Source organism: Dendropsophus ebraccatus, chromosome 7, assembly GCF_027789765.1.
Source record: "Dendropsophus ebraccatus isolate aDenEbr1 chromosome 7, aDenEbr1.pat, whole genome shotgun sequence".
In the NCBI taxonomy this organism is placed as follows: Eukaryota; Metazoa; Chordata; class Amphibia; order Anura; family Hylidae; genus Dendropsophus; species Dendropsophus ebraccatus.
Window position 1 is genome coordinate 105,008,394 of NC_091460.1, and position 72,089 is coordinate 105,080,482.

General features: G+C 42.9%; 1 protein-coding gene across 1 annotated transcript; it reads right to left on the bottom strand.

The window, feature by feature from the left end:
• Window positions 1-5,491: 5,491 nt before the first annotated feature.
• On the bottom strand, window positions 5,492-59,654 carry UBA6 (ubiquitin like modifier activating enzyme 6). The gene is made up of 33 exons (XM_069978062.1): window positions 59,549-59,654; window positions 56,367-56,430; window positions 53,098-53,192; window positions 50,463-50,491; window positions 50,245-50,339; window positions 49,317-49,428; window positions 48,633-48,713; window positions 48,432-48,554; window positions 47,968-48,091; window positions 44,471-44,574; window positions 43,742-43,804; window positions 42,501-42,577; window positions 37,407-37,473; window positions 35,490-35,633; window positions 32,071-32,138; window positions 29,776-29,854; window positions 29,079-29,159; window positions 27,290-27,367; window positions 24,408-24,589; window positions 24,193-24,298; window positions 23,443-23,532; window positions 23,275-23,355; window positions 21,833-21,961; window positions 19,713-19,764; window positions 18,017-18,080; window positions 17,622-17,691; window positions 16,358-16,429; window positions 15,346-15,463; window positions 13,483-13,676; window positions 11,532-11,659; window positions 11,276-11,363; window positions 9,629-9,723; window positions 5,492-6,084 (listed from the first exon to the last, which is right to left on the bottom strand). Exons 2-33 carry the CDS (start codon window positions 56,405-56,407, stop codon window positions 5,949-5,951), a joined length of 3,066 nt encoding a protein of 1,021 aa, XP_069834163.1. The 5' UTR covers window positions 56,408-56,430; window positions 59,549-59,654; the 3' UTR covers window positions 5,492-5,948.
• Between the last annotated feature and the right edge of the window lie 12,435 nt (window positions 59,655-72,089).

Consider the following 72,089-nt stretch of genomic DNA (forward strand, 5'->3'; position numbering starts at 1 on the left):
GCCCTAAGGCTTCTTCAGCCACCAGTAATCAAATGCCGAACAACCAGACTTGAGCATGCTCGAGTTGCTCTAATCTTTAGTGTTAACCCCTTCTGCAATGAATTGCTGACATTTATTAATCTGCATGTTTGTGGGCCCAATATCTGAAATGAAGGTGCTACATTCATGGGACAGGCATCGCTGGAAACCAGGAAGCACCAGCAGTGGGCAAGCCTCCTGGTTTTGTTATCTCTGCAATCCGCTCATCAGCCTGCTGCCTTTTAACTGACCTCCGCTATGTTCCGCTCCTCCCCGGGTGCTGAGAAAAGCTGGATCCAGTCCTGGGAAACTTCTCCAAGTTTACCAGGATTAGATCCAGCTTTTCCCAGCACCCGGAGTGGCACCGAGGAGTGCCGAGTTAAAAGGCTGCAGGCTCATTATTTCTACAAATTTGTTCATCTCTACTGAAAACCATATCCAACTGGCGTAAGTGTAAAGCTCATTAGTTAGTGTTGAGCGAACTGCACAAAATTGTCCGGGTTAGGCAACTTCTCTGAATCTCAACATTTGACTTTTAACTCCCCTTCTGGAAAAGTTGGATGACGTCCTAGGGAGTCCTGGTAAATCTAGACACAGCCATAGGACATACATATATATATGTTTTTCAGGCAGTTCTAGGGCTGCCACCACCTTCTCCAGACACTTGGTGTTAAATGCCGAATGTCTGGGTTCAGAGAAGTTGCCTAAACCGGACAATTTCATGAAGTTCGCTCAACACTAATTACAGTGTATCACAGTTCTGTCTTATAAAAACCTGCATTTATAGAGCATAGATATGGACAGCTTTTCAGCATCTTAGCCCAAACAATAATGTGTACAATCAGGTATAGCAAGCGGTGACCATGAAAATGACAAGTAATTTAAAAGAGCTGTCCTAGCTGTGCCCCACACCCCCTTCTTTGGCTGCACACATCTATTGTTGTAGTAACATAGCTAATTCTATAATGCCTATTTTAATGCTATACTGAGTTTAGAAAACAAATCACATGTGACGTGACCACAAGAGTGTAATGAAAGGCTGTACACCCAAACATTGCATTATTCTTCAATACAGTAGTTTTCATGGATCCAGTTACATGGATTATAAAAAAAAACTTGTAATGATAAACTGAGGCTGAGTCATCTTTGTATTTGTACTGCATTTTACCACTGGGTTCTGGCACCGAATTGATCTGTCCTCTGTACTCGGTCACTGGTTACACGCAGTACACACTGTAGCTAATCATTGCCCTAAACAGTCTCCTCCAGTGTCACATTGCATCATCGCAGCACTTCTAGCAGGGGAACAGGAGTAGTGGTGGTGATGGAGCTGAAGGGATGAGTAAATTTGCCTTTTTTTTACCCCATTTCCTGCATGCAGAAAACCACTGGAAAGTCCTACTGTGTTTAATATAATGTAAATTTTTGTGGCTATATTATTCAGTCATTTAATACTGTCCATAGCAACCTAACATCCCTTAGCAAAGTTTGTGTGACAAAGTCCCATTACTACAGACACATCCTCATGAAGTCTACTGTATACTAGAGATGAGCGAACCTCGACCATGAACGGGTTAGTCCGAACCCGGGCGTGAAGCATTTGATTACCGGTGGCTGAAGTTGGATGCAGCTCTAAGCCTGCCTGAATAACATGGATATAGGCCATAGGCTGTATCCATGTTTTCCAAGATTCCCTAGCGCCGCATCCAACTTCTTCAGCCAACAATAATCAAATGACGTATTTCCAGTTTCGGAGTAACCTGTTCATGCCCGAGGTTCACTCATCTTTACTGTAAAGCGCAGTACGGGAGAATTTTTATAATTTTTTAAAATTTTGTCTTTATTGTTTAATTTTCAAAGATTTCTTCAATTTGGGAGAAATGCTTAAATCTCGGACAAGCTCTACAAACAAAGGTCTAATTGTAATCAAACTAAATAAACTTTATTTAAATAAATCCAAAAAGCACTACGGAAAAAGTTGTTGATGCAGTAGTAACAGATTAGTGGAAAACATGTTAGTTAGGCTAGGTTCACACATCAGCTGGGGATCTGTTCAGAACCTCTGAGGCAGAGTCTGTTCGGTGATACAAAACAGAGCCAGGGAGTCCATTTTAGACACTAATGGATGTATACGGATACCTGAAACATTCTATTGACTTCAGTGAGGGCTGTTGGGTTTCCATCTGCTGTCTGTTTATTCTGCAGGATTTGGGCAGACGAAATTACCGCTTGCAGAAAATTTTCATCTGCTTAGATCCTGCTAAATAAATGGAACTTGCGACGGAGCTCCCCGAATACAGTTCAGGTGTAAGTTTGAACCTGGCCTAAGTTGACCACCTTGAAATTGATAACTTTAAAGGTGGCATGCGCACGTCCGTTATACATATGGTCTGTAAGCGGAATGTATGTCATGGACTGAACTCCTGACTTTTTATGGGACTCTCAGCATCATGTTTTATTATGATGCCAGGAGCTTCGAAACAGTTAAAGACTTCTACTACTGTAATGACATAGCAGTCAGTTCAGCAGCGAAGAGGTTAAGCTGTTTCGGATCTCCCCACATCATAATAAATAATGATGCTGAGAGTTTCAAAATAGGAGTTCCTTATGTGTCTTTAGAAAAACTGAAAATGTTAACGTCTTTAAAAAGTTTAAATTTTTTTTTAAAAGGGTTAAAAAAGTTAAAAGGTTAAAAAAATATAAAAAAAAAAAAAAAAAAAAAGCAGGTCAGGAGTTCAGTCCGTGACATACAGTCTGCTTGCGTGTCCATGCCGCTTAAGACTGAAATGTTTCTGGTCCAGTATGTTCTCAACAAGTTTACAGTTTACTAGATTATTAGATTTGGCTCTGCACTCTTCTTTATTTCTTTTACATAATGAATAGATATAAGAGCAACTTAAGCATGCTCGAGTCTGATAATTACTGATGGCTGAAGTTGGAGGTCCATATCCATGTTTTCCAGGACTCCCTAGGGCTACATTTAATTTCTTTAGCCAACGGTAATCAAATGCTGAATGCTCCAGTTGCACTCATCTCTAATAGTGCATTAAAGGATAGCTAAAAGAAGTAGATAGGTAAAGAGACAACCGAATTATGTATTCTTTGGGCTACAATACAAAGTAAGAGAGTGAGAATGTTGGGTAGGTAGACATATTACTAGAATTCACATGGATGACTTCTGATTGAGATTATTGGCACAGATTTTTTATCTTCCCAAAAAAGCAGCCAAGTTTCATTCTCCCTTTTTAAGAGGTTCAACTATGAAATATTTTTAAAATTATCAGATTTGAGGGGCCTGGGAGGTGGAACCATCATTGATGCAGAGAACCAAACAGATTTGTATGGAAGTAATGGTAAGGTGTTCATAGAGATAGCCCTACTAATAAATTCTAGAGAAATGTTCTAAGTCTACAGTATGTTTGGTACCTAATGACACTGAACAAAAAAGTAAGGCCCCCTTCACACGTCCGGAAAAACCGCCCGGATTTCCGATCAGGAAATCCGGACGGATTTCCGGACGCATAGACTTTTATTGGACACGGACACCCTTCCGGAATTTTCCGGAGGGCTGTCCGTTCCGGAAAATAGGACCGGATTTTTTAGAACCGGTCCTATTTTCGTCCGGAAATCCGGCCCGGACGCCCCCATAGGAGTCTATGGGAGCGCCCGGGCCCCGGACGCTTTCCTGATGCACATCAGGAAAGCGTCCGGAGTTCCACTCACCTTCCGCCTCTGCTCCTGCTGCCTCTTCATCCGCAGGTACCCCCGCACCCCCCCGCGGCCACTCGCGGCACCCCCGCACCCCCCCGCGGCCACTCGCGGCACCCCCGCGGCCACTCGCGGCACCCCCGCACCCCCCCGCGGCACCCCCGCGGCCACTCGCGGCACCCCCGCACCCCCCCCCGCGGCCACTCGCGGCACCCCCGCACACCCCCGCACCCCCCCCCCCCGCGGCCACTCGCGGCCCCCCCACGCACACCCCCGCACCCCCCCGCGGCCACCCCGCATCCCCCCGCGGCCACTCGCGGCACCCCCGCACCCCCCCCCGCCCCCCGGCGGCCAGGAGACCAGGACAGGTGAGATTAAAACTCCCACCATGCCCCTGCTGACAAGTCATGATGGGAGTTGTACTTCTGCAGCCTGTGGCCATCCAGGTTGCAGAAGTACAACTCCCACCATGCCCCTGCTGGCAGGTCATGATGGGAGTTGTACTTCTGCAGCCTGTGGCCATCCAGGTAGCAGAAGTACAACTCCCACCATGCCTTGCTGACAGGTCATGATGGGAGTTGTACTTCTGCAACCTGGATGGCCACAGGCTGCAGAGGTACAACTCCCATCATGTACTGCAACCTGGGTGACCACAGACTGCAGAAGTACAACTTCCATCATGACCTGTCAGCCAAGCATGATGGGAGTTGTAATTCTGCAAGCTATGACCATCCAGTTTGCAGAAATACATGTCCTATTTTTTTCTCATCAGGAAATCCTGAAGGTTTTTCCTGATGGTTTCCTGATGGTAAAAACGGATTACTGTCAGGAAATTCTGATACTATCCTGATGACATTTAAGGCCTCCTGATCAGGATTTCCTGACAGTAAAAACTGACACGGACGTGTGAATGGGGCCTAAGAAGCTATTCACTCTCAGCATGCCCTGTTAGCCACTGTAACTTATAGTCCGACACCAGCTAAGGTCCCTTTTACACTGCCTGACCTTAGGCTGCAAATAGGTGCCTATCAGCAAAATTCAATTGTGCACTCAGGCCGCACAAACAATTCATGGATCGTTCATATGGCCCTTTATTTCATCATAGTCGGCCTCACATTCCCATAAACATACACAGGCCTTTTCTCACTCGCCAGCTGAGAGCTAGCCTTTTCACACAGGTCGATTATCGCCAATGAGAGTTCCTGCTGGCCGATAGTCAGTCTGCATAAAAAGACCTTTAGGTGAAATGGATGACTCATAGAGGTTTGCTATTCTTCTACTGTCGAAACAAGACTATGTTCCCACTATGCCTTTGACTCTTTTGAGGCCAAATAACGGCCATTATTTCAAAAAGACGCCCATTATTGTTTGAATAACTGACGTGATTATGAAATAATGGCCGTTATTTGACCTCAAAATGACGTCAGTCTTGCCAAAATAAGACATAGTGAAAACATGGCCAAATATATGTGATCTGTGTATATAGAATTTATACTGAACACACAAAAGCATTTATCAAAACATTAATAAAATAAGATAAAAGTGTGCATGTTGGTGCATGAAGATACATCACTGCCAAGCACATAATACACCACTTCATCATATCTTAAAATACTAAGGCATTTCAAAGGTCAGTGACTTACAATACCCTTATGTTGTACAGCAGAGGTTACATTATCCTGTGTAAGTATATACTGTGATCTCGCTCATTATAATAAAAATAAAAAGGAAAAAAAAAAACCTTGAGATCTGGGGAGTCACAATACACGTTACACAGAATAAAGTTTATTTTCACAATGTACTGTATATACATACACACATACGTACGCAGCTGGATGATCTCATATGCACATACTGACTACAAGGCACACAGACATATTATTACTTTATAGTATTGTAGAACAATCCACTTTTATCAGGAAAAGAGGTACAGTACAAATTCAGCCCACAATAGTCTTCCTAATCCTCCTTCCTATTTTTTTTTTTTTCATAGGATTATTTTTTTGGGTTATAGCACAGAATATTGCATCTAAACATTCTGCAATCTAGTCCAAAGAAATGCAACGCATACAACAAAGCAAGGGGACACACTATAGGTGCAGATTCCATTATGCAAATATTAGTGCAAATCTCTACTTCCACTGGTTCCTCTTTGTTAAGGCTTCACCCTGCTGTGATAAGTAGTACCAACACATATGGAGGAGAACGTCAGCATGGCGCTGTTAATTGCTTTCCTTTTTGAAGTAATATCTCACAGGGGGTCCCGGTAAATCTTCATCTTCATCAGACTCTGGTGCAAAGGACACGGTTAGATCGACATATTTTCTATCAGCTCCGGCCTTCACAAGCTTGTGCATTCTAGGGTATAAAACAAAAAAAAAAAAGAAAATTCTTAAAGTGGCCTCCGGTTGCATTTTTTTTTTAACCCTGTTCAGTCCTTACCCATAATCTAAAGCGTGTGTGTAATAGGTTTCTATTAGGCCGTTTGTCTGCAGCACATCCTGACTCCTTGAAACCCTGAAGCTGCTGAAAATCCTCACTGCCTGCTCTACTCTGTCTCCACTCCTCTGTCCTCCCCTCCCTTCTGAGACAGTGGTCACATGATCTGTCTCTTCTGTTGCCAGGCAAGCCTTAAAGGGAATGTACCACCAGACTCCGGCTGAAGCACTGGAGGCGGGCCAACCCACCCCCAGTGGGAGGAAACCCCCGCCCCTCTATGACACTGCTCCATTAGAAGCAATGGAGCTGTATCATAGAGGGGCGGGGGTTTCCTCCCACTGGGGGTGGGTTGGCCCGCCTCCAGTGCTTCAGCCTGAGTCTAGTGGTACATTCCCTTTAACACCTAATCTGTAACTCGCCCACCACTGACATCACAAAGTGATCACCTGCCCAAGAGCAGGGAAACAGCCTCTCACAAGTAGTATATGGGAAAGGAGACTCTGTTGTCTCATCTCTCTCTCTAATCTATCTATCTGGATAGATACCAAGTAAATAATATAGGTGCAGCAGTCCAGGTAAATACATGATGGTGCCAGCGATGTACACCCAAGGACAATGGTGTAAATTTCCAGACAAAAACGACATCACTGCGGCACTCCAATATGGTGATCCAACAAAGTGATTTATTTTTCCCACACATGCATAAATCACTTCTTTTGATCACCATATTAGTGTGCTGCGGTGATTTTATTTTTGTCTAGATGGATGGATGGATGGATGGATAGCTAGATAGATACTATGTTTACTGTACAGAGCAAAAGCAGTATAAGCCAGGGGCAGATACCCAGTTCTGAGGTGCACTGCATGCTGGGAGATGTAGTTTTCAGGCCAGGTACCATGATATAAAACTGGGATCATTTGTAGTCTGAATCTGGAGCTAGGGGCAGCGTAGACAAGCGGGTAAAGTGTCAAACGATCAGTGGGGGATCGGCGAGTGCGCCTATGTACTTTTTGGTCTTTTTTTATGGGATCCATTACCCATGGTGTCCAAGAAGCACACACCTGACCTGATTTACAAAGAGGTGGTTCTAACTGGTTGCTAAAAGTGAAAAGCTTAGTTAAAGGTTAATTATAAATGAGATATTTTTAGCTATTCTATGTACTTTAGAGGCTATAAACACCTTTAAAGGAGAAGTGTGGCAAACGTTTCTTTATTAAAGTATTGTATATTCCCATAAAAGTTAATGAAATCCCCAATATACAATATGCCCTGTGTCCCTCTGCCATCATCCTCTCCAGCAGCCACAGCCCGCACAGCTCTGGGAGTCGGGTCGTGACATCACCATTTTATCCAGGAAATGAAGCCTTGATGCAGTAGTAAGTGCAGGGAAAAAGCAAAGTTATTTCTCCTTTAAGCTGTCTGCAAAGGTTAATCATATAAGGAAGTCATACAAGTTTTCAATACACTCTGTATGACTTTTGTACTGTGCAGTCAGACAATGAGAACAAAAAAAGAAAAATAGGAAAGGGATTCAGCTCACCTAGGCGTTGTCTTCCTTGCAGAAATCACAGGGAGTGGAGGGTGCACGGATGTCCGGTGCTGGCTAGGCACTGATTACTGGACGTAGGTATAGGAGGAAAAAAGTGGCGGATTCCGGCACTCCAGACGTGAGGCTAAAACTTAACGTTTAATAAATATGCATTAAAAAAGGATGTCACTGAACGGACCGTTCAGTGACATCCTTTTTTAATGCATATTTATTAAACGTTAAGTTTTAGCCTCACGTCTGGAGTGCCGGAATCCGCCACTTTTTTCCTTCCAGACAATGAGAACAGTCAATGGTTATTCTCATTATATCATATGTGATGGACACAGGTGCAAGGTTCTTACAAAACTTATCTCTGATATGTTCACACCGATGTGAAGAGGCGCACTGCAGCGTTAATGGAGCCACAGGCATCTCTCTGAAGCACTCATTGATTTCAATGGGAGATTCAGAGTGTAACCACATTTTTTCACATGGTTCCCCACCTATCATTGTAGTCAATGAGGGTGGGGTTTTCTAAAGTGACGCAACATGGCTTTAATTGTGTGAACATAAACAAACACACTGTCTGGGGACATAATAGGCAAATAAATGCTTTGAATATGGTGGAATGCATTTTGCATTGTATTTGATATGGTATATTATTTTACCAAATGTATTGCTCAGTTTAAAGGGGTACTCAGGCAAAAATATTTTTCTTTCAAATCAACTGGTTTCAGAAAGTCATACAGATTTGATATTTACTTCTATTTAAAAATCTCCAGTCTTCCAGTACTTATCAGCTGCCGTACATTCTGCAGGGAGTGGTGTATTCTTTCCAGTCACACAGTGCTCTCTGCTGCCATCTCTGTCCAAGACAGGGACTGCGCAGAGTAGCAAATCCCCATAGAAAACCTCTCCTGCTTCGGAGGACACAGCAGAGAGCACTGTGTCAGACTGAAAAGAAAACACCACTTCCTGCAGGACATACAGCAGCTGATAAGTACTGGAAGACTGGAGATTTTAAAATAGAAGTAAATTACAAGTTTATATAACTTTCTGAAACCAGTTAATTTAAAAGAAATTTATTTTTGCCGGAGTACCCCTTTTTAGTGTTGAGTGGAGATTCCTAACTGTTCAGGTTCGGCAACATTCTCCGCACTCACCATTTGATTCCCTTATGGGCTGTATCCATATTTTCCAGGACTCCCTAGGAGGGCATTTAACTTATGCAGCCACAGGGAGTCAAATGCTGAGCATTGGGGCACGGAGAACGTTGTAAAATCAGAACAGTTTGGCATCTCCGCTCGGCACTGCTCAGTTTCTTTTCTTGCAGCCTTCAGTGAAATCTATGAGAAGCGCTGCCTGACAGGTGTATCTCTAGTCCCCCTACTGAAAGGAAGAATGTAGAAGATTTTAGGCAGAAAAAGACCACCTGGTCCATCTGCTACAGTGTATGTAAATGCCCTGTGTAACTTTCCCCCAAGTAACCGAAGATTGTGGCCCCTAGTTCTCATGTGATGGAGAGCCTCCCTCCAGGTACTGTATATTCTAAAAAAAATATACAATACATGGGGAGCGACAACACCCTGATCAATTCAGCAGTGCTTGATCAGAGTAGAGGAACGGGTACTGCAGGGCTTAGATACAATTACATTTAGGAGTAAGGCTAGGTTCATACTGCAGTCCGTTTAACAGAACATTTCTTAAACAGTTGTGGTACACTTTAAAATAATATTTTTTTATTTTTTTTTTAATAATGGAAGTCAATAGAAAAACAGATCTAAACAGATGCACACAATTGCATCCATAAAATGCATATGTTAAGTGGACTGCAAACACAGTGTGAACCCAGCCCAAGCCTTAATGTCCCTCATTTAAACCATGTCCTACAGGAAAAAGCTACTATTGTTATGTTCGGTTACAACAATACTTACGTAAGTTTCAGTCTCTTCGCATGACCGGGCATTACTGGGATGTACAACATTTTGACTCCTTGTACAACCATTGTCGGTTCTATCCCATACTGCTCCTGTGAAAAATGCACAAAGATGTATACTTCCATTTACAGTGGTTTTTTTTTTTACAAAATTAGTAAGTTCAACGGATCCTTTGCAAAACAATTATTATTACCACTCAAAATGTGATGGCTCTGATGCACAACATGTTAGTGTCAATCAATTGCATTACATGTTGAAAGTGGAGCCGCTGCTCCCACCAAACAATAAAATTTTATCCCTCATTTTTCAGCAACTTATTGGACACTGAAAGCAGCTACCCCTTGGGATGAATGGCAATATTTTCCCTTGTACTTGTCTAATAAATATATATCCTAGTGTATCTCAAAAGTGCACACATCTTAGGGTACTGTAAGTTCACACTGAGCAAATGTGGCGGAATTCCATGGTGTAACTCTCCACAGTGGAATCCCTCCTGCCTTAGTGTGACGCTGCTTCTCAATAGGACGGCTCGCGCGCCTCCGCTACCGCCGCTCTCTGCTGATTGACATACCCACTGCGAAATTCCACCACATTTGCTCAGTGTGAACATACCCTAAGGCTATGTTCACACTATGTATATTTGAGGCTGTATTTGGTCCTCAAGTTAGATCCTCATAGCAACCAAAACCAGGAGTGGATTGAAAACACAGAAAGGCTCTGTTCACACAATGTTGTAATTGAGTGGATGGCTGTCATTTAATGGCAAATATTTGCTGTTATTTTAAAACAACGGCTGTTATATTGAAATAATGGCAGTTATTTACTGTTATATGGCGGCCATCCACTCAATTTCACCATTGTGTGAACAGATCCTTTTTGTGTTTTCAATCCACTCCTGGTTTTGGTTGCTATGAGGCCTGAAATATACAGCCTCAAATATACGTAGTGTGAACCCAGCCTAACAATGTAATACAATCACCTTAAGAAGTGGCAGAGAAGGGAAAAAAGTTCCAAACTGACTTGAAACAGTTATGTAATCCCATTATTAAACCATGCTATGAGTTCCTTAGGACTACTCATTCTTTCATATCGGTTAGTATAGGCAGCCTACATTGGTAGATGCTGGGTTTTATACATCCGTAGCAATGAATCTAAATAAAATAAATAAAATATCAAAATTCTATAAAAAAGGGAGGGGTGTCCCAAAGATTTTGTCCATAGTGTAACTTTTCTTAAAACTTATATAAACTTAGGTATATGCCGTCCTAAGGGTAGCATAAACTAGTGACACAGAAGCTGAACAGAATGATGTATCACTTACATTATTCTGTGCAGTTGATTTAAAAAATAGTATTCTGAATAACAAGGACTCTAGTCAGCTCCATTATGTGCATGTGCTCAGTAGTCCTCCATATTCATAAGCACCAGCTCCCTCTGCCCACTGGCTGCTGACTGACTGTAATACACTGTTCTATTCAGCATTTCCGTAACTAATTTATGCTTTTCTCATTTAAGATGGGTTAGGTTGATTTGAAACATTAAGTATAATATAAAGTAATGTACCTTCTTATTACAATGATTAAACTTCATTTACATATGTTTCTCCAGAAAAGTAATCTATGCCAATGTAACAAATAGTCTTACTTTGACAGCATTGATGAAGTCTAAAAGTGTAAAGTCTTCCTTGCCGTAGATTGTCCATCTGTCCCAGATGGTGAAGGAAATGCCATTTCTGCAGGAAAAACCATGTTATTACTTGCACACTCTAACATTTGGACTGGTTTCACTCATGACATAATATTAGGTTGTAACATTTCACGTATTTTGGCATTTCTGGTTAACAGAGAGTATAACTGGGAACATTGGATAAAACCAAGGGAATGTATACTGTACACTGCACCTGATGTTGGTTCTTTTTACTTCGGCCGTCTCTGTGAATACAATAATTGGAATTGCTAAATTGAAGAAACAGTTCTTGTAAGCTTCAAACGGATGTCCTGCCACCACCTTAATCAGCTCCAGAGCAACCTGAAAATGTATAGGGAAACAAGCGTCACTAACATCGCACTACCCACCTCCCTCCTCCATTTATTTACAAGAAAAAAAAGTACCAAGCATTTCCTAAGGGCCCTATTCCACCGGACGATTATCATTCATATTATCGTTAAATCGTTCGAATCTAAACGATAATCGTTCGGTTGAAATGCAGTTAAAAATTAACGACCGAACGAGAAATCGTTGATCGCTTTATAAGACCTGGACCTATTTTTATCGTTGCTCGTTCGCAAAACGTTTGCAAATCGTTCGCATTGAATAAGACATCGTTCGGTCGTTCGCAGTAGATACGAACGCAATAGCGAATAAATAGCAAAGAAAAAACGATCGCAATTATGATCATAAGTAACGATTATCGTTCCATGGAAATGAATGAACGTTCTCAGGTCTTTTGCAATAGCGGTCGTTTAAGATCGTTAATCGTTGGAATAGGGCCCTTAGGGAGTTCCCTACAATTAGGACAAAAAGTCTATTGTTTGTCCAGAAACAGCACCATACTTACGGCCCTATTATCACGGAGTGATAACTGGGCCGCGTATTACGCTCTGTGATCAGCTGATCGTTGCCTTTTGGCAAGTTTAAATAACAAGATTGTGTGTATGAAATAATAAAGCTCTTATTTCCCTGTCTAGTCTCCCCCCCCCTGGTGTTATCCAGCCTTTTCTGTGGGATTCTCTGATCTCCACAGCTGCGGCTATTAGGCCCCATTCACACGTTCGGAAAATCTGTCTGGATTTCTTATCAGGAAATCCAGACAGATTTCCGGACCCATAAAAGTACATTAGTCATTAGTCACAGAACGGACCGCCAACACCACCATCCCCCCCCCTCCACCTCAGCTGACAACAGCAGCACTGGCAGGCCGGGAACCCACCACTGCGCCCCGGCACATCAACCGCAGCAATTCTGCCATCCCCCTGGACCTCAGCTGACCGGCGCACCCCCAGGAATCAGAAACAGCATGCGTGCCCCGAAGCCTCCCCAACCGGCTGCACTGACTCATGATTTCCCATCACCACAGCATGTCCCCCACCACCACCACCACAGCAGTCCCCCTGGAAAACAGCAAAGCCAGGAGGAGACCAGAACAGGAACTGGGACAGGTAAGATTACCACAGAACTACAACCCCCCCCCCCCATATCCTTTACAGGTCATACATGAAAGCCTGAGATTCCTCCTCTTTTCAAATCCAGTCCTGGCTTTGGCTTCAAATCTTTGGCAGATAATCTTTCTGTGTAAAAGGGCCCTTAGCCGCTGATTGCCTCATTACCGAAGAAGGAGCTGAAGATTGAAGATGCTGCTGGTAGGTATAACCCAACAGAGCACTAACTTAACCACCTGGAGGCCAGAAGAACTTTCAGGTCAGCCAGGTTCTAAATACTAAGTACTAAATGCTGGAGTCTCCCATTGATTTCAATGCGGCTCGCTACTCGAGTTGAGCACTCAAGCATTGAAAAATACTCATCTTGAATTGAGCATTTTAGTAATCACTCAACTCTACTTGGCTCCATTCATTGTGTACTGACCAGGCCTGGTTACTGCAGCTCAGCTAACACTGTAGTTAATAAAAGCTGCACTCTAGTAACCCAGCACAACCACTATACAACAGACAGAGAAATGCTTGTTCACTATGTATATTTGGGTGCCGCAGCTCTAATGAACATCTAAGGATAGGCCGTCAGTTAAAAAGTCCCGATTCACAGAATAAGAATGATGTATATTGCGTGAACGGGGACACAAGTTTCAAGTAAAATGAAAACAGGTTTGTATTACAGATAGACAGATTGTCACTGACCAGGCCAGACACAGCTGCCGTAGCTGTAGCTATAGCTGGGATAATCTTCCCGGCAATGCGTTTGGTCTTCAGTCTGTCAGCTGGTTCAATGTTATACATTTTTGCTCTTAAGTTGGAAGCTCCTGTGATAAAGTTGATGTGTTCATTGCGGTCATTGTCCTTTTCAAAAGAAAGCATCTTCATCTGAAGGTCCTCTACCAGGGGGGAAAAAAAAGTGTAAATGTAAAGTACCAATCCCTATGTTATTAGACATATTAAAAGATACTGAATGCACCGGATCTCACTTCTAAGACCCGCTGCAATCCCGAGATATAGTGGCAGGGAGTGCCCATCAGTGTGGGCAGAACCTTCCACTTGTTTGCTCCATAGACTCTAAGGGCCAGTTCACACTGAGTAAACACGGCGTAATCCTGCGGCGGACCTCTCTGCTGCGGAATCCCGCCATGCTGAGTGTGCTGCTGTAAGTGAATGAGAGGGCGCGCGCTCCTCCGCTGCCGCCTCTCTCCGCTCAAAGAAGTAACATGTTAGTTCTTTGAGCGGATAGGAGATGAAGCGGACGAGCGCGCGCTCTCCCATTCGCTTAAAGCTGCACACTGAGCGCGGCGGGATTCCGCTGCGCCATCTTTACCCAGTGTGAACCTGCCCTAATGGAGCCAACTAGTCATATTTGATCGACAGCTTAGAAGAGATGGGCACTGCCGCACCCCTCCCCCCCCTGCTGAAATCTTGGGATCACAGTAGAACAGTAACTTTTGATGAGGCTCACAGCAAATTACAGTAACACTTTAATAAGGAACATCGAGAGATTCTTGACAAACTGAGGGAATCAATGGGTAGAAACAGACCTTACATGCCAGCAGTTTGTGTGTAAGGGCCAGTACACATTGAGCAAATTCGGCAGAATTCCGCGGCGGAGCTCTCCATCGGGGAATCCAGTCTGCCTCAGTGCCAAACAGTGTGTCTATGGGAGGGCTCAGAACACGGAATTCCGCAAAATTTGTTTAGTGTGAACTGGCCCTTATAGTGAGCTTGTGGTCCAGATTTAGAAAGATTGTCAGATTTTCAAAATGACTACACATTAGGGTTTCAGTTTCTCATCCCGCTGGATTTATTGTATGTCTGATTGCCCTTTGTATACTTTTTACTGCTATTTTGCACGTGCCTCTTTGTGATTGTGCATCATTCTGCATCAAACATGTCACTAATGTGACTAATGTCTAACACAGTGCTCTCTGCTGCCACCTCTGTCCAGAGCAGCAGAAAATGCCCATAGAATACCTTTCCTGTTTCGAACAGTCACAGACAGAGGTGGCAGCAGAGAGCACTGTTTCAGACTGGAAAGAATACATCACCAAGACATACAGCAGCAGATAAGTACTGGAAGACTTGAGACTTTAAATAAAAGTAAAGTACAAATCTATATAACTTTTTGACACCAGTTGATTTGAAATGTTCTTTTTTGCAGGAGTTCCCCTTTAAAGGGGTTATCCAGCGCTACAAAATTATGGCCACTTTAATCCAGAGATAACACCGCTCTTGTGCCCAGTTTGGGTGGTGTTTTGTAACTCAGTTCCATTTAAGTGAATGGAGCTTAACTGCAAACCACACCTGAACTAGAGACAAGAGTTGTGCTGTCTCTGTAAGAAAGTGGCCATGTTTTTGTAGCCGGATAACCCCTTTAACTGCTTTGCTGGTCTCAAAATCAAGAAAACCCAACAAGTGCTTGATAAATCTGTCCAGAAAATTCAGAAGAAAATAAAAAATAAGGGAAAATCCCTATAAAACATGTTAACTTTCTGTTTAAGAAATCTGGGTCTGTGAATTTACTACATCTGTATTTCTCCTTGAAATTGCACAACTCACCTTGTGAGGTTTGGCCCTCTGCAATGACTCTTTCTAACTGTACAACCGCCAGCCTCTCATCTTCACTGCTCACTGGGATTTGATCGGGCTTCTTTGCATTTTCATCTGTTTCTACTATCTATGGGGGGGGGAGGGGGGGTGATTACACATTGGAAAAACAAACAAACAAGATTTCCAAAATTTTGGGGGGGGAAAAAATTGTAAAAAAAAAAAAAATGTAAAAGATTTGTTTTCTCTTAGCTCTATTGTCTGTTGCTTTCATTTCTGTTATGTTTAAGAAAACATAGGTTCATGAAATGAGTACCCCTCCAAGTGTGCGCAGTGTGAACCTAGTCTTAAACAAACTTCTGACATGTCATAGGTATCTCCCCTAATAATACTAGGAAAAAGAAGTGCTTTGTAAAGCATTAAAGGGGTATACCGCTCAAACATAACTTTTCATATGCTGCTGCCCATGGTGAGACTAACAATTCATTCCATACTTGTTACTATCTATTCAGTCTCCTTCTCCTAGTTCTGAGCTGCTGATTTCTGTTGAAGGCACAAAGAAATGTGTGTGAGCTTTTCTCTCAGTCTCCCCCTCTTCCTCCTCCCTCCTGAGACGGCTGATGTAAACAAGTCCCTATCTGCAACTTTGTAATGCCCAGAGGATTAACCACAGATTATCAGCAACTTGACCTCAGATTAACCCTCCCATTATTACAAAGAAGCTACAAAGTTGCAGATAAAGTCCTCCAGGGACTTGTTTGCATTAGCTGTCTCAGGGGGGAGGGAGGGAGGTCGGAAGAAAAGATGGAGACGGAGAGAAAAGCTCACACACAGATTTATGCGTCTTCAGTAAAAAGGAGCAGCTCAGAACTGGGGTAAGGAGACTGAATAGATAATAACAAGTATGAAATGAATTGTTAGTTTCACCCTGGGCAGCAATTTATGAAAAGTTATGTTTGAGTGGAATACCCCTTTTTAACTCCCAAAACTTTCATCAGTTTTCCCTTCTAGTATTTAGATGTACCTTGTTTGATGGTGTAAATTCCTTGATCTTCACTCCTGATATGATTTTCTTTATCACGTCCAGTGACAAGTCCTGAAAGCATAAACCACAAAGCATAATCTCATCACTACTATGAAGCAGACTTGCAGCAAAGAAAATTTTTCCCATGATATTGTCCAGTTGTTTTTTTTCTTATAATAATGGTTCAGTTTCTGAGTAGGTCTATAAGATATTTTCTCTTCTAAACAATGTAATTTAAGTGCACGAAGACTGAAATAGCAGAAAGACTCAGCACTTGGAAAGGTTGCTCCACCCAGGTTTATTCAGCGTGTCTTGTTTTAACCCCATTTATATGAATGTGAGGGGTTTATGGGCATGCTGTGTGAACTATGCAGATGTCATTCCTAAGAGAGGAGGCTGAGCTGTGAGCATCATTTATTGTGAGCATCCTGTGCTATCTATATACTAGTTATAAGAATACATCTATTATACGGCAACTGAAACCAGTTTTCTGATTATTCGATAAAACGTAACTTTTAACAATTATTTATTTAGAAAAGTTATATTTAAACAAGGGAAATAAACATGATTAAACGGGTTTCAAATCCACTGATGGCAGAAAGTTATACAAATTACTTCCATTTAAAAATCTCCAGACTTCCAGTACTTATCAGCTGCTGTATGTCCTCCAGGAAATGGTGCATTCTTTTCAGTCTGACACAGTGCTCTCTGCTGCAACCTCTGTCCATGTCAGGAACTTTTCAGAGCAGCAGCAAATCCTTATAGAAAACCTCTCCTGCTCTGGACAGTTCATGACACGGACAGAGGTGGCAGCAGAGAGCACTGTGTCAGACTGAAAAGAATGCACCACTTACTGGAGGACATACAGCAGCTGATAAGTACTGGAAGGCCTACTATTATTTTTCTACAGAGTACTCCTTTAAGCTATCCTGTTTTACTTAGGTGGTCTATACATAACAGAAATATTCAAAGCGGTTTTAGTTCTCATGTGGTCTGAGATCAGACTAAATGAATGTGATATTTTCACGTGTAGATGTCATATAAGAACATCAATACCACTAATACTAAAATGCAGTTTAATTGATAACTGGAAAGTATTCCTATACTAATCATTACAGATTAACATTTCTCCATAAAGCATGGCCACTACAACAGCTCTTACACACAACACAATCAACCAATTTACTATAAACTCGACAACTCTGTTTAAACCCCCATTGAGAATGAATATCACAAGCACATGCTGGTGCTTACAGTACTTTACCTCTTCAGTGACCCTGATGCTGTAAACTTCTGCATAGAGTTTGGCTGCACTGAGTATAAAGCTGAAATGCCTAGGTAAATGATAAAACACTATAAGGACAGCATACTTATATTGCAGCTAAAATCATAAAAAGTTGTAGAGTTATAGCTATAGACTGCTGAGCCAATGCCATGACTGATCAGTGTACAGTTCTATCAGTATGTATACAAATAACATATACTGCTCAGATAGGGTAATGGATGAGTAATGTACATACAGAGGTAACAGCAGTATCTGAAAGATCACAGTATTGTAACAATGTAGAGGGCTCAATGTGTACTTTTGAGTCCAATGCACGTAGTATACGAAACTCTTCCATTACTCAATGCCAACTTACAAATTAGAAATGTACTTACAATGGATCCTCTATATCAAATTCTATTGGGGTAGGTGGTCGTTTTGGAGACTGCCAAAATAAGCCTAAAAAGGTAAAAAAAAAAAAAAGAAAAACACAAAACATTAACATAACTAATACATCGATAAAAGTAGTTATCTCTTAGGGTGTTATTACACGGGCCGATGGGGGCCCGATAAGAACAGTAAACGAGCGCCAATCTGCTAGATTGGCGCTGGTTTACTGGGCCTATTACATGGCCTGATAATCGTTTAACAAGGGCTGCATGGACATCGTTACCGATGTCCTTGCTAAACTGGCATACATTACCTATCCCGCATCCAGGGCTCCTCTTGCGGTCCGCTTCTACCCAGGTCCCGCATGCTGCAGCGGTCCCGGCCTGTGATTGGCTGAGCGGCCTGTTAGCTAAGACAGGCCGCTCTGAAGCTGTAGCGCGCGGGACCCGGGGAGAAGAGGAGCAGGAGGAGCCCTGGACCATGGATACGTAATGTATTTATTTTGCAAATCATCAGCTGCCAGCCGCGCACCGCTATTACACACGACAATTATAGGTCAGAACCTATATCAACGATCCGCCGATGGCAACGATCATCGGCTGATCGTTGTGTTTATTACACGGAATGATAATCGGCCGAATAGGGCCAATTCGTCCGATTATCGTTCCGTGTAATAGTACCCTTAGGCAGTAGGAGCCATTATCTTTAGCAAAGGTTTTGCTTAGGACCCATTCATGTCATCTTATGTGACCAGTGGAATAGGAGCCAGACGGCACTCTGTGTGGAGGTGGTGGGAGTAAATCCAAGTAAATAGAAGAGAGGTATCCCGGCACTCACCAAAGGCGTTAACGCTTGTTTGTAGTGTCACATCAAGCAGGTACAGGTAAAGAGGAGGTGTTACTGCCTATGTCCTTCATCAGATCATGGAGCTGATGAAGGCCATAGGCGGAAACGCGTCCTCTTTACCTGTACCTGCTGAATGTGACACTAAAAAACAAGTGTTACCGAACTTTAGCGAGTGCCGGGATACCTTTCTACTATCTTATATAAATAAACAGATACAAGGCTGAAGATGAATAGTAATTAGAAGGGGGGGGTTGGCCAGGGTGCATCGGATCCCAGTGCACCAAACCACTTCATTAGCATATGAAATAAACTACAAAGTACACAAAAACGGTGCTGAGGATCAAGGTGAAAAACATACCTTCATCCTTAGCACCCTGTGTGCTATAGGGACATATCAGCAGGGTAGATGCTCCCTTTAAAGGGAACCAATCAGCGCTATTGTGCTTAATGGTTCCCAGCTGCACAGTATAGATCTACTGTGCAGCTCCCCGAGGCCACAGACGCATCTGCAGCAGTAGCTTCACATCGGTGAAAAAGGAGTTTTATTCCGGCACCATTTTAATCTAATGCTATTGAAATAAATCTAATCGTAGCCGGATATAATGTGCAGTCTGCAATCAGAATGTCTTCATTCCCCGATAATTTACAAGCTTGGTTTACATCTACTCTAGTATCAGTAGCTGCAAAGCATAATATTACAGGCAGCATTACATCTTCGGGCAGCCTCATATTCCATCAATGGAAACTAGCATGATTTAGTAGGAATATAGAAAGTCTTTGGTTTTAGTATTTTACAAATGGAAAAAATAGACAAGTAAAACATACTTCAATGTTTTAATATTATCAGGTACTTACTGCCATCTTTTAACCGAGTGTCAAGAGGGAATGAGTGCAGTAACTGCTGAGCCTAGGATTAAATATATAGTGACTAATCAATATGACTTGGTCTAACATACAGTGAAAAAGTAAGGTGTTTTCATTTAAAGTGAACCGATCATTATCACCTATTCAAATAAGACAATAAGTCTCCTACAAACGAAAAAGATCAGCAGCATCTTCTAAGACTGTAAAAAACCTCAAGAATGCTGAAGATGCACATACAAATGCAGCAATGTATATAATTACAGGTGATTACAGCTTATTGAGCCTATTAAAAGAGAATCTGTCACTAGGTTTGTGCTACCTTAAATGTGCTACCTTAAATGAAGACAGCATGAACTAGTGACAGAAATGCTGAATGTATTACTGACATCATTCTGTTCAGCCGTTCTCCTGATATGCAGGAGAATAGGATTTGTGCTGTCTTCCTCTCTCCGCCTGCTGATTGACAGCTGTCAGCCTATACAAAGTGTAGTATACATAGACGACTGCCAATAAGCAGCCGATGGGCAGAGGGAGCTGGTTCTCATGAATATTGACGACTACTGAGCACATGAACATAATGGAGAGGACAGTCCTCTTTATTCAGGAGGATATCTCCAAATCAGCTGCACAGAACAATGTAAGTTATACATCATACTGTTCAGCCTCTCTTTCACCAGTTTATGTTATCCTTAGATAGGACAGCATAAACCTACTATTCTTAAAGGATTATAGACAATGTTTTTTTTTAATCAGATGGTTTTTATTAAACTTTTTTTTTTTTATACAAAAAAACAGTGCTCTTTCTTTTTTTATGCACAAAATCCTCCCCCCCCCAAAAAAAAAATAAATAAAAATAAATAACATTCAGAACCCACATATGAACAATTATTATGGTGGTAGCACAAAAGGAGTCCTTTAGAAAACAGCTAATGAATGAACGAACATAACTAAGAGTAACTCTCCCCTAGCATTCTCCAACACTCAAAAAAGGAGAGAATATACAAGACACAGAAAGCAAAGAACAATCAGCATGTGACCATGTGCAAGGCCTGGCAGACAAAAGTCATAGAGGAAGATTCATTTAATAATTACTCTCCGTCGTCCTCTAGAACTAGTCTGCCTAGTAAAAAGTCACATTTTGATCCGATAATAAAATGGCTTGCATTGGGGTAGGCTGAAGCGCCCCAAACCGTATTCCAGGTGCATCAAGCCATGGGCCCCAAATAGTCTCAAATTTTTTAAAAGCTTTTCTTTCATGATATACCCCTTACTCTAGACAAACAGTGGCATTAACTCTAGCAATCAGCTCTGAAATAGTAAGTGCAGTCTCCTCAATCCAATACCTGGCAATTAACTTACGCGCCTGGTACAAGATTCGGCAGATAGCCAATTCAATACCTGTAGGTTCCTCATCCTCAGTTATCAGACGCAGGACACATTTTAAAGGCTCCACCGGCAGTGCCACCCCATAAAGCCTCCGTATCAAGGCTATCACTTCTTTCCAGTAGCCCTCTAGCTCAACGCAACTCCACATCAAATGTATAATGAGTGCCACTCCTGAACCGCATCGCAGACAATTAGATTCAGCACGTAGGCCTATTCTATGTAGGAATTTAGACGTTCTGTATACTTAAATGCACTAAAAACAAACCGATGTGCCTAAGATACAGCCAATTTGGGGGTTAAGGCCAGTATATCCGACCATTGGTCATTAATAATTGGACCCACATCCTCTACCAAATTGTGCCTCCACAGTGTGCCGCAATTGTAGGTATTGGTAAAAAACCGAATGCGGCAGAGCCAAGACCTTTTGGAATTGATTAAATGTTTTAAATGACCCCCCACTAAACAGCTGTGAGAAGGTATGCAATCCCTTATGTTCCCAGAACCCAGCCCCCTCCAAACCTCTCAGATGTGGAAAATCAGGGTTGTGCCATAACGGGGTATATTTAGTATAGGAAGCACAGTTGAAGAAGCTTTTAATCTGGGACCATACATTTTTTAACATAGGCAGAATAACCGGAACATATGGCGGGATTATAGATTATTTATTTATTATTATATAGATTATTTAGCTACATATCTAGAATTTTCTATGAAGTTTTACCTACCTTATGATTGAAATACTTTTCAAACTTAAGCCTTGCCATCTCCACACAATGTGACCAGCACCGCGGTTTCCTGCTTAGCAGTTTAACAACATGGAAGCAGCCTTCTAAGCTCTCACAAGATTTTATTTTCTGAGAAGAAAAAAAAAGAGACAAAATGATAAAATTATTGGACGGACAATCCATCATACAGACCCGACTATGTTCTTCTTATCACAAGGAACCAGGGTTAAAGAGAGCCATCGGAAGAAAAAAAAAAAAAAAAATTTTACTATCATTAGATAGCTTAGGATGCCCATATTACAAAGCTTTTTAGTTTCTAGACATGTAGTCCATTCCTGATATATATGAGTTTACAGCTTGACTGACGGTTCATTTAATAGAAACTATTTGTAATGATGGGAGTGATCAGGAAATGGGAAAAAAAAAAAAAGTGTAATGAGTGCACCCTAAGCTATTTGATAGTCTGATGGTCCGTTCTCGGGAGGTTGGCTACAAGTCTCTTCGAATGTTGGAGCTATTGTTTTTAAAGCGTACCAATTATTTTGTGCTGCTGGCAGGATACACTGTAAACATTCTGCCGTGCCATTGACTACATACACTTACAATGCAGCAATAGCGCTTCTGGAATAATTCTGGCTCTGGTGCGTCTGAACAGACCGGCAGGATTCTTACAGCGTATCCTGCCGGCAGCACAAAAGGTACGCTTTAAAACATTTGATAGGTTGCCAAATGAAGAGACATACACATACTTTCTGTATTGTCTGTATATAGTTAATGGAGGCATGAGGACATGCTGCAGCCAAGGACACCTTTCAGTGGTCAGTGCCGCACACCCAGCTCACTAACACAGTCATGTGACTGACAACCAGGAGCACTATACATACAGAGAGAATGTCCCGTCCTCTATTACTGTATTGTGTCAGGTGCCAGAAGCAGAATACACTTTCAGAGAGTGGACAACATTTTCACTAGTAGGGGGGGGTCAAAAAATTAAGGCCTTTATTTTTTTAAACTATACTATATATATATTATACATATATATATATACTGTAAATATATTCTTAGGCACTATTCATTACAGTAAAGTTGCCTGAAGCGACAGTGCCCATTTAAAAGGGAACCTCCTTGCTGGGGCTGTACACCGCAGTTCCTTGGAGCTACTGGGTAGAGCTCTCCTGGTCTGAGGGGGGCTTTTTTTAAACTATAGGTCCCATTTAATCCCAGCTCCTGGTAAGTAGGCACAGGGATGGGGCCACTACAGCATGTAGGCACGCTGCCTCCGCCCTCCCCTCAGCCACTCATATACTATACACATACACTAATTATTACTAACGTGAATATAAAATTGGCTATTCTTATTATAAGTTGGAACAAGTGGATATATTAAATCTCTTTGTGGAATATTAATTGACTGACAAAGACACAGAGAACAACATACATACCTGTAAAACGTCCTGTACAGTTGAATGCGTCTGCCAAAATTTGTTGTATACAGATGGCTTATGGGTAAAAGAGCTCTCAAACTGGATGTGCATAAAAATAAAGTGAATAGATGAGAACGAGAGGGACAGATATTATTATATAAATGGCAAATACTAGTTATCCGCTACCTTATCTCTGGCCCATTGGATGGTATGTTCAATGGTTGCTGGAAATGACTTTAAAGTGCAAAACGGGATTTCTTCATCTGGAGGATCTCGCTACATCAAAACAAAAGAATGATGGTAAATTATTAAAGGGGTACTCCATCAAAAAAAAAAACACATAATAATATTATTTATATATATATATATATATATATATATATATATATATATATATATATATATTTTTTTTTTTTATAATAATAATAAGCTTTCAAATTTACCGGTGCCAGAGATTTGTAAAATTACTTCTATTAAAAAAATCTTCCAGTACTTATCAGCTGCTGTAAGTCTTGCAGGAAGTGGTGTATTCTTTCCAGCCTGGAGAGCAGTAGAGGTATCCTAGAGGGATTCGATACTGCTCTGGACAGTTCCTGAAATGGACAGAGGCGGCAGCAGAGAGCACTATGCGAGACTGAATAGAATACATCACCTTCTGCAGGACATACAGCAGCTGATAAGTACTGGAATAATGGAGATTTTTTAATGGAAGTAAATTAAAAATTTCTGGCACTTTCTGATGCCAGTTGATTTGAAAGAAAACATTTTTCCCCCGCTGGAGTACTCTTTTAAAGCTCTTCCCCTGACTTGTAATAACCACTGTTCCCAGCACAAAACAGCTATGCACATAGTGAGCTTCAAAAGGAACCGGTTGCCTGGATAGATTGGTGGGAAATTTTCTAAGAACTGAATTAATAAACTATACATGGTGCTTACATAACTGTTATAGGACTCCGTTAATCGAGGTACAATGACTTCCGTGTGCCCTTTTGTCCCCATGGTCCCAGAGTCGAGCAGAGGTCGCATGTTGGAGACGGAGCGACTGTAGGATAAAGTGGACAGAGTTGAGCGCACAAAAGCTTAAAAGTCAAATCACAAAGAGGAATCAATGAATCTGTTTCAAACACAGAAACTGCTACACGTACAGCTACCTGTCTACGTATCGTCTGGCTTCCACATTGTCCAGTGCAGTCACGATGATGTCCTGTTTAGTGTAAAAATCATCTGTGTAGATATTCTCCGTTGCAGGACACACCTTATTCAGATGGGGTTCAATTCTCAATTGTGGGTTAATACTTAGGGTTGCAGCAGCAGCGGTACAGCTTTTAGGTTTCTGACAAAACAGAAAAAAAATACGACAGTAAACCAGAAGCTGAACCCCATGATGATGGCCCCATACTGATAATGGGGCTGCAGAGCTGGTCCTTGGGCTTCCAGCCTGGCATTTAACAAGATTAGATTTGACACGCACGACACAAATGCATTTTACATGGGAGTAGGGCTGGGCGATATGGGCAAAAAATAAAATCTCGATTTTTTAAAATTTTTTGACGATTCTCGATTTAAATCTCGTTTTTTTTCCTTTTTTGCTAAATAAACAGAACATTTTCTCCCTGCAGCATCAGATACTATTTTAATATTTTAGACAACAACTGTATTGATTTCCAGTGTAACAGAGGCCCCATATAGTATAGGAAATCATGTTTGTGCCTCCATCTACGTAGGGTGTAGTAGTGGAGGTATAGTGGATAGGGGGTGTAGGAGTGGAGGTATAGTGGATAAGGGGTGTAGTAGTACAGGTATAGATGAGGGGTGACTGGGGTAAAACTGAAGGGGACTGGGGTGACACTAAAGGGGACTGGGGGACACTAAAGGGGACTGGGGTGACACTGGGGGACACTAAAGGAAACTGGGGGACACTAAAGGGGACTGGGGTGACTCTGGGGGACTGGAGGGACAATGGGGGACACTAAAGGGTACTGGGGTGACACTGGGGGACACTAAAGGGGACTGGGGTGACACTAAAGGGGACTGGGGTGACACTGGGGGACACTAAAGGGGACTGGGGTGACACTAAAGGGGACTGGGGTGACACTGGGGGACTGGAGGGACAATGGGGGACTAAGGGGACTGGGGGGACACTGAGGGGACTGGGGGGACACTGAGGGGACTGGGGGGACACTGAGGGGACTGGGGGGACACTGAGGGGACTGGGGGGACACTGAGGGGACTGGGGGGACACTGAGGGGACTGGGGGGACACTGAGGGGACTGGGGGGACACTGAGGGAACACTGAGGGGATTGGGGGGACACTGAGGGAACACTGAGGGGATTGGGGGGGGACACTGAGGGAACAATGAGGGGACTGGGGGGACACACTGAAGGGGACTGGGGGGGACACTGAAGGGGACTGGGGGGGGACACACTGAAGGGGACGGGGGGGACACTGAGGGAACAATGAGGGGACGGGGGGACACTGAAGGGGACTGGGGGGGACACTGAAGGGGACTGGGGGGGGACACTGAAGGGGACTGGGGGGGGGACACTGAAGGGGACTGGGGGGGGACACTGAAGGGGACTGGGGGGGACACTGAAGGGGACTGGGGGGGGGGGACACTGAGGGAACAAGGAGGGGATTGGGGGGACACTGAGGGGACTGGGGGGTGACTGATGCAGCTGGAGGTGATTGGAGCAGGAGGGCACATACATCTCCTCCTCCTCTCACCTCCACACACACGCTCCCCTCCCGGCCAGATATGGAGGTCCCGGGTCTGTGGAGGAGGAGGCCGCAGGGACTACAGTAGGTGGTGATCGCATAGCTGCGGGTCACGGAGCTATACAGCGGGAACGGGGGTCTGCACCGAGCCCCCCGATCCCGCTGTATAGCTCCAGGACGAGCAGCGCCGCGATCACCACCTACTGTAGTCCCTGCGGCCTCCTCCTCCACAGACCCGGGACCTCCATATCTGGCCGGGAGGGGAGTGGGACGCTCAGTGGAAGGGGCGGGGGCAGATCAGCGGCGGCGCTGTCAGTGGCTGGAGGCCGCCGGCACTGCACCGCCCCTCTCCAGCCTGGCCACCCAGCATCTTCTCCCCGCTCACCCACACCGCCCCTCTACGGCTCTCCCGCCGGCCTGCACCGCAACCCCCCTTCTCTCAGCTCCTCCCCGGCACCGCAGCCCGAAATGATTTTTTGTGAAAATCGAATTTACGATTTTCACAAAAAATCAAATCGATTTCAACGTTCTGGACGATTAATCGAATTAATTCGATTAATCGCCCAGCCCTACATGGGAGTAAGTTGCGACGGCATTAACACGTTCCTCTCTCTTCATCCTTGGTAGGATGGTATTAGCCTGATATGCTAGATCGGTGCTCGCTTATACAGCCTATTAAAACAGCTTGATGATCATGCGGCAAGGGCTGTATATACCGTTAGTGATGTCTGTGCAGCCCTTGCTTTATATAGAAAGTAATAAAGTATATACTTACCTTCTCACGCTCCCCGGTGTCCTTCTGCCTGTTCCCCCCAGCCGTAGTTGAAGCCTCTAAACCAGTCTGTGCAGTGACAGGCTGCTCAGCCAATCATTGGTCAAGAAGGGACAGTGCTGCAGACAGTGATTGGCTGAGACATCTGTTATTTCAGAGACTGCTTTAGAAGCTTCAGCAGTGGCTGCAGGGAGTGGGGAACACAGGGAAGAGGCAATAGAACACCGGGGAAGGCCAGACAGGTAAGTATATACTATTCTATTACATGTTGTGGCTGATGATTTTTTTAACTTGCTAACACAACGATGGACCAATGACTGACCCTTCAGCTGATCGTTGTCTTTACTACAGGGAGTGATATCTGCCTGATTATTGCTTAGTGTAATAGGACCCTTACTGATTCTATAAGGGCTTCAGAGGAAAGGAAGTTCTCTCACAGATTTGTCAGGGCTGTGCTGCAGAGAAATTCTCCAATATGGACTAATAGTTGACTTTGAGGCCACCGGCCGCACTTTCTCATGGAGCCATCCTACATAGTAACATACCTGGATGTGGTAAGGCCTAAAGAGAAACTGTCTGTTCAAGTTTGATTTTTCAATTAAGTCAGGGTCTGTAACAGTAATCTGAAAGGAAAGCAGTGATATTCATTAGAGAGACAATGAGACATTCTGCAGAATAGCAACACAACTCAGTGAGGTCAGTAAGCACGGGACAATTCCTTCTCTCCTCTTACAGTAGCTTCAATTTCTATTTCAACAACAAAACAACTGAGGGTAATGTGGGCCTAAACTCAGACACTCTAAGGCCCCCTTCACACGTCCAGGAAATTTACCTTGTTTATTATCAGGGTATCCGGGTAAATTCCCAGACCCATAGGGTTCTATTGGGCACGGATACCCTTCAGGATTTTCCCTGAATGGTGTCTTTGCCAGAATATATAGGACATGTCCTATATTTGTTTCGAATTCTTGATGCATTGCATGGCTGCCCGGGCTAGCACCAGCACCCGTATACAACACTGGCCCTTTACACAAGTTTATAGTGGCGCTGTTATTGACCGGGTTGGGAGCCACTGGTTCCCGTCCCTGCCAATCACTCTTGTTGGCAGAGGCAGCATTATACCTCCGGCCACAAGAGGCCGCTACCTCCCCTGAGCGTTGCAACGTAGCAGCGAGGTCACATGTGAGCATGCAGAGTGAAGAAGAAGCCGGAAGAGGACACCACTGCAGCCTGCAGCAGGTGAGTATGTTTTTTTTTTTTTACTTCTCTGTTTTTACGGAAACACTGATGGTTTCCTGAAAGTGTCACTGTTGTTATAACTTTCAAAATCTAAATCAGCAGTAGATGTGATATAAAGCAAATTTTCAACTTACATTCATTATTTTTTTAAGCTACCATGGAAAACACGGCACTTCCTGTTTTCTGACTTTTTTTTTCTCAAAAAACAGGAAACAGTCAGAAAACAGGAAGTCCTGTGAATCCCAGGCCATCTGAGCTCTCACGGAGAGAAGGCAGTCATGTGATTGATGGACACATTGAGCCGTGACTCTTGTCTGGAATTCATGCGTTTAGTCCCACCCCACCGCCTTATTATCCCCTATCCTCTGGATACAGGATAGTAAAAGGAATACCCCTTTAGATGCTACAACTTAAGAGGTGGGGCCTCTAAGGATTTTCTTCTAGCACATCACAAAGACACCTTATTGAATTAGGATCTGGAGAATTCATCCCAAGACAATTTTTGCTATGTGTCAGAGGTCACTGGTCTGAAACAATGTTTAACATCACACTACCTTCTTGACACAGTGCATCTTGGTGCCATCCACCAGGTAAGTTGTGCACGTGCACCCCACTAGGTCTAATGCTCACATGCTCAATGTAGGCACTTTCATTGAGGGACTGGGTTCAAAATGAGTACTCTGACTGGTCTTGTGCTGAGGTCCATGGGTGTTATATTACAGACCACATTAACTTTTCCAGTAATTCAACTACAATAGATCTTTAGCAGTTGTCCTCCCTTGCAGCACTTTTGGTAGGTACTAACTAATTTGCACTACACAAGATCATCCATTTTGGAGATGTTCTGATCTAGTCTTCTAGCCATCAAAATGAAGCCTCTGCAAAGTTACTCACATTCCAACACTTGCCCATATTCCCCATTTCCAACTTCAAGAATCAACTCTTGGCTCATTGCTTAATATATATATATATATGTATATATATATATATATATATATATATATATATATATATATATATATATATATCCCTCTCAACAGATGCACTTGTACTGAGATGATCCCTGCTATTCAGTGATATGGTTTGTGTACTCACCAAACCTCTCTGTGAGTCAGAGCCAGCACCGAGGAGTGCTAAATTTTTTAGCATTTCGCAGCCAATAGCACCACAGCCAACCTGCAGATAAAGGAGATCAAATAAATTAAAATTCAATACATTAAATGTACTGTGTTTCCCCAAAACAACCATGATGGCGTCATAATTAAAAAAAATACTGTATTTTTTGCTTTATAATGCAATTTGTAGCTTTGTTTATGGTCTGCAGACAGGGTGGTCCGTCAGACCACCATAACTGCTTCCCCCATAGCCGGGGACAGTACTGATTCAGCGCTGTACCTGACTGCTGGGTGATCTGTGCAGCTACTGATAGCTACACAGTCCTCTCCCTTCTCCTGCAGGGCACCTATCAGTGATATTAGTGCGTCGCTTCCAGATTGTTACATGTCAAAGCCCCTGGAACGGACGTGAAGGACCTTTAGTGATGTCACAGTCATGTACATACTATAAGTAGGGAGAATCTGTATTAAAATTGTGTGTCTGTGTGTATGTTGCAAAGCTGTTTGTGTATGACGATGTAGCAGATCTACGTATGCCTGTGCCTGTATTTATATATGCATGTAGCAGAGCTGTTTGTGTATAGTGATGCAGCAGAGGTGTGTGTGTTAGTACATTGGTAGAGCAGTACTGTGTGTGCATTAGTAAATTAAATAGCCATAGTAGACCGTCTACTTACCAAAAAAATATTTAAACAGTGAATCTTTCTGCAAAGAGTATCTCCAATACATGCTCGGAGGGCATCATATCGATCGCCTCTGCATAGGTAGAAAAACAAGAGTACAAATAAATATAACAATGAACTGAGACATGAAGAAATTTAGAAATTTGACTCCTTTCTAGTCACCTTTTATTGTTGTAACAAAGTCTGTAATTACCTGGGGATTTCACAACCTAGGGCTCAGTGTAAAATGGGTTTGGATAATACAATGCTACGCTGGTATCGTTTGGCAGTAAAGGCCCTTTTCCATGAGATGATTATCCTTCCTAGGAACGTTGATTTACCTAATGATCGACCCTTGTAAAAGGACCAGCAATGCCGCCTGTCACATTATTTAATACTCAGTGCGGCCGATAATAATGCACTTGGCCACATGATTAATCGTGCCTTGGGAAGGCACTGCAAGTGAGCGTTTTTCTCTCCGATATGAGGCCATGTGAATGGACCCTAAAAGGCTTTATAAACATCATCCTCAACCAAAAAATTATCCAGGCATAGAAAACCAGGGACGCTTTCATACAGAAACAGCACCTTTCCTGTCCTCAGTTGGTTGTGGTTTTGCAGCTCAGTTTCAGAGAGCTTAACTGTAATACCACACATAACCTACAGACAGGCTTTTTGCAAAAAAGTAGCTGTGTTTTTTCCCAACTCTTTTAATCCCTTAACGACCACGGGTGCACATTTACTCCCCTGTAGGCTGGGTTTTCTGCAAATGGGCGTAAATGTAGGCCCTGCTGGGGTATAACACTATCAAGTGAGTTCAGGAGCTTCATAGAGAGTGGGGACTACAGGGGACCTCATGGTCAATGACGGGCCGCCACAATCGCGTATCCGCTCGTCATTAACCCACGCCCGGCATTTAAAGGACAACTCCGGCGAAAATTAAAGTAACGTATTGCCCTTCAAAAGTTATACAAATCCCCAATACACACCTATTACGGGAAATGCTTATAAAGTGCTTTTTTCCCTGCACTTACTACTGCATCAAGGCTTCACTTCCTGGATAAAATGGTGATGTGACGACCCGACTCCCAAAGCTGTGCGGGCTGTGGCTGCTGGAGAGGATAATGGCAGAGGGATGCTCAGTGCCCCTCCAGTGTCCTGTGTCCCTCAGTGTCCCTCTGCCATCATCCTCTTCAGCAGCCACAGCCCGCACAGCTCTGGGAGTCGGGTCTTGACATCACCATGTTATCCAGGAAGTGAGGCCTTAATGCAGTAGTGAGTGCAGGGAAAAAGCACTTTATAAGCATTTCCCATAATAAGTGTATATTGGTGATTTATATAACTTTTGGGGGGGTAATACAATACTGTAATAAAAGTTTTCGCCTGAGTTCTCCTTTAAGTGTAAGTGACATGGGCGGCTCTTGTGACTTACAAATTGGTATCCTCGCAGCATGATTGCGGGGTCCTGAATGGTTTCCCTGACTGCCAGAGGTATACTGCTTACCTCTGTGCAGTCAGATCCCAATGTTAGGCTCTGTGAGAAGATCACAGATAACATTGATAAAAGCTATGCAATGACATAGCATTGACAAGTATATGCAATCTAATGATTGCATTTAGAGGGCTTGAAAAGTATAAAAAAAAAAAAGTTAAAAAATATATCAAAAACCCTCCCCCCAAAAAAGTCTAAAGCACCCCCTTTCCCATTTAAAAAAAAAAAAAAACTTTTCATTCCTCACAGATTCTTTGCAAAATGAAAGGTGGAATCTGATTGGTTGCTGGGGGCAACTGCGCCAATTCTACTTCTAAAAAAAATCTCCCCCCGATATATATTGTAGTGTGTGTAATTGCCCAATTTATTAAAATAAAACAATATTGTTTCTGCACAGAGAACAATATAAACAAAAAGCAGTAAAAACGGCTAGATTGTAGATTTTTTATTACTCATTAGGAAAAGAACATAAAGTGCATTACGTAAGCACAGAAATCCCCCAAAATTTGCAGAATAGTTTTTTTTTTTTTTGCTATTTCACCACATAAATATTATTTTGGGGGTTCCATTATAGATTGAAAGGCGCCAATACAAAGTACACTTGTTTCTGGAAAAAAACCAAGCCCTTACATGGCCCTGTAGATAGAGGGGAAAAAAAGCGCTATAGCTCTTAGAAGGCAAGGAGGGAAAAACGAAAACGCAAAAATGAAAATTGTCGCCTGGACATTTAGGTCATTTTAGGCCCTGACCTTAAGGGGTTAATACAGAGCACTATGGCATAAACATTTCCACTGCAATCACACAAAAGGATTTCATACCTAGGAAGGAACTCTTCTTGACTAGTCTTTTCCAAATGAGTCACAACCTCCATAACATCCAAAAATAGCTGAGAAAAAAAACAAAAAACTGTGTAAAAATGTGACATTTAAGGCAAACATAAGTTGTAGTAATACCACTAAGGGCCCTATTACATCAAACGATTATTGTCCGTACTTGGCTGGTAATCGTTTAGTGTAATAGGCCATGCTGAAAGGCAACGATCTGCCGACATGCACAAGATTGTTGTCTTTCAGCTTAAAAAAAAAAAAAAAACAATCCAAGGGCCGCGATGGTCTGCTGCTTGTCCAGGTAATATGAGTGGCGACAGCAGAAGCTCTCTATGGGCCACCCAGATTATCTAAAGATTGTCTGGAAAGGCCCTCCCGCTGCTACCGGCAAACTAACCCCCCCCCCCAACCCCAGCAGGGCGGATTCAATGTCTGTGTGTGTAATAGCAATAGTGTTTGCTCCTAAATATCAGGATATTTAATATGGCCCTAAGTGGTAAACCTGCTAGGATTACCCAAATAAGTGGGTTTGGCTGCCTACATTAAACTTAGGACACTAACTGTCAGTCTGCACTGTTGTAACAACCGTTTAATTTTTTTCTTGCAGAAATCAATGGTCCAAGTAATTCTAAGAAACCCTGTGATAGAGGTTTTCTGTAGTCATAAAGTAGTTTTCCTGCTTCCCCCTTACCAGGCAAAGACATATACATTACAGAGAAGCAAAGTGAAAATGGGATTGTTGAGACCATTATAACCTATGGAGAGGGGAGGGGCCGAGAGGGATGAGTGAGCAGGACGAGCAGACAAGCAGCCCATGCAGGTTGAAGATTGTCCGGGTACAGAAAATGCTGGATTCACAAGTCACAAAGCTCAGTGCTGGTCTAGGAACTTACTGAGATAAGATCTCAGGATGTTGTGCTGCGCTGGGACCTATACACAAGTTGTTTGTCTACTCTGCCTGCTCCCTTCCCCCTCCATAGACCATAATGGAGACAGAGAATGTGTGTGTGGGGTGCTGAAAAACCACAGAAGGAAACTCTTTTGCTTAATAAAACCTATTGCAGAGTTTCTTAAAATCGATTGTACAACTGACTTCTACAAAAAAAATTTGAATGACAATTTAAGTATTGAGAAGGTAAATTTGTCAAGAATAACTAATCGAAAAAAAGTTAAAGGGGTACTCCAGCGAAAAAAGTTTTCTTTACAATCAAGTGGCGTCAGATAGTTATATTGATTTATAATTTACTTCCATTTAATAATCTCCAGTCTTCCAGTACTGACAGCTTCTGTATGTCCTGCAGGAAGTGGTGTATTCTTTCCAGTGCTCTCTGCTGCCACCTCTGTCCATGACAGGAACTGCTGGGAGCAGCAGAAAATTTCCATTAAAAAAACTCTCCTGATCTCAAAACTGGAAAGAATACACTACTTCCTGCAGGACATACAGTAGCTGATAAGTACTGGAGGACTGGCGATTTTTAAATAGAAGTCAATTACAAATCTCAGGCACCACTTGATTTGAAAGAAAATATTTTTTGCTGTAAAGTACCTTTTAAAGGGTACCAGTCACTCAAATTAAAAAAAAAAACTGTCAGGAAGACATCCTCTATCCCCTCTGTGTCAGTGAGAAGAGACATGCTCAATAGACTCCCATTATGTATCCGTCTCCTCATGCGACATAGAGAGAGGAATGTGCTGAGTATGACTTCTACTGGCTTGTTCTCCCAATCGGTCATGGTCTGAACACTCAAACCGCAACCAATCAAAGTTTTTGACAAGTCTCTCTGACGTATCAATGGTTTTTTTGTGACAGCGCATCTTAAAAGCATCTTTGGTAATTTTTTTACTTAGCCTGACAGCAAGGTATAATAGACAGAGAGGTGCTGAACTAGTTCTGGGATTATAAGATATGTGATTCGTAGCAGGTGTAAAAATGCAGAGTAAACCCTTAAAGGAGTCCTAGGAGAGACTGTCTGAGTCCAGCACCAGGAACACTGAGAATGAAGGTAATTTTCTTTGCTTGATCCTAGTACCATTTTTGGGAAATCTGTACTTTATTCTCTATGCAAATGAGGTGACGGGACGGGACTACCACTCTTAGGGCCCTATTCCACAGTAACGATAATCGGCCGAATCGGCCCCATTCGGCCGATTATCGCTTGGTGAAATAGAGAGAACGATCAGCCGATGATCGTGTCATCGGCTGATCGTTCATTTAGGGCCAGACCTAAAATCATAGTTCCCCCACGCGCATCGCTACGGTTGAATAGCGGTGCACGGCGGGCGATTTGAGAAGCAGCAGCAGCATACATTACCTGTCAGGTCTTCTGCTCCGCTCCGTCTTCCTCCCCGGGTCCCGCGCTCTAGCTTCAGAATGGCCTGTCAGCTGACGGAGCGCTCAGCCAATCACAGACCGGGACCATGTGGCCTGTAATTGGCTGAGTGGCCAAGCTAGAGCGCGTGGGACCCAGGGAGGAAGACAGAGCAGAATACCTGACAGGTAATGTATGCTGCAAGGGCTGCAAGGACATCGGTAACGATGTCCCTGCAGCCCTCGCTCAACGATCATCAGGACCTGGAATAGGCCCAATAAACGAGCGGCGATCTAGCAGATCGGCGCTCGTTTACATTGTTGATCGGGCCCTCCTCGGCCCGTGAAAAAGGACCCTTAGTGTAGCGATCCAACTTGCTGGTCCACCCTTCCTCCTGACTTGATCCAGTGCTCTGCAGTGACGTTACTTTGGCGCTTATCACTGCACAGCACGGAATGAATATTTATAGGCAGGGGCGGGTCAGTGCACTGAGCATGGTAGCCCCGCCCCCAGTGCCCCAAATCACCTAATATACAAAGTGAATAAATATGGTGCTGAGGATCAAGGTAAGAAAATGACCATCTTCAGCTCTTCCAACCTGCTGTAAGTTTCTCTTCAAAGACATCATGCCCCTTCGGTCTCTCCAGTGTCAGCACACTACAAAACCGGTTTGTTAGGATGAATATTAAAGGTGAAGTTCCACCAAATACCAAAAAAAGCAGGAAGCCACAGGGTGCGGGAAAATAATAAAGAAAAACTTACCTATTTTGGTGCCCCATATCACCACTACTGGGTCCAATTGACAGCCGCCGGTGTCCTGCAGCTCTTCCAGCTGCAATGTCACGCCCCAGCTCAGCCAATCAGTGACTGGAGTGGGACAATCGCTCAGCTAGACCATGACGTTGTGGTTAGAAGAGCTGGGACTTACCCGAATTTAAGCCAAAGATGACATCCGGCGGTCATCAGCAGGAAACGGAAGCGGCACTACGGAGGCACGAGGAGGGGCGAGTTTACTTGTTCAATATTTTCCCGCTCACCCCTGCCTGCCTGTTTTGGTGGGACTACCCCTTTAAGTAAGAAACAAGAGCTGGGAATACATACCCATTGTTGTAAAGGAGAAAACTTTTCAGATACAGCTTTCAGGACCTCTTGGCTGATAATTCCACCCATCGCTGCCCCAAGGGGGGGCAGAAAGCCCCGAGCTGTCCAGGACAACCACTTCACCAAGTGCTTATCAAGTAAGGGCTGAAATTCAGATCAAAGAAGAGAAGAACAGTTGAGAATAGTTAATATAACAGCTGTGCACATTACTATGAGGATCCTCAATCTGTACAGACATGAGGAGTTTATGAGCATATAAAAAATATTATTATTTTATTTATATCTTGCTAAAATATTTTGCAGGGCTTCATAAAGGAATACTACCAAAAAGCTCACACAGCATTTTTGCAGGCCATTTAACATATCTGTTTTATGGGGGGGTGGAAAGGATGCAGTTGGATGCATCTGTTTGGATCGTTTTTCCACTAACTTATATTTATAAAAGAAAAAAAAAACAGATCGAAATGGATTTTTTTTTTAGTACACAAAAATATGGTTGGCCACGTTTTTTCTGTATGTTAAAAGTAATATGGATCCCTAAACGGACTGCAAAATCACAGTGTGAACCCAGCCTTAGGTTTGGTTTACACACAGTAAAATAAAGGCGAAATACAGATGTAATTCTGATATAATGCTTATTTGTACGATCTATACAGTGTGTGCACTGCTGTCCAATTTCCTAATGACTTCAATAAAGCGTTATTATACTGATAAAATACGACTGTATTTTAACCCTTTAAGAATGCGATTGTATTTTTCTTTTATTTTACAGTGTGTGAACTGTTACTGTCATTTGTAACAACTTTTGACACCTCATCAGTCAAAAATTAGGCTACATTCACACGTTCCGTAGAGGGCTGTCCGTAGCTGCAGAGCGGTAGCCAAGGAATGCTCTACGGATATGCATCTGTAGCTGTCCACAATGCAAAAACCCATGCATTAGCAAATAGTGATCCGTGCCAATACAAAGGTCCATACTAGGACCTGTCTGAACAAACGGGGCCATTCAAATGAATGGGTCAGTAGTCTGTACACAACCTCAAATGTAGCCTTATTAATTGCAGCGGGATCTAACTGCTGAGACCTGCTGCAATCCCAAGATACAGCCGGGTCTCTTCCTGACTTTTAATCAAGTCCGACTGTTTCGCTTCAGAGTCTATGAAGTGAAAGAGCCGTATCTTTTGCCGACTGGGGAGTGCAGTGCACAGCGGTGCACTACCCCCAGATATATCTCGGGTAATGGTTTAAAAAGTAACATAGATAAAGGGGTACTTTGGTGAAAAAAATGTTTGTCAAAGCAACTGGTTTCAGAAAGTTATATAGATTTGTGTAAATTACTTCTATTTAAAAATCTCCAGTCTTCCGGTACTTATCAGCTGCAGTATGCCCTGTAGCAAGTGCTGTATTCTTTCCAGTCTGACACAGTGCTCTTTGCTGCCACCTCTGTCTATGTCAGGAACTGTCCAGAGCAGTAGCAAATCCCCATATCCTGCTCTGGACAGTTCCTGTGGACAAAGGTGGCAGCAGAGAGCACTGTGTCAGACTGGAAAGAATACACCACTTTCTGCAGGGCATACAGCAGCTGAATAGTACTGGAAGACTGAAGATTTTTAAATAGAAGTAATTAACACAAATCTATATAACTTTCTGACACCTGTTAATTTTGAAAACAAATATATATTTTTCACCACAGTATGCCTTTCAGATTGTCGATCAGGTCTAGTAATATAATAGAGGGGACTCATTTGGGACTCCCTCCTTTAGCCAAAGTAATGGGCCTCTATGCATGCATGCAAATAGGTAGTACATGTCAATTATTTGTGAATGTGACAGAAAAAGGTCATTGTAGATATAAAACAAGAGTTAAAACAATAAAGCCTTTAACCTGGGAAGCAGTCTTTAGGCTGCGAAACCTACTTTACTCTGCAGATTTTCATTTATAGATGCCGCTAAAGTCTGCATCTCTTCGGCATCCTGAAGGCACCTACAGAAATAACAATTACCTTATTATTTTGCACATATAGTCACAATTCCATATACATGAACAAGATTGATTTACTGACGCTAGATGAGACTTTAGATTTTCATCAACCGTTTAGGTGGGTCCCTACTATAATAGATTTTCATCAACCGTTTAGGTGGGTCCCTACTATAATAGCCATAACAACCATTATCGCTGCAATGACAACAACATGCGCCATCCATGCCCTTTATTTTATTTTTTTTGTTCAATTATTTCATAAATCTAGATCATATAAAAAGTTTAAAGGGAACTCCAGGTAGAGGTTAAAAAAAATGAAACTTCTGCAGAAGCATAACGCATTACTTACCTATCTATCCCAGTTTTGAAACTACCAAAAATCCATTTGTTTTGGGGGGGGGGGGGGGTTTGTTCTGTTTTGTGTTTCTGGTTTATCGGTTGCTCTTTAAAGTTGAGCCCCACTATAAGGCTCTGATCCTCTCTGCAGTTTAGCATCATTTACTTGTGTTACTGCATCATTTTTGTGAATACGCTGCAGTACTGCAATGACACTCCAACATGTGTGAACACAGACCTAATTTTACTGCACACTTCGAGAAATCAGTGCAACACCTGCTTCTTGCTGGTCAGAGATGGTGAATCACTCAGGGGATTGGGGGATCCAGCCAAGCCTCCTGGGAGATCACGCCCTTCCCCCTGTCTGCATCATCAGCCTGATCTCAGCAAACACACACAATGGGGGGGGATAGCAGAAGGAGCAGGAGACAATATGTATTGGCACAGAGGCCATTTTTCTTCACTTCCTGGATTTCAAACACCTCCCAGTGTGGCAGAAACGTACAGATATGGATATACATTATATAGACACATCTGTATAACTTTTAATGTACTTTTAATAAAAAAACAAGTTTTCCTTAACTGGAGTTCCCCTTTAAAAAAAAGAAATCTAAAACAGTAAAAAATTCTAAAATTAGATGATAGCATGCTTGCTTTTTCACTAAAATGAGATTTGCTGATTAAGGCCCCATTCCCACTTCAGGAAAATCTTTCCAGATTTCCTATCAGGAAATTCAGATATATTTTCTGACCCATAGAACCCTATGGGGCCTTCAGAATTCTGAACAGCTCTGGGCGCACATCTGGAAACTGTCTGGAATTCGGGACGGCGCCAGCATATGGGCAAGTACCACCAGATGGTGACGCTTTAACTGTACCCCTACCGCCCTTTAATGGTACGCGCTGCTAATCTGGAAGCACAGGAGGAGATTTATCAAGCATGGTGTAAAGTGAAACTGGCTCAGTTGCCCCTAGCAACCAATCAGATTCCACCTTTCATTTTGCAAAGATTCTGTGAGGAATGAAAGATGGAATCTGATTGGTTGCTAGGGGCAACTGAGCCAGTTTCACTTTACACCATGTTTGATAAATCTCCCCCATAGAGTTAAATGTGGCAATGGGATTGGCCGGGCTGGAAGACATTGGCTCCTGCACTGTGAATCGCTCTTTTGGCAGGAGGCAGTATTATGTCTCTGGCCACAAAAAGGACGCTCTCTACCCCTAGGGTTCCGATGCACCAGTGACGTCACATGTTCTCACAAAGGGGGGAAAACCCAGGGGAGGACACTGGACGACACAGCGCTATCAAAAAGGATCCCAGGGCCATCAAAAAGGATCCCAAGGAATGCTTTTAATAGCTTTCTTTGTAAGAATAACAGGGGTTGAAGGTACAAGGCCCAATGTCTGCCCCAACTCTGCAATTGTGTAACAGAAACAGCTGCTACTAAATCAGCAAACAGGTTGAGATTAGAGTCTTGGAAGAGAGACCCCAACAAGATACTCTTATGCTGGATTTACACGGAGCGATAATTCGCCCGATCGTGCGATTAAAGACTTCGAAGTAACAATTTTTCTTTTATAACGATCAGCGTTTAGACGGAACAATATATCGTACGAAAAATTTGTTTTGCCTATCTCGCACATAGGTAAAATAGGTGAATGACTGTTCACACGGAAAGATCTGCAAATTTTTTGCGAACGAAGATTTAAGAACATGTTCAAAGATCAAAATAAACAATTTCTCACTCGTCGTTCGATCGTTCGTTGTGTTTACACGTACGATTATCGATCGAATTCGATCGTTCTTGTGCAAATTCGCACGATAATCGTTCCGTGTAAACGCAGCAATATGCTGTTCCATTAGAAATTATTTTAAAGGCAATCAAAGGCACTACAGTGTTTCTCCAAAAAGAAGACCTAGCGTCACTTTGCAGCTTTTTAAAAATGGGCTTGAAATACAAGCCCTACTCCAAATATAAGCCCTAGATATAAACAGCATCTCAAGCGCTAAAGGCCCTATTGCACGGAACGACTATTGGCCGTGTAATAGAAGGCAACGATCAGCCAACGATGTCGGCTGATTGTTGCAGTCGTTTGTCTTTCAACATGTTGAAAGACAAACGACCGTGATAGCAGCGATCTGCTGCCGCCGCTTAATAGGAGCGGCAGCTGCAGACTGCTGCTATCCTCTATGGGCTGCCCGGATGATCCAGCGATCACCCGGGCAGCCCCCCGCAGCTCCCCTGTACTCACCCACTCGCTGCAGACGCGTGTAATAGCGGCTTATATGCCCCTCTATGTCAGCCCGTGTAATAGGGGCTTAAGTATTGTCACAGAGACGGAGAATAGGTATACCGTGGCTCCAAACTGTCCAGGACAATAGCCCTTCTATCTCCGACCATGGCAAGGCAAAATCAGCTCACTCGTTTCAGAATCCCGCCTCCTGCATCGGCAGATTTGGGCAGAATCTGCAAATAGATCTTCTCATCTCTATCCGGTATGCTATATAGATAATGGTACATTTTTACCCTTAGAGTTCCAAAAGAAAAGAATTGTGGAAAACTCGCAAGACAATAATCTTAATGCTTTCCGCACTTGAATCGTAAACGTGTGATTGTTGTTCATGGAAAAAATTAAGCACTCGGTCTTTTTGGGAGAGACATGGTATTTAACACTAGTAGTTATTGAAAGGTCTTGTCAAATGACTTGTTTTTCTGTGTGGAGGAGCTCACGCAGGGCTAAAAAAAAAACTCAAAAAAAAAAATCACCCCCCCCACTCAGAACGTCCTGGTCAGTATCGAGACAACCCACACAGAGGCAGAACACTGTGGCTGAGTGGACCTCTCCTTGTATTAAGACCAACACTCACCACCTGAACGGTGTCAGCAAAGAGCAAGAAGGTGAGTACACATTTCTTCAAGCCCTGATTGAACACATCTACATAAAAATTTAGAATGAATTTAGACCATGAGCTCCACTGGGTAAAGATATAAATGGTGATAATCTTTCTATACACGAGCACCCCAATATATATTATACACACTACCATTCAAAAGGTTGGGGTCACATTGAAATGTCCTTATTTTTGAAGGAAAAGCACTGTACTTTTCAATGTAGATAACTTTAAACTAGTCCTAAATTTAAACAAATACACTCTATACATGGCTAATGTGGTAAATGACTATTCTAGCTGCAAATGTCTGGTTTTTGGTGCAATATCTACATAGGTGTATAGAGGCCCATTTCCAGCAACTATCACTCCAGTCTTCTAATGGTACAATGTGTTTGCTCCTTGGCTCAGAAGGCTAATTGATTATTGTGCAATCATGTTCACACATCTGAAAACAGTCTAGCTTGTTACAGAAGCTACAAAACTGACCTTCCTTTGAGCAGATTGTGTTTCTGGAGAATCACATTTGTGGGGTCAATTAAACGCTCAAAATGGCCAAAAAACTTTTCATCTGAAACTCGACAGTCTATTCTTGTTCTTAGAAATGAAGGCTATTCCATGCGAGAAATTGCTAAGAAATTGAAGATTTCCTACAACAATGTGTACTACTCCATTCAGAGGACAGCACAAACAGGCTCTAACCAGAGTAGAAAAAGAAGTGGGAGGCAGAGTTGCACAACTAAGCAAGATAAGCACATTAGAGTCTCTAGTTTGAGAAACAGACGCCTCACAGGTCCCCAACTGGCATCTTCATTAAATAGTACCCGCAAAACACCAGTGTCAACATCTACAGTGAAGAGGCGGCTGCTGGATTTTGGCCTTCAGGGCAGAGTGGCAAAGAAAAAGCCATATCTGAGACTGGCCAATAAAAGAAAAAGATTAAGATGGGCAAAAGAACACAGACATTGGACAGAGGAAGATTGGAAAAAAGTGTTGTGGACGGATGAATCCAAGTTTGAGGTGTTTGGATCACAAAGAAGAACGTTTGTGAGACGCAGAACAAATGAAAAGATGCTGGAAGAATGCCTGACGCCATCTGTTAAGCATGATGGAGGTAATGTGATGGTGTGGGGTTGCTTTGGTGCTGGTAAGGTGGGAGATTTGTACAGGGTAAAAGGGATTCTGAATAAGGAAGGCTATCACTCAATTTTGCATACCCAGTGGACAGCGCTTGATTGGAGCCAATTTCATCCTACAACAGGACAATGACCCTAAACACACCTCCAAATTGTGCGAGAACTATTTACAGCAGAAGCAGGCAGCTGGTATTTTATCGGTAATGGAGTGGCCAGCGCAGTCACCAGATCTGAACCCCATTGAGCTGTTGTGGGAGCAGCTTGACCGTATGGTACGCCAGAAGTGCCCATCCAACCAATCCAACTTGTGGGAGCTGCTTCTAGAAGCGTGGGGTGCAATTTCTCCAGCTTACCTCAACAGATTAATAGCTAGAATGCCAAAGGTGTGCAATGCTGTAATTGCTGCAAAAGGTGGATTCTTTGACGAAAGCAAAGTTGGATGTAAAAACAATGTTATTTCAAATACAAATCATTATTTCTAACCTTGTCAATGTCTTGACTCTATTTTCTATTCATTTCACAACGTATGGTGGTGAATAAGTGTGACTTTTCATGGAAAACACAAAATTGTTTGGGTGACCCAAAACTTTTGAACGGTAGTGTATATAGTGTGTGATAGCCCAGAAGTAGCTTAGTTTAACACACAGATGACTTTTCACTGATATTACCTTATGTTAGGCAGACGACTGTGCTTCTCCTGGAAATGATCCAATGCCAGCATTGCCGAGTGGATGCTTAATGGTGTCTGAGAATCCAAAAATGCAGACACAGCACATGTTATTTAGGCTGCCATGTGTGAATCTGGCCTCTGTTTCTGTAATCTATCTGGCCTCTATATGATTGGTGTTTTAACCAGTTTTCTCCTGTGCTGCAGTTTTCTCTAGTCATTAGTGTCCTCTGATCTCAGCTCCGGAAAGGACTAGCTGCTATGAGGTCTCCCATAGGCAGCACACAAAGAGGAAATCCAGTTCTCCTTGCACTAGGAGGAGATGATAAAAAGCCGGCTGGATCTGTGTCTTCATCTCCCTAAAGGCCCTTTTACACAACCAGTTTACCACTAACAAGCGCTGCTAGGAATGCCCATTCAGCAGAAAATCTGCCCATGTAAAAGTGCCAGAGATCAGTCGAAAAGAGCAAGAAAGCACCCACTGGTTGGCTGATTTGATGTTATCGGCCACATTTCTCTGCCTAAACAGGAGCTGTGTGGCCAATAATAAACGTTAATGGTCGCACAAACTATACTATGATTATCTCTTTATCTTTATTTGAGGGGGTCCAAACACTGGAGCCCCCGCCATGTGCGAGAAAGGAGTAGAATTGACAGTAAAATAGGAGTAAAATAAGAAACCTCCCTTGTTCTCTATGGGGCGTGAAAACTTAGTCCTATAAAAGTATGTAAGACTAACTGTTTATTACATCATTTGTAATAACTGAGGCTTTAATATGGTGTTTGCAAAGTCTTCTCATTCTATACTAGATGCACATAGACACTAGAGTTAAGCAAACTTCGAGCATGATTGGGTTCACTTGAACCTGAGTCTGCGGCATTTGATTAGCGGTGGCTGAAGAAGTTGGATGCAGCCCTAAGGAGTCCTAGACAACATGGATACAGCCTATGGCCTATGGCTCTATCCATGTTTTCCCCAAGGGTGGCATCCAACTTCAGCAGCCATCGGTAATCAAATGCTGCACACTGCCCAACTTCAGCAGCCACCGCTAATGAAATGATGTGAGCTCAGGTTAGGACGTACCTGAGCATCCTCAAAGTTTGCCTTACTATAGTAGACACCCTTTAATAAATAGCAGCCATACTAACCAAGGAATAAAATACCAGTTATACTGAATCTTCTTGCACAACAAAGTCAGTCTGCTCTATGACATGCTACCTGGTGTTACAGAGTTTGCTTACCTCGGGTTTGCTGAAATCTGCAATTAGATATTTTGGGTCCATTAACTGCTTTTCCAGTGTTTCCTGGAGGGAAATAAAAAAAAGATAGTAAGCATTTTGGGGCATATCCAAGTTTTCAAAAAACAAATGCCTGATTTAAAACTTTTCCATATGTAATCTAATAAAGCAAATGTAGCATCAGGTCCCGGTCCCATGGATAGAACAGCGCTGTACACGAGAGAAAAACGGACCGGGCTAAAGGCTTCCCCTTATGCCGCTGCTGTTCTATACACGGGTCATATTAAAGTGAACGTACCTAATGGTACATTCGCTTTAACAATGAGCATTGCTTAAGGGGGTATTAGCAATAAAGTGGGCCCTCAAGTTACAACAGTTAACAGACCAATGTGATTGGAAACCAAGGCCATTCAATAGCAGAGGGCCAGCTGCGGCCGATCGGAGTCGGGTGAGGGTGGTAGTCCAATCCCCAGTGCAGCAAACTGCCTCATTTGCTCACCCCATAAGAAAATTACCTTAAACCTTAGCGTCCCGAGTGCTATAGAGACATAACAGAGATTAGAGATGTCTAACCTGCTGTCAGCTCCCCTTTAAACCTGCATCCTAACTACTTGCAGTCTTGCTACATCTGCTCATCTCTCTGCCTCGACAGTTCTGCTTTTTTAGTACTCCTATCACCAGAGTTTCTCTTTACCTAATTCTCGATGAGCACATTGCTCAGGAACTACTTACGAAGCAAAACGATTTTGGCATTTTAATCTGAACAGCCAGTCCACCATGCTGGTATGGTTCCATGTCCGATGTATCTCCAATGCAGAATGAGTACGGTGATGTAACTGCCGAGAAGGGGGGAAAAAGTTTAGATAATTGGAACAGATATTTTTTTCAACCTCTTTAGGCATCTGTAATCCCCTTTTTCCAACCTTTGCACAGCTGTAAATATACAGTAGTTTTTCTTCTTTCTCTGTCGTACTTTGCCCTGCTGCCTACACATCCAATGTGCAAATTTACCACTAATATATCGCTTTCTGGGTTTTCCCATGGACAGGAGGATAATAAAAGGCCAGAGGGCGGAGGCTTAGAAAAGTATGGCTGCTGTCTTCCAGAAACATCACCTCTCCTTTACTCAGCTTGGGTGTAAATTTTGTAGCTCAGTTCTATTTAAATTAACGGAGCAGAATTGTGTTTTTGTTTTTTTTTAACAGAGGAAAACCCCTTGAGGGGGGGTGGATAGATTTGACATCTTAATGGTTAATCAGTACCGACTTAAAGGGAACCTGTCACCCCCCGTGCCGGGGTGACAGGCTCCCGACCCCCCGCTGAAGCACCCTATACTCACCTGATCCCGCCGGGTGACTGAGAGATGAGCGCCCGAAGCCCAGCGCGCACGCTCCTCAGATGAGTCCAACGCTCATAGAGAATGACGAAGCGCCTGTCATTCTCTATGAGCGTTGGACTCATCTGAGGAGCGTCCGCGCCGGGCTTCGGGCGCTCATATGTCAGTCACCCGACCACCTCCAGAAGCGGGACCCAGCGGGATCAGTATAGGGGGCTCCAGCGGGGGGTCGGGAGCCTGTCACCCCGGCATGGGGATGACAGGTCCTCTTTAAGGCTAACCTGGAACTGACTTCATCATGCTCTCTTTAGGAGTAGTATGCATTAGTGACAGTTACATTAATATGAACAGTGTCTTGTAAGCCTGAATATTTTTTTTTTATTGCACCATGCTGGGAACCTGGAATCTGGCATATTCTCTGCCAACCTCCCTCCCTACAAGGGGAAAACTGTAAATCAGAAATCGGTTGGCAGGGGAGCCCACAGCTAAAGAGCATGGTCCAAATAAGAGTGCCTGAGAAGGCATCACAATGCAAGGGAAATGTTCCTTTTAAGACTTTAGCTAAGATAGTGAATAATCAGTATATGTTCCTTTGCCAAAATTATTATTTGTGTATTCACACTTAAAGGGGTACTCCGGCAATTTTTTTTTCTTTCAAATCAACTGGTGACACAAAGTTATACAGATTTGTAAATGACTTCTATTTAACCTTTTGAGGACCAGGCCCAAAATGACCCAGTGGACCGCACAAATTTTAATTTTTGTGTTTTTGCTTTTCCTCCTCCCCTTCTAAGAGCTCTAGCACTTTCAGTTTTTTATCTACAGGGCCATGTAAGGTCTTGTTTTTTTTACAGGAATAGTTGTACTTTGTAATGGCATCTTTCATTCCACCATAACATGTATGATGGAATCCCCAAAATTATTATTTATGAAGATATAAATTGGTGAATTCGTAAAAAAGAATGCAATATGGTAACTTTTGGGGGGTTCTTGTGTCAACGTAATGCACTATATGGTAAAAGCGACATGATACCATTATTCTATAGGTCAGTCCGCAGGTTTCCACAGATTCTCTTATGTTCTTTTTTTTTTTTTTTAATTAAATCCTTTTTTTTGCAATTAATTATTAATAAAGTGGCCCTATTGTGACGCTTATAACAGTTTTAGTTTTTCACCTACAGGGCTATATGGCGTGTAATTTTTTGCGCCATGATCTCTAGTTTTTATTAATACCAAATTTATGAAGATCGGATGTTTTGATCACTTTTTTAAACATTTTTTTATATATAACGTAACAAAAAAAAAAAATAAAAAAACGGTAATCCTGATGCTTTTCTCCCTCTTTTCGTTTACGCCGTTTGCGCTTCCAATTGTTAAATTTTAATAGATTGGACAGTTGCGCGCGCTACGGTATATAATATGTTTATTTATTTATTTTTATATGTTTTATTTATATAATGGGAAAGGGGGTGATTTTAACTTTTATTGGGGGAGGGGTTTTGGAGTACTTCTAAAAACTTTTTCACTTTTTTTTTTTACACATTTTAAGTCCCCCTGGGGAACTTTTACATGCAATCCTGAGATTGCAGACACTGTGCAATGCTATCAGCAGCAGTAGAAGGCATATAGTGGCACTCACAGAGTCCTTTAAAATGATGATTTATTTCAGGGCAGATACAGAGCAACAAACAAGTGCATACCACAGAAGAGGAGCGACGATCGTTTCGCGCCACTGCGCTTCGAAGCGCAGTAGCGCGAAACGATCGTCGCTCCTCTTCTGTGGTATGCACTTGTTTGTTGCTCTGTATCTGCCCTGAAATAAAGCATCATTTTAAAGGACTCGGTGAGTGCCACTATATGTCTTCTACTGCTGCTGATTTACTTCACTACCTGAGTAGAGCACCACCGATACAGTGACGGTATCCCGGACCTGGTGCAGGGCGTCCTCAGCCGTATTCAATTTATGTCAGAGTGCCCACTATATTGCTCTTAGCATGTGCTACTGTGCAATGCTATGCCATAGGCATAGCATTGATCAGTTGTATGGGCGTTCTACTCATTGAGCCTGCCTGTGGCAGGCTTAATGAGCAGAAAGCCGATCGGACAGCACGGAGGCAGGTAAGAAACCTCCGGCGGTGCGATACAGCCATCAGTAAGGGACAGTAGACTGCCCCTGTCACTTAAACGCCGTGGTCACACCGCGATCGTTTAAGGGGTTAAGTGGTTAATGACACGCTGCAGCCTTTCTTTAACAGTGAGGGCCAGGCTGCTCACTGCAGCCAGCCCCCACCTCCTATGAAGCGCGCTCCACTCCAGAGCGCGCTTCATAGCAAAGGACTACCGGTACGCCCAGGGTTGTCTGGGGACAGGCACCCATGGCGTACCGGTACATCCCAGGTTGCCTAGGGGTTAAAGGTCTTCCAGTACTTATCAGCTGCTGTATGTCTTACAGGAAGTGGTGTATTCTTTTCAGTCTGACACAGTGCTCTTTGCTGCCACCTCTGTCCATGTCAGGAAACGTCCAGAGCAGGAGAGTTTTTCTATAGGGATTTGCTACTGCTCTAGACAGTTCCTGCCATGGACAGAGGTGGCAGCAGAGAGCACTGTGTCAGACTGAAAAGAATACAGCACTTCCTGCAGGACCTACAGCAGCTGATCTACTGGAAGACTTGAGATTTTTAAATAGAAGTAAATGACACATCTATATAACTTTCTGACACCAGGGGAAAGAAAAAAAAACATATATAAAACAATCTTCAGAGTACACCTTTAAGTTATATGAAAAATTTGGTGTGGTTAGACATAAATAATGACGAATATATAAACCCTTATAAAATAGACAAATCAAAAAATATGTAAAGAACACCAAACATATGCAGATCATACAGCTCACCTGTAATCTGGTGCGTGGAGCCATTTAAAGAGGACATCCCATTCACTTCCCGAAATGTCACAAACTGGCCGGATTCAAGGTTGTGAGGGCGATTATCAAAGCAGGTGACCACACCGGGATTAGACTAAAAATATAACCACCAGAGAGATTGATGCCATTGGTATCACTATTAAGTACAAAGGTGACACCCTCCCATAAACCCAAATGGTTGGGGGGGTATAATGGTAAATTAAAAGTGATAAATTGATTTTTTTATTTTCAGTACTAGAAATGAGGAAATCGCTAATCTAAGCAAAGCAAAGCTGCCCCTCCACCCTGGGTGCAGGGGAAAAGCTGGATCCAATCCTGGGAAACTGGGAGAAGATGCAGGGAGCGGATCAGCTCTAAAAAGGCCAGCGGCTTGATGAGCGGACCAGATTGTAAAGCTATAAAATTCAGTTATAAAGAGAGAAAAGGGCACTTACCTGTGTTATATTAGAAATAAAGATCTCCTTTGGCTCTTCCCCTGTGGTATCGAGTACTTGAAATTCTTCTCCAAAGTCACAAAACACGTAGGAGCATACACCATAAGAATCTGAGCAGATGAACTGCAATACAAGGTGTGGACTGTTACAAACACCTGCACAGTGAGTTGTCATTTTACTACAGACAATTATATAGGGTACCTTTATAGGTGGCTGCTGGTCATGACAAAAGTTATTGACCCGCTTCTTCAGGGGAAGCCTTGCTTCTGTTAGTATTACACACTAAGAAATAGCAGCAAATAGAGAATTTGTATATTGTATGAGATTATTATTATTAACTTGGAAAGTTAAAGTTGTGCAATGTTAAATGGGTGCTGCGTCAGAAAAAAAAGTATTTCAATTCAACTGGTGTCAGAAAGTTATAAAGATTAGTAAATTACTTATATTTAAAAATGTCCAGTCTTCCAGTACTTATCAGCTGCTGTATGTCCTGCAGGAAGTGGTGTATTCTTTCCAGTGTTACATAGTGCTCTCTGCTGCCACCTCTGTCTATGTCAGGAACAGTCCAGAGCAGTAGCAAATCCCAATAGAAAACCTCTCCTGCTCTGGACAGTTCATGACATGGACAAAGGTGGCAGCAGAGAGCACTGTGAGAGACTGGAAATAACATACCCCTTCCTGCAGGACATATAGCAGCTGATAAGTACTGGAAGACTAGAGATTTTTAAATAGAAGTAATTTTCAAATTTATAACATTCTGACACCAGATGATTTGAAAGTAATATTTTTTTTCCTGGACTAGCCCTTTAATTCACAGACAAATACATAATATAAAAGGAATGACCCTTTATGTGGAACATAAACAAGGGTAACTTTTATTTTTACCTGGTACTGCTTTAGGAATGAAAGATCAGATGACTCATCTAGTGGTATAGTTGATGATATTACTTGGACATATGGGTTGAGTTCTGCAATGTGATGAAGGCATGTTTCAGCTCTGCAAAAAATTATAAAAGAAAAACTTTTAGAAGACGTCCTGCCCTGTGTCATGTCATGTATTTAGTTATGATATTATCTAGAGATATAAGCAACTCAAGCATGCTTAAGGGCCCTATTCCACCAACAGATCTGACGACAGATTATCTGCCAAAGATTTGAAGCCAAACCCAGGGGTGGATTTGAAAAGAGGAGAAATCCAGTCTTTCCTTTATGACCTGTTCTCTGTTTATAGTCTGTTCCTGGGTTTGGCTTCAAATCTTTGGCAGATAATCTGTCGTCAGATCTGTTGGTGGAATAGGGCCTATTGTTCAGCATTTGAAGAAGTTGGATGCAGCCCTAGGGAGTCTGGTTACAGTCACAGGCCATAGGCTGGATCCATGTTTTCTAGGACTCTCTTGCGTTGCATTCAACTTCTGCAGCCACTAGAGATGAGCGAACTGGGTTCAGGTTCGAGTCCATCCGAACGTTCGGTATTTGATTAACTGGGGCTGCTGAACTTGGATAAAGCTCTAAGGTTGTCTGGAAAACATGGATACAGCCAATGCCTATATCCATGTTTTCCACATAGCCTTAGGGCTTTATCCAACTTCAGCAGCCACCGCTAATCAAATGCCGAAAGTTCGGGTTCGGATGGACTCAGGCATGCTCGAGGTTCGCTCATCTCTAGCAGCCACCAGTATACAAATGCCAAACAATGGGACTCAAGCATGCTCCAGCTGCACTCTTACCTAATATTATCATAATGTTCCTTATACAAAACATGTGCCATAAAAATCACAATATACTAAAAGGTGACTATACATACAGCACTAACCTATTTTTATGATTAGCAACATCATCTTCCCTGATAAAGAAATTAGTCCCAAGGTCCCAGGTTTCACAATGTCTTGTGTCATGGATTGTCAGAGCCTGATGGACGAAAAAAAACGATTTACATCACAAGTACCACAAAGAAAATGCAACCCCTCCCCCCCCCCCCACCCAAAAAAAAAGAAAGAAAGAAATCACAGTACAAAACTTTAATGCTTTTACCTTTATTCCAGCTAAAACAATGTTCTTGGCTAGAATGAGAGAAAAAGGATATGAAAGTAAGATACAGCAGTAAGAGTCAGAATATAGACTGTGCAATATATGACACAATCAGCTAGAAATAAATTAGGTACTTTTGAAGAACCTGGAGGTTTAAGCAAAATCTATAAAACTTGTGGTTTGTGCTAAGAGCGTCATTCGAGAGCAATTCGACCATGCTGGAGTCTGATCGTTCGCCATTCGACATGGATACAGCCTATGGCTTATAGCTGTATCCAGATTTTCCAGGACTCCCTAGGGCTGCATCCAACTTCGTCAGCCACACGATCAGACTCTTGAGTGCGCCATAAAAACGTTATTGGATACATTTTGGGTTACCACCAGCAAATATCCAGCACTAAGGTCAGTGCAATGCATCATACAGAGGCGACAGATTCTCTTCAGCGCTGGGTTCACACTGTTTTTGCCGTTCGTTTAAAGTGAATGTTCTATCAGGTACATCACTTAGGGTTTTTTACCTTAATGGATTGGCGGCAGCGTGGGGATGGCGGCGGCACAGTCCTTTTTTTTCTTTTCCCGAGCATCGGCCCGGAGCACTGGATGCACGCCCCCCCCCCCCCCCCAAATATGACGTTCTTACCTCTGTGACTCCCTAGATATCACAGCTCAATTTTCCTATATACTTCCACAGGGCTGTATACAAAGCTCCAGCAATCTTACTAAAACATAGTGAATGAATCAGAAAAAAAAACCTTAAAGGACAAGTGCCATGAAAAACTTTTTCCCAGTAATTGAAGCACATTACAAAGTTATATAACTGTGTAATATGCTTCAATCACCTATCTGCCTCCCTTCCCTGTCTTCTCCCCCCTCCACCCCCCACCAGGAAGTGTCCTGACTCACACAGACCAAATTACTGTCGTCACCGTCACCAAGCTCTTCTCTCAGCTCCTTCTCCTGTTACACTAGCCTCCCCCCTCCCCTGCCTTGTCAGGTGACAGGCTTGCTCAGCTCCCATTGGCTGAACAACTGCAAGCTATCACTTGTCACATGTCATGCTTATCTTCCCTCTGACTGACTCCAGCACATAGGCAGCTCCCCCCGCCCCTCATACCCTCTCTCCTGCTGCCATGGACTCAGTGAAGGAGTCATGTCACTAGGGAAGATAAGCTGAGGAAGCAGAGTCACCTGACAAGGAGGGGAGGGGGAGGCTGGTGTGACAGGACTAGAGCAGCCCTCCTGCTGATGACTCATCCTCACAAGAAGGAGCTGCCTGGTGACGGTGACGACAGTAATCAGGTCTGTGTGAGTCAGGACACTTCCTGGTGGGGGGTGGAGGGGGGAAAAGACAGGGAAGGGAGGCAGATAGGTGATTGAAGCATATTACAGAGTTATATAACTTTGTAATGTGCTTTAATTACTGGGAAAAAGTTTTTCATGGCACTTGTCCTTTAAGGAGAAAGCCAGCGGGGGTAAGCTGCGGGACCCACGCCAGGCTCCAGGCAACGCGGCTGATGGACTGGCCGCTTAGACAGTCAGTGATTGGGGCGGGACGCTGCGGGACAGGCCTCCCCCCACCCCCAGTTATGATGTCATCACAACTGAGGGGGAAAATGCCTTTCGGCTGGGGTCCCGCCACTCACCGCGGGCACAGGGAGAAACAAGTTAGCACTTGTAATCAATATCCCCCCCTGCTCCTGCCAGAGGTCAATGGAAGTTTATGATATGCTTTACACACACCATTTGTTTTTTTTTTTTTGGGTGGGGGATGTTTTTCTCTTCTCTATGGCGTTTTTGAGGCTCGGCTGCAGTTTTTCCCAAATGCAGCATGCTGAGGGTGTGGCATTTTTTCTACCATAGACTTCAATGGGATTGTTGCGGTTGTCTCAAAAATGCCATTACTGTGCGTATGACGTTTTTGTCACCTTTTATGGTCCAGCAAAAAAACGCATTGGCAGTTTTTCTGGAGGCCTGAAAAATGCCAGTTTCAGCACAGAAATATTTTATTTTCGGTTTTGAAGTACAATTTATAGTAAAATGAAGGACATCTTAAAATAAGGCTTAGTATGTGAAAGAGTTTATGGCTCTTATAATGTGAAGAGCAACAAATTTACCAACAATCTCCAACAGAGAAAAGAGATTTAAAGCGACTCTGTACCCACAATGATGAGGAGGGTGGGGAGGAAGGACAGAGAGGGTGTGCCAGCCTAACGCATATACAAATGTAAGCCCCGGCCGTTAGACACAGCGCTGCAGGATTAAAAGTTGTTTTTATGACAATAACTGCATCATCAGCCAAACGGACCCAAGGACAGATCTTGGATTAAAAGCAGCTATCCGAAGGTACAAGTGGTTTGGGGGGTCAGATTGTGGGTACAGAGTCGCTTTAAAGGGGTTGTCTAGTGTTAGAAAAACATAGAGAAAGCATTACTCTTGTCTCCAGTTAAAGTGTGGTTTGCAAATAAGCTCCATTCACTTCAATGGAATCGATTTGCAAAATCCCACCCAAACTAGAGACAAGAGTTGTATTGTGTGGCCATGTTTTTCTAAGGCTGGATAACCCTTTAAAATTAACGCTATATTAGAACACTGCACGTACGGTAAACTCAAGCTGTAAAAGGTCACTGATTTCACTTACCTATTTCAACACCAAGTCCGCCCATGCCACTTAGGAAAACATTGGACTGAGCCATTTTCTGCATAGCTGTATCACCCAGGACATATCTTTGCCGGCTAAAATTTTAAAATGAGAAGTTACAAAAAAAAAAAAAAAAAAAGAGCAGCACTTTGTACGTGTTCAGGTGGTCAGGAAAAGCCAGGACCCAATACAAACAGCTTTAGCCTTCCAATGTATAAATTCAAAAACCAGAGTGTTGGAACTTGTGATTGTCAGCTTTTGAATCCGTGAAAGGGATGACAAGAGAGCGGTGGGCTACTGTTTTATGAGCAATATCAGAACTACTACTACTTTACAGCTTTAGGCTATGTTCACACTACGTATATTTCAGTCAGTATATTTCAGTCAGTATTGCAACCAAAACCAGGAGTGGATTAAAAACCCAGAAAGGATCTGTTCACACAATGTTGAAATTGAGTGGATGGCCGCCATATAACGGTAAATAACTGCCATTATTTCAATATAACAGCCGTTGTTCTAAAATAACAGCAAATATTTGCCATTAAATGGCGGCCATCCACTCAATTTCACCATTGTGTGAACAGATCCTTTCTGTGTTTTTAATCCACTCCTGGTTTTGGTTGCAATACTGACTGAAATATACATATACTGACTGAAATATACGTAGTGTGAACGCAGCCTTAAAGGAGAAGTTGAGTGTTTTTTAAAGCCAGCAGCTTGCAGGGGGAGGGAGGAAATTGATTTCAAGTAACAACTTACCTCTCTCCGAGCCGGCGGTGAGTGGGGGCGGCGCGGGACCCCCTCTGAGCTCCGGGATCTCCAGGGTATCCACATCACAACCTGGATGATGGACTGGCTGCCCAGCCAGTCACTGACCAGTCACTGATTGGCTGAGCGCCAAGTCCATTATCCGGGACAGGCTTTCAGAGGGGGGTCCCACTGCTGTTCCAGCTGTACACCACATGCACGGAGAGATTTAAGTGAGTACTTTAAATCAATTTCCCCCCTGATGGCTTTTAAAAAATGACAGACTTCTCCTTTAAACAGCTATACAAAATCCTTGGCTCTGCACGGTTTGATAATATCCTTGAAAAATGGGTGATGTGTGGGAAGACCAGTAGTACTAGATATTGCAAAGCGACCATACTGTAAGGAATCAGGACATAGCCGTCAGGTTCTCCCTGCCTGGACTTCACTGCAGGGCAGGCAGAAGCCACCGGGTAATGTCCTGATGACTCATGGGTCGAATTATAAATGTAATATGTGAACCCCAAAGATAGATTATATGTGATAATGGTGTCCCCACTTATGTGTGTCAAAACATGAAAAATCCTTATAGAAAATTCATAAGTGGTAGACTTGACACTCGATAATGCAGTGCAATACAAAATTTATTGGATAAACAAAAGTGCTCCATATATACAGTGGAAAGATTTTAGAAAATGGAACATAGCATCCATATAGATGAGCTGATACACAAATTAGTAGGTAGGTGTATGTCCACAGTATAGGTGGCTAGTACACCCTGCCTCACACTAGGGGGGCCGCTGGGACTAAAGCAATCTCAGTCCCCAGCGGAAATTGTCCCTAGATCTGGATAGATGAGATGGTCTGTTTGGAAGTGATAGTGTCGTCATTTCTAGTCGTTCAGTAATAGTCTTGCGTCTGTGTAATACATAACAATACAGGGCTGTGCAGTAGATATTCAGACAAACATAGGTTATGGTAGAGACTGAGATCTATAGCAGCAGTTTAATTAATCCACAGGTCATCCGACGCGTTTCCCCCTTTATGCTGGTAAAGATAATAGGGTTCATCAGGGATGTGTACTGTGTGAATTGTCAGCCATGTAGCAGATCTTTATTTTCACCAGATCTGCTACATGGCTGACAATTCACACAGTACACATCCCTGATGAACCCTATTATCTTTACCAGCATAAAGGGGGAAACGCGTCGGATGACCTGTGGATTAATTAAACTGCTGCTATAGATCTCAGTCTCTACCATAACCTATGTTTGTCTGAATATCTACTGCACAGCCCTGTATTGTTATGTATTACACAGACGCAAGACTATTACTGAACGACTAGAAATGACGACACTATCACTTCCAAACAGACCATCTCATCTATCCAGATCTAGGGACAATTTCCGCTGGGGACTGAGATTGCTTTAGTCCCAGCGGCCCCCCTAGTGTGAGGCAGGGTGTACTAGCCACCTATACTGTGGACATACACCTACCTACTAATTTGTGTATCAGCTCATCTATATGGATGCTATGTTCCATTTTCTAAAATCTTTCCACTGTATATATGGAGCACTTTTGTTTATCCAATAAATTTTGTATTGCACTGCATTATCGAGTGTCAAGTCTACCACTTATGAATTTTCTATAAGGATTTTTCATGACTCATGGGTCGGGCAGAATGAAAGTGATGACAGGTCTGCTTTTATTTTAAAAACACTCAACTAACAGATGATACACGAGTCTAACAACTGAACGAAAAGAGGAAAAAAAAGCGATAGCTGTGGAGCAACCAATAGATTTAAAGTGTTACAGTCATTTATAAAACTTTTAAGATGTCAAGAGATTTGACAGGTCAGAGTCTTCACCCTCCGGCTTGGTGGTCACTCCGACTCATTACAGAAGAGGGGCTCCATGGTAAGTCTATAGTGCCAATCTCCGACAATAGGTGCCAATCTCTGACAATAAGATGGATAGAGAGCTGAGCCAGGGAGTGAAGTGTGCTGCCACAGGCTTCACCTGGATATATACAGAGATTGATGGAAGTCTGAACACAAAGATCCCAACCGATCCAAACGTTTGACATGTCTGCATGAGATTTTTCTGGTTAGTGACCAGGAGGTGGATTCTTCCAGTTAGCTGCCCTGAATTCTCTCAGTTGTAGCGGTCACTCGTAGCTGAGAAGACAGGCTATGGTCCCTCAATACAGGGAGCTTCATGCACTGAACCAGAAGCCACCTCCTCCTGGACACTTGCCCTTGTGGTGCATTATACATTATCCTGATACAGCAGGTACACTGTTCCGTATGCATAGGATTGGCAGCAGTTTGCAGGGCTGAAACCTAATGACAGATCCCATATTAAAGTGTCCGACTGAAAAGGTCAATGTTCACAATTACTTGTTGACACCAATACCATCCTGCATTTAGATGCTGTGCAGCAGATGGGTTTACTGCACGTTCTGGTAGCTGTTGCTTATTTAGGATGATGCATTATATCTATAGTAGTAGCACATTTCTCACCTGTAAAGCCCGTCATCTATCTCCATGGAGTCTGCAGCCATTGTGAGGATTGGTCTTATGTGCCCTATAGAACATTAGAAATAGCAAGGCTTGTCAAATCAACATATAGCTGTCAAAAATATCACAGGACATCACATATCAAATAACACAACTGCATCATTACATTCAAGCAATGTAGGAACGAGAGAGCCCTTGGCCGGCCTGCCTCTCCTAATATATATCAGGAAGGAAGCTGGCCATGGCAAACTGGTGCCAGTAGTCTGTATTTTCCTGTACTGGTTTTGACTGGTATATAGGAACAGTGTTGTCAGTAGCGGACAGGTTGAAATCAGGTTCGACAATGTTCTCCCAAACTGAACACTCTGCGTTTGACAGAGTTGGATGCTTCTCTAGCCTACTATGATTGTATCCATGTTTTCCAGGACTTCTTAGGACAGCATCCAACTTCTGCAGCATCGGGGAACCAAACAGAGAGGCTTCAGGTTCGGAGCTGAACCGGAACAGTTTAAAGGGTCCTCTCAACACTACTCATTTACTGACAGAGCAAAACTATGAGCTTAGAATGTCTGTATGTATACGCTTGGTAATGTATATGCAGGATTATGTATACACTTGGTAATGTATATACAGGATTATGTATACACTTGGTTATGTATATACAGGATTATGTATACACTTGGTTATGTATATACAGGATTATGTATACACTTGGTTATGTATATACAGGATTATATATACACTTGGTTATGTATATACAGGATTATGTATACGCTTGGTAATGTATATGCAGGATTATGTATACACTTGGTTATGTATATACAGGATTATATATACACTTGGTTATGTATATGCAGGATTATGTATACACTTGGTTATGTATATACAGGATTATATATACACTTGGTTATGTATATACAGGATTATATATACACTTGGTTATGTATATACAGGATTATGTATACACTTGGTAATATATATGCAGGACTATGAATACACTTGGTTATGTATATACAGGACTATATATACGCTTGGTTATGTATATACAGGATTATGTATACGCTTGGTAATGTATATGCAGGATTATGTATACACTTGGTTATGTATATACAGGATTATGTATACACTTGGTTATGTATATACAGGATTATATATACACTTGGTTATGTATATACAGGATTATGTATACGCTTGGTAATGTATATGCAGGATTATGTATACACTTGGTTATGTATATACAGGATTATGTATACACTTGGTTATGTATATACAGGATTATGTATACACTTGGTTATGTATATACAGGATTATGTATACACTTGGTTATGTATATACAGGATTATATATACACTTGGTTATGTATATACAGGATTATGTATACGCTTGGTAATGTATATGCAGGATTATGTATACACTTGGTTATGTATATGCAGGATTATGTATACACTTGGTTATGTATATACAGGATTATGTATACACTTGGTTATGTATATGCAGGATTATGTATACACTTGGTTATGTATATACAGGATTATATATACACTTGGTTATGTATATACAGGATTATATATACACTTGGTTATGTATATGCAGGATTATGTATACACTTGGTTATGTATATACAGGATTATATATACACTTGGTTATGTATATACAGGATTATGTATACACTTGGTAATATATATGCAGGACTATGAATACACTTGGTTATGTATATACAGGACTATATATACGCTTGGTTATGTATATACAGGATTATGTATACGCTTGGTAATGTATATGCAGGATTATGTATACACTTGGTTATGTATATACAGGATTATGTATACACTTGGTTATGTATATACAGGATTATATATACACTTGGTTATGTATATACAGGATTATATATACACTTGGTTATGTATATGCAGGATTATGTATACACTTGGTTATGTATATACAGGATTATGTATACACTTGGTAATATATATGCAGGACTATGAATACACTTGGTTATGTATATACAGGATTATATATACGCTTGGTTATGTATATACAGGATTATGTATACGCTTGGTAATGTATATGCAGGATTATGTATACACTTGGTTATGTATATACAGGATTATGTATACACTTGGTTATGTATATACAGGATTATGTATAGACTTGGTTATATATATACAGGATTATATATACACTTTGTTATGTATATGCAGGATTATGTATACACTCGGTTATGTATATACAGGATTATAGATACACTAGATTATGTATATACAGGATTATGTATACACAGGATTATATATACACTTGGTTATGTATACACAGGATTATATATAAACTTGGTTATGTATATACAGGATTATGTATACACTTGGTTATGTATACACAGGATTATATATATAAACTTGGTTATGTATATACAGGATTATGTATACACTTGGTTATGTATATGCAGGATTATATATACACTTGGTTATGTATATACAGGATTATGTATACACTTGGTTATGTATATGCAGGATTATGTATACACTTGGTTATGTATCTGCAGGATTATGCTGAACAGTTATTAAATGAATAAAATAATCTGCCCGGCCTGACTGTATCTACTCCATGCGGGCGGCATATAAGCCTCTGGTGGGACACAATACCAGATCCACCAACAGCAGCCGGTAGTAGTAAAACGCATACATTTAATAGTGGGGTTTCCCTTTAATTAGACTGTAAGCTCTTGTGCTGCCCCTCTCCCTTAGTGTGCTCCGCTACCAGGCTGGATGTGTATACACAGGTATATGTGCTGTGTCACTACTATAGTACAATACTAGTAAGTGCAGGGGATCAGTCCATGACACTGACAGGTCTGTACAATGGGAGGCCCAGCACCCACATCCACCTATATCCACATGATGGGGCAGAAAACCAGTGACACCAGTTACCTCCCCATTATACAATATAAGCTCCACATCACCGATCCTTACTGATCCTAAGATGTCATCTAGCAGCACAATGTGTTCTGCTATTTCCTGCCTCTGGATTCTCTCGCACCCCCATTGATATGTGTCAGCAGGTTTCTAGAGCAGCATCAGGGGAATGTACAGATGGGGAAACTCATAGCCAGCTGATGAAAGGGCGCGGATCAGCCGATCACCCATCTCCTGCGCTCACAGAAATACACGGAGAATGAATAAACCACTAACCTGGACTACAGCTGCTGCAGTTCCGTGTCGGCCGGGAAAGGAAGACCTGGGGAAGAGAAGGATACAAAACTACAACTCCCAGAATCCCTTGTGCGCGCAGGAAGGCGACGCTATTCAAACTGCCAAAACTTTATTAGACAGGAGAATACCTAGTCATCGCGTCCGCTGCCGTTATAAGCGGAAGTGCAATGTGGGGGACACTTACAGAGACTGAGGGGGTCGAAGGGCTGTGGAATGTGGGGGACACTTGCAGAGACTGAGGGGTCGAAGGGCTGTGGAATGTGGGGGACACTTGCAGAGACTGAGGGGAAGGGTGGGGACAGGAAATAAACGGGACATACTAAAAAGCATGAACAAAAAGAATGAAGAAAAAGAATAAACATTATTTCCTATAGGGAGACATCTAAAATATGGTTTTAATTAGTTAGAAAGACCAGGAATGAACGGCATTTTTCTGTAGTGCTCAGTGGACTGAGTATATAGACCATAAATATTGATGTGTTTTACCCTACCTGTGCAAGGTACACCTGGAATGAATAGGATAAGTAGTGAAATTAAGGCATATATAAAAAGAGGTGTAGTTCTTTCCCCGTGCAAGATAGACCCGTAATGAACAGCATATATCTGGAGTGCACAGAGCAAGGAGCAATTGTACAATAGAAACCGATTGGTAATACCTTATCTGTCCAAAGTACACCTGGAATGAGTAGGATATATAGTCGATGCAAGGGCAGAGAGATCCATCCTTCTGGACAAATAAGAACCCTGCTCCAGCTAAAGAGGAAGACTTTCAGAAGAAGCCCTTTTGCAGGTTATCCTTGATGTACGCAGACATGGCTTCAGTTTCCGGATCAGAGGGTGGATACACTCTACCACGAGTGGGCGTAACACTGAGAAGTAGATTTATGGGGCAATCTTATGGCCGATGAGGTGCTAACATGTCAGCCTTCTTTTCGGTGAACACATCAGCAAAGTCCTGTTACTGGTCTGGGAGACCAGGCAACGGCTTGGAAGAGTCAAAAGGTGGTGGAGGTACCCGGTTGTGAGTGGTCTGCAGACATCGTCTGAAGCAATCTGGCCCCCAACGCAAGACCTCCCTGGTCTTCCAGTCAAGGCTAGGGGCGTGCAGCTGTAGCTAAGGGAGACCCAACAGGGTGGCAGAAAAGGAACGGGACAGAATGTAGAAGGTGATCTTCTCTGTACTGGGACCACAGGGAGTAGCCACTTCTGGACCAAGGATGCTGCAACAAAGTTGTGTGCTGAGCCAGAATCCAGGAAGGCGGTGGACTGGAATCGCTGTCCAGAAGAAGCAGAGATCGTAATCGCCAAGGACCGGCGTGGAGAGGAAGCATTCACACCTAGGGAGGCCTCTCCTACCTGGCCTAGGTGTAACAGTTTCCCGTCTGCTGAGGATGTTGAGCACAATTCAGGTGGAAGTGGTTGGGTGTAGCACAATAGAGGCACAGGTTTTGCTCCCGACAATAAGTTCTCTCTTCTGCCGTCAAACGACCTATGTCCACCTGCACGGGCTCATCGGAGGCTGGCGGGGACAAAGCAGTAGGTGGTCTTTTGAAGGCAGTTGTATATGGCGAGGACATACCAACACGTTCTTGACAAAACTCTTCCCTTAAGGAGAAACGAACATCGATCTAAGTGGCCAAGTGGATCAGGTCATTCAAAGAGGAAGGGAGGTCCTGGCTGGAAAGCATGTTCTTTGCCCAACGGGAAAGGTGGCGACTAGGCAGCATTATCCCTGTTGAGTTTGTGAGCCAGCGTGCTGAACAGTTTCGCATACTACCTGACAAAGGAGTTGTTCTTTGTCCCCGCCAGCCTCCGATGAGCCCGTGAAGGTAGACATAGGTCATTTGACGGCAGAAGAGAGAACTTGTTGTCGGGAGCAAAACCTGTGCCTCTATTGTGCTAGACCCAACCACTTCCACCTGAATTGTGCTCAACATCCTCAGCAGACGGGAAACTGTTACACCTAGGCCAGGTAGGAGAGGCCCCCCTAGGTGTGAATGCTTCCTCTCCACGCCTGTCCTTGGCGATTACGATCTCTGCTTCTTCTGGACAGCGATTCCAGTCCACCGCCTTCCTGGATTCTGGCTCAGCACACAACTTCGTTGCAGCATCCTTGGTCCAGAAGTGGCTACTCCCTGTGGTCCTGCTCGACAAACTTCTGGCAAGTCCCAGTACAGAGAAGATCACCTTCTACATTCTGTCCCGTTCCTCTTCTGCCACCCTGTTGGGTCTCCCTTAGCTACAGCTGCACGCCCCTAGCCTTGACTGGAAGACCAGGGAGGTCTTGCGTTAGGGGGACAGATTGCTTCAGACAATGTCTGCAAACCTCTCACAACCGGGTACCTCCACCACCTTCTGACTCTTCCAAGCCGTTGCCTGGTCTCCCAGACCAGTAACAGGACTTTGCGAAAAGAAGGCTGACATGTTAGCACCTCATCGGCCATAAGATTGCCCTATAAATCTCAGTGCTACGCCCACTCGTGGTAGAGTGTATCCACCCTCTGATCCGGAAACTGAAGCCATGTCTGCGTACATCAAGGATAACCTGCAAAAGGGCTTCTTCCGAAAGTCTTCCTCTTTTTAGCTGGAGCAGGGTTCTTATTTGTCTAGAAGGATGGATCTCTCTGCCCTTGCATCGACTATGTATCCTACTCATTCCAGGTGTACCTTGGACGGATAAGGTATTACCAATCGGTTTCTATTGTACAAACGCTCCTTGCTCTGTGCACTCCAGATATATGCTGTTCATTCCGGGTCTATCTTGCACGGCGAAAGAACTACACCTCTTTTTATGATGGAATATGCCTTAATTTCACTACTTATCCTATTCATTCCAGGTGTACCTTGCACAGGTAAGGTAAAACACATCAATATTTATGGTCTATATACTCAGTCCACTGAGCACTACAGAAAAATGCTGTTCATTTCGGGTCTATCTTGCACAGGGAAAGAACTACACCTCTTTTTTGGATGGAATATGCCTTAATTTCACTACTTATCCTATTCATTCCAGGTGTACCTTGCACAGGTAAGGTATTACACATCGGTTTCTACAGTATATACACTCAGTCCACTGAGCACTACAGAAAAATGCTGTTCATTTCGGGTCTATCTTGCATGGGGAAAGAACTACACCTCTTCTTATGATGGAATAAGCCTTAATTTCACTATTTATCCTATTCATTCCAGGTGTACCTTGCACAGGTAGGGTATTACACATCGGTTTCTACAGTACATACACCCAGTCCACTGAGCACTACAGAAAAATGCTGTTCATTCCTGGTCTTTCTAACTTATTAAACCAATTAAAACCATATTTTAGATGTCTCCCTATAGGAAATAATGTTCATTTTTTTTCTTCATTCTTTTTGTGCATGCTTTTTAGTATGTCCCGAAATAAACCCCCATGTGGCTTATGGTGAGGTTATGCGCAGAGACCCACCTGCTCCACACAAGCTGCAGGGGGGTAAGAAGGAGCAAAGTAGGCGACATTGAATATTGGTGGATGGAGGGTACATGGGCCAACCACAGAAGGAGGGAAGTATACAGTATGGGGACTACCTGCAGAGGGGGGGGGGGGGAGTATACAGTATGGGGGCTACCTGCAGGGGGGGGGGAGTATACAGTATGGGGGCTACCTGCAGAGGGGGATGTATACAGTATGGGGACTACCTGTGGAGGGGGATCTATACAGAATGGGGACTACCTACAGAGGGAGGAAGTGTACAGTATGGGCACTACCTGCAGAGGGAGGAAGTGTACAGTATGGGGACTACCTGCAGTGGGGGATCTATACAGTATGGGGACTACCTGCAGAGGGAGGAAGTGTACAGTATGGGGACTACCTGCGGAGGGGGATCTATACAGAATGGGGACTACCTACAGAGGGAGGAAGTGTACAGTATGGGGACTACCTGCAGAGGGAGGAAGTGTACAGTATGGGGACTACCTGCAGAGGGAGGAAGTGTACAGTATGGAGACTACCTACAGAGGGGGATCGATACAGTATGGGGACTACCTGCAGAGGGAGGAAGTGTACAGAATGGGGACTACCTGCAGAGGGAGGAAGTGTACAGTATGGGGGAACAACTAGTGAGGAGGTTAGGAGCTATACAGTATGGGGACTAGCTGTAGAGGTAGGATGTATACAGTATGGGGACTACCTGCAGAGGGGGATCTATATAGTATGGGGACTACCTGCAGAGGGCAGAAGTATACAGTATGGGGGAATAACTAGAGAGGAGGTTAGGAGCTATACAGTATGGGGACCAGCTGTAGAGGTAGGATGTATACAGTATGGGGGAACAACTACATAGGGGTAAGGGAGACATAAATTGGGAACTACCTGCAGAAGGTGCATGTATATATTATAGGGAAACAACTGCATAGGGGGTAAGGGAGCCTAACAACAGTAAGACATACTGTGTGGTTGCTAACTACCATATAGAGTTGGGCTACAGTGTAGGGGCATACTGTGTTTCTTCAAAAATAAGACCTACCACAAACAAACCCTAGCCCTTTTTTCTGAGAAAAAAAGACCCTGTCATATTTTTGAGAAACATAGTAGCAGTTTAGTTATTATACTAATGAGGCGTTTTGGTGCTCTACGGTGGAGCTACCGCTTTCAGTGCACCGATATGCCCCTTCTAACTAGTATTTATTAGATGGGGCGGGCCAGAACAGTGCACTGAGGATGGTAGACCAGCTCCCACTGTACAGAAACACATAATTAACATAATAAATAAACTGCTAATATCACAAAAACGGAGGGTGAAGGTAAAAACTTCATTCTCAGTGTCCTGTGCCCTATAGGGAGATAGCAGGTTGGATGCTTCTCACCTGCTCATAGTTTCCCTTTACCTGTTTTAACGCCGCTGGAAAAACCAACAGTGGCATTTAAACTGCGTTTTGTGTGAATGTCTTGGTGACAAGTAAGGCTGGGTTCACACTGACGTTTTTCTCTCCGCCACAATTCCGTTTAGCTGTTCTGTTTTAAAGAGGACCTGTCACCCCCCGCGCTGGGGTGACAGGCTCTCGACCCCCAGCTAGATCCCCTTATAGTTACCTCATGTCGCTGAGTCCTGCTGCCGGAGCCGGTCCCGGGACGGAGATATCCCGGGGAGAAGCCGGCGCGCGCGCTGTGGAGATGGGTCCAGCGCCCATAGAGAATGAATAGAGCCGGACTCATCTCTGCTGCGCGCGCACGGCTCCATTCACGACATGAGGCAACTATAAGAGGATCTATCTGGGGGTTGGGAGCCTGTCACCATGGGTTCGATGCAGGGCCACAGCATCAAAACGTACTTTGCCGGGTATAGCGCTGCTTACAGTGCAAAAGCCCGGACCGCCATTGGAATGCCAGGAATCCTTGCACTGAACAGTGTTTCCCACCTGAGCAGGGTCTCTGGGTATACAGCCACAGACATATATTGTATACCTTTTGCCCAGCCTGCTAGGAACAAGTTAAAAGGCAATATGCATTTTTAGGTGGTTATGGAAAAGAGGTGGAACCCTACACACTCTTTAAATTAATTGAAAAAAAAATCAATTTTCCATATCCAGCCAAATAAAAAAACAAACAGCAGCAGCCTAGTAGACTGAAAAAAGGAAGAAACTTTTTAATTGCATCATTGTACATTACTGTTAAAAAACAAGAATGAGTAACAAAATCTGTGAGAAAAAATGTAGATGAAAGGATAAAACAACAAATAAAATAACAACTAACTATTATATTTATTATTATAATGGTTAAAACAAACAGAAAACACAATTCCACAAGTAAAATCCTTGAATATAATTTTTGTCTCCAAATATTGGCTCTCTTACAAAGTTGATATATTGTAGATCAGTAGCAGCTTGTATGCTGTTGGACTAATTCTTGTTTTTCTGATTACACAGAGCGATGGCCAGCTCACATGGTTGAAAGACAATGATCAGACAACATTGTTCATTTGGCTGGTAATCAGCCAAGTATGGCCTATAATCGTTTGGTGTAATTGTACCCTTACTGATGTAATTTCTGATGCCTTGTTTCATTTATCTTCCAAGGATGCTGGCGGGTTTCTTTTCTGTTACACATACAAATATCTTCCATGTCAAAGGAAGAATTAAAGACAGTGTTGGATGTTTCACTCACTGGAGCAAGCACATCTCACATTGTTTCCAGAATAGTGATATCACTGTCCTTTGGCATAAGATGCCACTTTTTAAGTTTTTCTGCCAGAACAGCTCAAGCAACTTGCTGTTGTTCACAGACTCTCTCCACCATGTCATGAACAGAATTCCACCTGGTTGGCTTATCATGGATAAGCTTGTGGCCAACGATTTACAACCTTTAGGGTCCTATTAGACAGGCTGATAGAGGCATGAAGAATTCGTTAAACGAGGGCCGATCTGGTAGATTGGCGCTCATTTACTGGCCTACTACACGTTACCAATGTTCTTGCGACCCTTGCTTAAACAGTATACATTACCTATCCACGCTCCAGGGCTCCTCCTGCGGTCTGCTTCTTTCCGACGTGGTATCCCACCATGGGTGTTGTGTACGTGCACTCCAGTAAGTTGTGCATACAGGTAAAGTGGAGGATCAAGTATTTAGTTTCCCCACTGGGTGTCACTGTTGTTTTTGTATGTCTTTCTATGCACAGCTGAGGAAGGTAATGGTTAAGTGTTATTGTACCATGTGTTATATGCTGACCACTAGGAGGTGCTCTTTCTCCTCTTGTTCTTTGTCTCTCTACACACACTCTGCCCCACCACTCACAGGAGGTACACAAAAGGCCCCTGTAGGAGGAGTTACACTGGTGGAGGAAGTGAATCTCAATCTAGTCCTAGTTTCTAGTGAGAGAGGACACAGCAAACCATGTTACTGCAGAAGTTAAGCCAGGGCCTGGCTTTTGCCAAGACCTCTGACAGGGACCAAAGACAGATGTTACTTTCTATGAAAGCAACCACTATTTTTATTATGCAGTGCTAAGCTACAGTAGGGGAGAGCAGCCACCAAGGAATACCCTAGCCCACGCCAGGAACCTCTCTAAAAAGTGCAGAGCAGACTCTATATACCGGACAAAGCTACCAGTATATAGAAGGTCTGTGTATTCTACTGCGCAGTGCAGGTCAACGGGGAAAACTTGGCCACCTTGCTACACTTAGCTAACCAATGACTGGAACTTTTACTACCCTAGCAGGATAAGCAGCTCGCAACTGCAGGGCAGAACTCAAGTCTGTGTGAAGATTATTACTGTCTAGAGAGCGTGTACTGTTATAGTAAATTGTTATATTTTTATATCAAACACACGGGACTTTGTCTGTTCGCACCTGCACCTATATACACACCACCGCGAACCATGGTTTATTGTTCCCCTTTTCTGTGGGTGGCGATACCAACATCCCGGGTGGTTCAGTTACCACCCCAGGTTGCTGTGACAAGAGCCCAAGGGACCCTCAACAAACCTGGATGTTACCGACCATTTGTGGACGTGGACCGGCCATATACAAGACAGGTACCAACATCACACCTGTGTGCTGAACTAGCACTGGCGTCACGACAAACAACAACATCACTGGCCGAGCTCACAACAAAACCACACAACAGACCCACCACCATACCAAGTCTCACGTGCCACAGCTTCAGAGCGGTCTGTAAGGCTGCACTCCCACGTTCCGTGATCCAGAGGGATCACGGACGTGGAATGCATGTACCGGAGTCCCCCTGCGGCCGGACAGCATCTGTAATTAGACGCTGGGAGCGGGGGAGACTGTATTCATAAGCGCCGTGCTGTAGGAACAGCACTGCGCGGCTGATTCATTACAGAGCGGCGCTTATGAATACAGTCTCCCCCGCTCCCAGCATCTAATTACAGATGCTGTCCGGGCGCGGGGGGACTTCGGTACATGCATTCCACGTCCGTCATCCGTCAGGATCACGGAACGTGGGTATGCAGCCTTAGGCCGCTCTGAAGCTGCAGTGTGTGGGACCCTGGAAGAAGAAAACCGCAGTTAGAGCCCTGCAGCATGGATAGGTAATGTTCACTATTACATGTAGTGATGCGCAGTCTATGGCCAATGATTATAGGTTTGGGCCTAAAGCAACAATCAGCTGATGATCGTTTCATCGGCTGATCGATGTCTCCATTACCCAAAGTGATAGTCGGCCGAATTGGCCCGATTTCGCCTATTATCGCTCTGTGCAATAGGGCCCTTAGGCTATCTTCCTACTACATATAACACTGTTATACCACCAGGCGGCGTTCAGCACGCTCCTGCAGCTGATACCACTGTATCAGCTGCAGAAACATCATTTTGTTTTACAATTGAATTGGGGGCACAGCTTGGTGTGCCCGCACTTCAAGTAACCTTTGACTACAATGTAAAGTACGGCCAACATTGTGTGAATAGCTATTGTTTTAGGATGCTGTTCACTGAATAATAGGCATGTTCATTATTTTAATGCCCATTCTAAAGAACGGACGTTACAATAAGGAAGTTGGAACACGACGGGCAGCATTGCATTGAATTCTATGCAATGCTTCAGAAAAAAGCGGACGCTGATTTCATTGCAATCAGCGTCAGTTCTTTTCCAACAACGAACGTAGTGGGAACATATCCTAAATGTGATCTTTTCATTTTATTAGTTATGCAGACATAGTCTTCCACAGCCTGGAGAGACATGCTCATGACATGTTTTAATATTATTTGACGCATTATCCATTGTTATTCCTGACATTTTTGCCAGTCCTCTTTTTGTTCAATATCCAGTCATCCGGTATACTTTCCACAAGTGCTTCATGTAAGTTCTCTCCAGTATGATCTGTGTGCATAGCCATACAGCCTAAACACCATGGGGGCGTTTTTTTCACCGGGCGTAAAAATGTCCCCGCAGCTCCGACAGTACTGAGATTTATGTAGAGGCGCACTGCCTCTACATAAATCCTGTGCGCACCAGTGTGTGCACCAGGAGATGTTGCGAAAAATGATAAATGAAGCGAACCCAAAGTCCATGCCCCCAGTTCCGCCCCTCCACACCCCCTCCCCGCCCTACTGGCGAAAACGGCCATTTGCAAATAAATTAATTCACATCTGGCCATTTTACGCCAAAAAATACAACTTTTTAGTTTGATAACTTTTCCCCCATGACTGCATTTCCCATTGTTGTGTTATAAACTGAATGGTAATAGCCATATACGCATCCGTAGCTTTACTTATCGAGAGGTCTGTGCTGCATGCAAAGTACTGAACAAAAGTCAGTTCTCAACAACCCTTCGAATTTCCCTGTAGAGTTGGGGTATTTCTGTATACAAGTAATTTCTTCCAGGAATTTCATACTTTTTGTCTATTATTGAAGCCAGTTTTCTATACTGTAAATATAGGCGCTGGGTCCATGCAGATGTACTTAGCTAGAGCTCTGTTTGGTCCTTTGATTTCTTTTCAGCCATGGGCTATTTTTTGCTTTTGCGTTGCATAGATTTGATGGTTGACTGAGTAGATGAAGTTGAAAAACTATTGGAAATTGAGTTCTTTCTTTGTGTAATAAAGAAAAAGATAAAGTATGAGAGGAACGTCCACAATCGGAGTGCCCACTGAATGACCATTTCACCATTTTCAATTTGCGCACATGAAATTTTGTGATAAAGTGGCTTGTGCAAAATCCTGCTTAACCTCCAATTACAAATTTTTACATTACATTTCTGTTTAGGGTGTGTTCACACATACAGGATCTGCAGCAGATTTGATGGCGCAGATTTGATGTTGCAGATTCAAAGCAAATCTGCAGCTTCAAATTGATGCCATCAAATTTGCTGCGAATCCTATATGTGTGAACGCATTGAGTACATTTATAACGCATTTATAAATGACAAAATGAGGAAAAATATCAAAAATTTTAATTGATTAATTGAGAATTTTGATGGCATAGGGGTTTGTTTGTGTTCCTAGGGTAACTAATAACATTTTATGAAACTGATTTTACATAAATACTGCATATGTTATATTTATTTAGGGGTGAAATAAGAATTTTGATCGGAGAAGGGTTCACAGTAGGGTTGTAGAGAGTCATAATATGATTTTTTTAACACATTTGTTTTATTCATCTATGGGTGTAATGGAAATGTTCTGTTTGATTAAATTTTTTTGGTTACAATGAGTAAACGTGAAAGTGAATAAAAAAAAAAAAAAAAAAATCTGAAGAGGTATGGTAAGTTTTGAAACAATCCTTTATACAAGGGCCAGGTTTGGAGGGACGGGTTTGACATTGATATTGTGTATCTTTACGGATTCCACGCGTGAAACATACACAACATTTTTTCTGTGCCTGTTTATTTATTTTTCTGTGGTTAGGCACTTCTAATAGAAAATGTTGGCCTCAAATTATTTTTCAGGCTCCACTGAATGAAGTAAAAGGTTCTCCTTCTTCTTCATGAAAAATTAGGTGCTTTATGACTTTATGACATCCTAGTATTCCAGGAATGTGCCTGGATGGCCAGCAGATCTGTAAAAGAAAATTATGAATTGTACATTGCCACCTGGACCAGACGTACAACAATTTTATGTACCAGGTCCTTGATTTGCGCATTGCTTGGTAAGGTTTGATTATTTGGTCAGCTAGATCGACATCTCCCCATATACTTGTTGTACTCCTGTATACACACAGGCTTTTAAGATTTCATGAGATCAGCCACAAATTAAAACAGGAGTGCTACCCTCATGTATGGTTGAAAGCATATGAACATTTCTTTTTGTCCCTATAATTTAGGAAGAGCACTCCTACACTGCACATTGCACGTCTCTCAGCAATTTGTAGCCTTGTAACTGTTTCACAGGCTATTTTTTTTCTTTGCCAGGCATTTAAAAAGGGGAATGCTGTTATAAAAATTGTCAAGTGGTTGCCTTTGTCTCGGAGATCCCAGACTATTGTACCACTTGTACCTAGGTCGGGGCACTCTGGGGGTGTTACACTTCTATGTTTGCCCTCATAGATCCTGAAGCTGTATGTGTAGCCAGATTCTGACTCATATAACTTATACATTTTTATGCCATATCTGGCTCATTTATTGGGCAGATACTGTCTGAATTTTAACCGGCTTTTAAATTGTACAAGGTATTTGTCCACTGCAATGTTTTTTTGAGTAACAAAACATCAGTAAGGGTCGAATTTTATGGAGATGGTAATAGTTTGGGTCATTTGGGGGTAGGCACTGCAAATTATTACTGTAGTTTAAGAATTTTAGAATTGCCTCATATCTTGCTTTGGGCATTGCGGTGCAAGACAGGGGGGGATAGTTATACTGTTGCCCAGTATAACCGTAACCGCAGTTTGAGCTTTTGGGTAATACCCAAAATTCGATCTTTATTACATCTTTACATACAAAAATAACAACCTCAAACCTCATCTTTATTTGGATAAGGTTAAGGACCGTTGGACACCATGGTACACCTTCGGACGTTTTGTATTATATCACTACTTGATAACATGATATATGTTGGACTCTTATTTTCTTACTTTTGCATTGGACTGCACCTGAATGTTATGTTTATTGTTTGTTTCTTTTTCTGGAGTCCGAAATAGGCCCGAAAGCTTTGTAATATGATCCATTATGCCTTCAATAAAATTGATATGTTTGACACTAAAAATAACAAACTCAGCGACAGAAGCTGAAGCGTTTCAGTCTCTCAACCTTGCTCATAGCATAACTGGAACTGTAGTGCTTGCAACTGTGTAGCTTATGTGTGTGTATAAACTATATAATGGAATAGATTTTTTTTGTGTTTTTCACTTTACCTTTTTTTTTTTTTTACATTTTTTTCTGATTCCATAGAGAAGGGGAAGATGAAGAGGTTAAAACTGGGGTTGTAATACTGGGCAGCAGGGCTTGACTTTATCAATATATACACAAAAAGGTTCGGGATAAGGGGCAAATAAGATGTTATATACCAACTCAAAGCACCAGTAACACCCTGTGCCACCTCTCTCCTAAAAAAACAACAACCCACTTAAACTATTATACACAAAAGAAAGCACTGGGCATAGTTGATAATCTTAATTAAATCTTTATTAGCATTATTTATGAAACATACATGATTAAAGGGGTAGTGCGGCGCTAAAAAATTATTCACAGAATAACACACATTACAAAGTTATACAACTTTGTACAGGGGCGTAGCTAAAGGCTGATGGGCCCTGGTGCAAAATGTTAGCTTGGGCCCCCCCCCCCATCTCACCCGATCAGGCAAAGTCATATCTAACGTTATATCCAATTACACTAATGTGCCACCATGTTCTAATGCCTCCACCTCATGTACTGCACTACTGCCACCTATAATTAATGGACTGTACTGTGTCATTGTCTAATCATTGTATTCCAATCTTTGACTCTCCAGCTGAAAAACTACAACTCTCATCATAAACTGCCAGTTGGAAACGATGGGGGTTTTAGTGCTGCAACCTGAAGAGCCACATGCTGCAAAACTACAACTCCCATAATAAACTGTCAGCCGGGCACGACGAAGTTTGAACTTCTGCAAC

What these genes read in the sequence shown, in the direction of transcription:
- UBA6 (XM_069978062.1), bottom strand. Translation starts at nt 56,407, where the DNA reads ATGGCTGCAGACTCCATGGAGATAGATGACGGGCTTTACAG. An exon ending in CAGATTTCAGCAAACCCGAG is followed by an intron (nt 42,578 to 43,741) that starts GTAAGCAAACTC and finishes TTGGATTCTCAG; the next exon opens with ACACCATTAAGCATCCACTC. An exon ending in ACTGTTTAAATATTTTTTTG is followed by an intron (nt 29,160 to 29,775) that starts GTAAGTAGACGG and finishes CTTTATCTGCAG; the next exon opens with GTTGGCTGTGGTGCTATTGG.